The 72,089-nt window shown below is 48.3% G+C and overlaps 1 protein-coding gene and 1 pseudogene across 1 annotated transcript; one reads left to right on the top strand and one right to left on the bottom strand.

Annotated features, from left to right (window-relative positions):
* Window positions 1-20,146: 20,146 nt before the first annotated feature.
* Window positions 20,147-50,464, bottom strand: LOC121045692 (annotated as a pseudogene).
* Window positions 50,465-53,776: 3,312 nt separating this feature from the next.
* On the top strand, window positions 53,777-56,618 carry LOC115324209. The gene is made up of 2 exons (XM_040223328.3): window positions 53,777-55,299; window positions 55,599-56,618. The coding sequence occupies exons 1-2, from the start codon at window positions 54,478-54,480 to the stop codon at window positions 56,406-56,408; spliced, it is 1,632 nt and encodes a 543-aa protein (XP_040079262.2). The 5' UTR covers window positions 53,777-54,477; the 3' UTR covers window positions 56,409-56,618.
* Window positions 56,619-72,089: the final 15,471 nt, after the last annotated feature.

Genomic DNA, 72,089 nt, shown 5'->3' on the forward strand with positions numbered 1-72,089 from the left:
GTGCTATACTGTGCTATTTACTACTAAGCTGGTCATTTTCAAATAGATTTTAATATCTGCAGTTTGGTTCTTATTTAACTATAGCGGCTATACGGGGTGTCACAAAAAAGAACTTAATGGTTTTTTTTTTTTCACCGCAAAAATAAACTAGGCATCACTGAACGGTCATTCTCTGCCCAAAAGTAGCACTAGAGGTCACAACCAGATGCCAAAGTTTCAGCGCGATTCGATAACTTAATCAAAAGCTAAAAGTGATTTTCTAAGAATTTCGATGGGAAAATGGTGGCCGACGGAGTTTTCGTATACATGGGGCTCCATGGCACCAGAAACCGGAAACGGGCAAAAATGGGCTCCATTTTCCCATTGAAATTTTCAGAAAATCACTGATAACTTTTGAATAAAATATCGGATCGGGCTGAAATGTTGGCATCTGGTTGTGACCTCTAGCGCCTTTGAGCGGAGAATGAGCGTTCGGCGATGCCTAGTTATATTTTTCCGGTGAAAAAGCCCTGTAAATTTTATTTATGACACCCTCTGTATGTATCATTTAACTGAATCATTGTAAAATCTGTCATGTCTTTGGCATTTCAGTAACATGTTGAAAGACTCTCAGGTTATCTAACTTGACTATAATTTGTTTATTGCAGCCAGCAAAGTGTCCTTCGTTTGTCCAGAACTTAAAACAAATATTTTTATTTTTCAAAAATATCTGCTCAAAAAGCTACTTTTACCGCTCTAAAACACTGTTTTAGCTGCTCCAAAAGCCACTTTTGTAGCTCTAAAACACTGTTTTGGCTGCTCCAAAGGCAACTTTTCCTGCTCCAAAACATTGTTTCAGCTGCTCCATAAGGTGCTCCAAAACGGCTTAGCCCAATCACATCACTGTACACTGCAGGCCCAGGGCGGGATATCTCAGAGCAAGTCAAGCGAATAACTGTACCCCCTAACGTGAATACTTTTTTCTTATTTCAAGTTTCATAGTCAAACACTCCCAGTTAAAGCCTGGTTTGTAGAAAAAGGTATCACAGTAGCTCGGTTTGACAAATGCATACTGTGCAAAAGCAGAAAACGGTTGATTACGTTTTCCTACACTGCTGGGACGCGGTCTTCTTTTGAGACGTCCTCCAAAAGACCCTCAGAAAAAACTTCCCATTAACGTCCCATGGCATACGTTTTCGATCGGTAGAAAGGAAAAAGGACGTTCCTTGCGACACGCGCCTACTGATGGGCCTGCACAGCATATGGCGTGCCGCATGGCTGTGCGCCACGCAGATATCGATGTTCGCCCAGTGCATAAGTATTTTGTTTTACACATGTGCTTTCCGAAGAAATTTTATAAGGACCAGCGACCTACACCTGAGTGGCTGCCACTTTTTGAAGTGTTGTCTATCCTCAAAGACTTGTAGCATGTTCGACATTAGCCAAGATGGCTGCTGCCTTTTAGTGTTTCATCGCGATTGTGTGTCACTGCCTTGTGTCATCGTCCAAATAAAATTTTAAAAAAGGTGACTGAGTGGCGAAGTTGGAAACGTATGAGGCTGTCAAGCAGAGGAATGGGGTTCGGATCACGCTCGTCCCGGATCCAGGTTTTATTAATTCTGTACTCTTTAAAAAAATAAACTGTAGTGACGTGATAAGCTGTCGAATTGGTACTAATTGAACATTGATAAAAGATAACCCTTGTCCGCCTTCTGTGTTAGGTTCCTGGCGCTGTCCTCGTTTTTCTTTTTGTGCTCTATTTTTTCATCGTGTTCTATGGAATTCCTGCCCATTCACGGCTATCATCGAGTGTTTTTTTGTTCGGAACATCCCTGAACCTGACGCATGTTTGAAAGTAGCGGTAATACTCTGATCGGGTCAGTCACCGTCGCCAACGCAAGGTCCGTGGCACCTTTCCCTATACGTCTGTGGGTGCAAGTTCACTTCAGTAAACGCTTATTTTTCGTTCTAAAGTCAGCTGCATTTTTTTTTGTGACATCATTGCACAAGGCCGAAAGTGGATATAAAGTGGATATCAACACGTAAAACAAATTATGCGTTTGAAATTCACAGCTCACAATTCATCCTTATGCACGTCTTGTACAAAATCAACCATTATTAATAGCATATCATTTATGCATATACTAACTGACAACACAGTTACATCTGAAGGCACCTGAATATATCGCTCTCCAAGTTAACTATAAGAAATGAACTGTAGTAGCGTGATAAGCTGTCGAATTGGTACTAATTGCGTGTGATGATTTCTGCGAAATTGTTTATAAGTTCCGATGTGTTTCCTTTGATCGCAGTGTCGCCGTGAAATGGTAAGGCAGAATGATAGAACTTATTAGTATGTTGCAACCACCAGACACCCATTATCTTTTTATATATATATTTAAACTTCCTGAGTTCTTTCTTTGTTTTTTGTTTTTTTTTGTTTTTTACTCGGCACACTTTTTTTTTTTGCGGGAATTTGAACACGGCATGACAGTAAAAGGTGAACACGTCACGTGGGGTCAGATAAATGAACTAGAAACGCCTGTCACAAATTTCTGAAAATATGTGTTAATTCATCTGCACTTTAAATTCTGAGTAATTATTTCTTTCTTATTGTTTTTAGTGCTCGGACAGATTGATCAATGATGCTGTCGTGTTCAGAAAGACATCCGGGGATTAAAATAACTTTTTATTACCGTGATTTAAACTAAATTTCTGATAAAAATTCAAATCAATCCTAATAAATAAAAAATAGTCTTTTTTGAATATAATAAATCTGATTATATATCTAAACCTACATGTTCGACGCATTTTCTAATCAGTTATAACTAAATATTGTTTCTATTTAAAGACACTTTTTTTTTCACAGCAGCAAAAGGATAGAGAGTCACATTTTTGAAGCACTGGCTCACTTACGCGGAGCTGCAATGTCAACTCATTTAGATTAAACTCACCAAGATAACCTCGGATGGTACCTTTTAGTGTGGCGTGCCCCGAGTACGATCTCATTGCCTTCGACAGTGTACGGCTGCGTGTCATGTATTGCTAGTGCGCAACGCATGAGTCGCGAAAGTTGTCCTTTCCGGAAAATCCCATAAGGACTCCCGTGGACACCCCATTGCTCCGGGCGGCGCGGGGAATGGTGGGATTGTTTCGATGTGCCCAGTCTGGTGAGCTCCGTACCTTCTGGAAGCAGTGCGACTCCTTCTATCTTACCATTGCGAGCTAAGAATACAAAGAATATAAGTTACAACGCAAACATATCAAAAGGCCCGCTTTCTTCGAGTTCTGAAAACGCAAAATGCTAGACCAGCATTGGAATCTCTCGAGCTCCAGACCTCGGAAACAAACCTAGATTCTGTTGGCTTCGGTGAACTGCAGTGACGTACATCGAGCCCCTGAAAATGTCGCTTTTCCACACATTGTGAAGTAGTCACAAGTTGTTTTATCACCCCCATCTCCGCGCCGAACTTATTTTACCTCCGCAATACGTTTAATCTCGATTAGATCACGTCCATAAAGTCGGTGTCCCATCGTGCAGGACTAATGCTTCTTTTCAGTCATTTGTCCCACGCACATCGGAAATGTGGAATCGCCTTCCCGTATCAACAGCTTCAATCGAAGACCTCTACCTGTTCACGAACACCTTCGACAATATTGTATGAATAGACGCCATCTTTTGTACTTCTAGAAACTGCTTTCTTTTACTTCATCATTTATTTTTGTAACAACTCCCCTCTTCAATGCCAAAGGCCCTGAGGGTACATGTATTAAATAAAGTGTCCTATGTCCTTCATTTATGTTTGTTTTAACTAGCAAAGAAACAAGAAAACGAAAAGAAGGATGAAAATCTACTCTCAAAGCTTGATTTTCAAAGAAAAAACAAGTACTTTGTTCCTGTGGAACTGAAGTGATATGCTCGCGCACCCCGTGATGTTGAAGAACGTTACCTCAATTCAGATGTGTACGCGCACCAGAAAGGACTATGATGAAACTGCGCATAGGCATGTATGTAAGCAACGGGGATTATAACAATCTCAAAATGCCCAAGTGCGCTCTTATGCCACGCTCCAATGCTGCTTTGCGTACTTGAATGACTCGATTGTAAACAAACAAGAGAAAGATGTCTCATATATTGAAACAAATCCATGTTCTTGATTATTACTTATATTTATATCTTCTGAATATAACCAGAAAAATTTCGATTTCCAGAACAATTTATAAAAACAAACCCTGATCAAACGTTTTTAACCCCTCGATTAAAAAAAAAAAATAAAACCCCAAAACGAAGACTTTACTTGTGTTTTTGGGGCATCCTGGTGGTACGAAGCGTTCAACGAGGTTGCACGCAAGGATAACAGCCCAGTAGAGGGTCTGATTCGAGCGCGACATTCCTGCTTTTGACAGCGCTTCGTCCCACGCACAGCCAAAGCCCGTCGGAAGAAAACCAGAGAGCGCTAGGGGCAGAGCATCTGCAGTTAACCTAGCTGTCACCGGCTACGAGCCACCTGTCAACTTTGCGCAATGAGGGATGCTTACTTGAAGGTCAGTAACTTCAGCTTCCTGTGGAAAGATGCCGCTGACATCGGCACGAAGAATTTTTTTAAAAAAGAAAACACTTTTTTTTATTTTTCGCTTTGAGCATTTGTTACATAATATAGCCCAACGCTCTTTTCTTGGACGATGTTTGCTATAAGTTCTCCCACGCAAGTTCAGTCCTTCTATTTCACGTTTTGTTACGTTACATGCGCTCAATAGGTTGGCAGTGAATTGAAGCCATCGAAACATGTTTCAAACACTGCTCACTACCGTTTCGGCATTGACATTCCTTCTACAAGGTGGGTGTTTTGCAACTGGCACGCATTTCGTATCAATCAACCGTTGAAGCGACGCTTTAAATTTAGAATTTCTGTGGTTTGTTGCACAGAAAGCCGAAATACAGCATTGAAATGTGTGACATTATCAGTTCTCGTACTAAGCTCACAATTTCACGACCATTATTTTCAAATTACTCGATAGTCAAAACAGCAGATATTGGGGAAACAAAAATCGCAGAACAAAAATAGTACTTTTTGTTATATTTCTATTACTACAGTTTCGAACTCAAACGCGTAAATAAAAATCCCGGATTTTCTTTAAAAAACGATATTAAAAGAAGAAACCCCTGAATGAGTAAATGACTCCTCTGGAACTCAAATTAGACCCTGTTACTTTTGTTGTTCTGCATATAAATTTACTTAAAAACCTTATTTATATCGTCTACCCATAATTTTACGTTGGAAGCGAGTCTAAAAAAAAACGTTTACTTTACTAACGCGTACCGTTAAAATGATGTCCAATAGGCAGCGAATATATTCTGCCTTAATCTTCAAAACTTTCCCGACCACTCTCGGAAATTCATCATCTGCTACATTTCAGCTAAGAAAACGCAGAGTAGAAGTTGGCTTTTCAGAATTTGTTTCTATTTTAGTGTTATCGCCAGAGAAATATACAAAGTGATATTTGTATTCGAAACTGATATTTTTTAAGGCGTCGTTACTGCCACATGAATGCCGTTTCTTGAAGTAGGCGGACATTCGAGAGGAGAACAATCGTCACAGTGTGGTGAGTAATTAACTAAAATTTGTTAATTAACCGTTTTAAGTGTTGGTAGCACGTCACGTACGTTTGTTACGTCGCGAAACCGTCACTTCTACACAAGCGTAACGTGGTCAGCGCTCCCGGCGCATTTGGAGCTTTTAGTTTCGAAATCGGAGGATAGGAAGGGCAGGAAGTGTCAATGATATCTCCGAACCAGTTGTTTTTTTTTTCTTTCTTTTTTTTAATTGTATAAGTTGGTATAGTTTTTCAGGGCGGCTGTCATCAAAATTGCAATTGCAACATTGTCAATAAAACCAATAAATGAAAAGTTAATTAAGTAATATCAGTCAATTACTCACCAAACTGTGACAGCTGTTTGCCTCTGGAATTTCCTCCGAGCTAAGAAACGTATAGTGAAGACGGCATTCACGTAGTAATAAAGACGCCTTTTTTTTCCAAAAATTTGCTTCGAATAAAAATATTACCCTGTATAATCCTACCTAGGGTGCCTTCATGTGCGCTTTGCTTAGGGTTGTGGCATCTCGCCATTTTGTCCCACATGTCTATTTTTTTTTTTTTTGTTCAAAAGCGCGTGAAAGAGCGTGTCCCTGCACGTGCCCTGCACTCGTTTGTGGCGCAGACTGTGCTACGGCGACATTTTGTTTTCGTCGATTTCTTTGTATTTTCCCAGTGAGCGCGTGCTGTCGGCATCGGGTACTACAAAGGGTGGCATCACCCTAACCAGAAGGACATTGATAGAGTATACTAGAAGGAACCTTCTAGTGCACTCTAACATTGAGGCACCGTAATCCTACCATTGGGGAGTTCAAAGTCTGTAACAGCCGCCCTTGGCAGCACTCCAGAGATGTGTCAAACTTAACCCAAGTTTCAGATTCAAATCTATTTATTTTTCGAAAAGTTCGCCACAAACGCACAAACGTTCTTTGGACCCATGTTCACAGAAGCTAGTGTCGGGTCCGCTCAGGAATTGAGTTTTACAAAGCAAACACATGTGTAAAAATTGCAACAGAAAAAAATTTCTAGATTACGTTACAAGATGACGCTTGTGATTAAAAAAATATATCTGTAATATTACCAAAACATTAAAGCTCTGCCTCAGATTCGTTTATATTGCATTCCCAATTAATGAACGACTACGGTGCCTGGATCGTACCTCCGACTGCTGTTTACCGCGTCCAAAAAAGAACAAAAGTGGCCTTTCGATTTCTTTCTGATGACGTCATAGCAGTGTCGTGCTGTTACCAGCAGCGATCCTGGTGGTGTCCCAGCAGCTGTGGTGTATGTGGCAGACGCCTGTTTCGCTGCAGGTCGCTCTCCAGCTTAAAAGCCTACGGAGGCTTCTGCAGCCAGGAGTTGATACGCCGTGACTACAGCGACACTCACGTCTGGTCGTGTTTTTTTGCCGGAACTTCAACGACCAATCGCCAGGATCGCGACATTCGACAGCATGACACTCCGGCTCTTGTGACGTCCTTTGCTGCCACTTCGGGACCAGCTTCAATGCACGGGCGGAATAGGAAGCTAACCGTACAATTCTGAGATGCGTTCCAGGCAGCGAAGTTCTACTAAATTCCATAAGTCTTTGACCGTAAGTATTTTTTTTTCATAATGAAAAGTTTAAATTATGATTAACTGCAACCTTAGTATGCTTTGTAAAAGATTAAAGAAACTTAGTGGATATGCTCCATCATTTCTATAATTGCATGTACAGTCTGAGCTTTTTTTTTCATTTGAATAGTGAGTTTAGGGGTAACGCTTGTATTGATTAATATAAAGGTCTGCTTGGGGAAGGCCTCCACACGCGTCATCATAGTCAGATCGATTGAGGCGAGAGTTTGGGCACGAGTGTTGCGTCAGTGTTCGGCTGCGGCTCGTGGCCAATCAGCGCGTCGAAGGTCGGACTCGGGTCCAATAGCCGACCGAGCGCGATCCGACTGTGATGACGTTTCATAGAGGAAGAAGAAACCATGCGGAGGCCTTCTGCTTGGGTCGGTTAGTCTTGTAAATGTAATAGTTCTTGGCTCCCGTTCCTGTAATCAACTTATTGAATCAAAGTACGTAGTATACGTACTTCCCGAGTACTCTATACCGGGGGTCTCCAAACCCCGACGCCGGACCAAATGCAGCCCGTGGACCTCTTCCGACCGGCCCACGTGTAAAGTAAGAAGTAAGAACGCGTAAAAAAACCGCGCCGCAAGGCTTACGAACCATGTAAACCAAGAAACCAGAAAACAAAACAAAAAGAAACGAGAGAAATCTGCTATCGTAAAGCGTCTCCGCTCGTAATATTATTAATATGATATTGCGACGCGCCTCGCAGAGCGAGCGAGTACGTGGCCGAATGGTTACCGCGCTTGGCTGTCGCGCGCAGATAATGAATTCCATTCAAGGCGAGGTGCTTTTTTATTTATTCGCTCTAATTGGCGTTCTCGCAAAGCCGAGAACTTTCTCGTCTGATCGAGTTACGAGTATTCTTGGTGCCGAACGTTCTAGGCCGAATGTTCTGGAAACCCAGGCGGCTGCAAAAGGCGCTCCGCGTGGCAAGCCAGAGTCAGTCTCTCTCCAGCGTTCGATCCTGCTGTTCCGCCGAAATCGACGCCTGCGACGCTAGCCTTTTTTTTTCTGATATGTTCTGGGCACAAGTTCGCCTCTTTAAACGTTTAGTTTCTTCGGTTATCATCGCCTTATCAATTGTCATTCGTGATATTTTGGTAGAGGTGTGGGGTACAGCATTCTATGCCAGTGAAACGCACCCCTCCAAAGGTCTGTCGGTCTCGATCTTTTTCAAGTCCTGGAAAGCTGATCCCCGTCGACGAGCCAGAAACCCGTGCCAGCCGCCGCACTCAAGGACATCCCCCCTGAGTTTGGACTTCTACCAGAAATGTCGAAGACCAAGACGACAACGATGTCCCAGCAGAACCCGGCCGCCCCTTCCATCGTCTACCTGCCCGTCGCTCCTCGTACGCCGACTCCCTTCCACGGCGACATCAACGAGGATGTTGAAGACTGGATCTAGCACTACGAGCGTGTGGCGCGCCACAACGGACGGACTGAGGAACAGTGCCTCCAGAACCTCTACTTTTCGCTGCAGGGTAATGCTTAGTATTGGTTCGAGAACCACGAGGCTTCATTTACGTCGTGGGACACCTGCGTGACCCAGTTGCAGCGGACCTTCGCCAACCTACACCGACGGAAGAGGGCAGAGGATCTTCTCCGGATTCGAACGCAGCGCCCCAACGAAGGCATCAGAAGCTTCGTAAAAGATATCCTGCGCCTGAGGGCCCGACCCACGAGCCACAGACGACAAGAAGCTACAGGTCCTTATGCGCGGAGTGAGAGACGACATTTTTGAAGGCCTCGTCCTCAACCCGCCGATCACTGTCGAAGCCTTCTTCACCGAGGCAACAAACATCGAGCGCGCCCTCCAAGCGCGCGCTTCCCAATACCACCGACATCCACGCCTCACTGCAACCGCGCTGCTTAGTGGCGAAAACGCTCCTGGTACGGGTATCCGCAAAATTATCTGGAAGGTCGTCCGGGAGGAACTCCGCAAGTTGCTGCAAGTCGCAAGTCGTCCAGCGACACTCTCCATCGCCGAGGCTGTGCGCGAGGAAGTACAACGGACGGTCCACCCTGAAGTTCCCAACTCACGGCGACACCAGAGGAACCGACGTTAGGCTACGCCGCAATGGTCTGACGAGCACCACCAGCGCCGCAGTGTTCCCGACGCCAGGAAGATCGGGCGCACGTCCGTCCAGAAAAAGTTGCGCCAAGAAAGACCGCCGTGTAGAGGACGGTCGATCGACGCCCGCTGTGCTACCACTGCGGGGAAGCCGACCATATATACCGCCGTTGCCCCATCCGGCAAATAGTGCTGCGCGGCTTCCACCCAAGTGACCCACGCACGCGCAATCTCCTGTGGTCGCTCACCGACCTACGGTGAGCGACCACAGGAGATTCAGGAGTACCTTCGACGACCTCAGTCTCCCCCACCTCCACCTCGCCGGGGCCCCGGTCGCTGTCGCCATGACGTCCAGCTTCGCCGATGCACCGATCCCGTCGTGAGAGCCTGTCGCCCTTGTCTTGGCGGGAAAACTAAGCGCGGCAACTCCCGGAGGTGAAGTTGCCGTGGACGGACTACATAAAGAGCCTCCACGAACGCCGGAGCGCTCCCACTCTCCCAACGCCACGCATCGCAACGACGCTTCGGCAACGACGCTCCGGCAACCGTGCCCAACAATTTAAACGTTGTTATCGACGGCCACGACGCATCGGCACTTGTAGACACCGGAGCGGACAACTCAGTCTTAAGCGGGAGTCTCTCTCCCCGCCTTCGAAAAGTGATGACGCCGTGGGATGGATCGCCAGTACGAACCGCTGGAGGACACCTCATCACGCCTGTCGGAAGGTGCACTGCTCGCGTCGAAATTCATGGCGAGACGTGTCCTGTGAAATTCGTCGTTATACGAGACTGTTCCAGAGATGTCATTCTCGGCATGGACTTTCTGTGTGACCACGGCGCCGTCATTGACCTTGGAGAAAACCTACTGACTCTGCGGACACCTGTTCCGCCTTCAGAGACACCCGCCCAATCTGCGTCAGCCGCCATCCGAGACGCTGCCGACCACGTGAACCTGCCGACGCGATCAAGTGTTTTCGTACCCGTCGTGACCGATGCAGCTACCTGTGGCGAAGTTGTTCTGGAAGGTACCCTTCAATTGCTCTCTCGAAGAAGAATATGCGTCGCAAAAGGAGTAGCTGCACTTCAGGGCGGACGCACTGTGGTCCTACTGACGAACATCCGACAAGAAACCCAACACCTCACTAGCTGTGGGCCATGTCGAGAAACTCCGAAACCACCGAAATCGCCGCGATTGCTAAGGAATCATCGCCGCTTCAGCAAGACTACGTCGCCAGCGCCGCTCGACATTGACCTTGAGCTTCCGGTCCCAAAACGACGGTAGCTGAGTGACCTCCTCGCCGAATACAGCGACTGCTTTGCGACGTCGTCGAAGGTGCTCCAAACCACCGTTGTGAAGCATTGCATCGTTACCGAGGACGACGCTCTCCCAGTGCATCGATCGCCATATCGAGTCTCCGTAAAAGAAAGGGAGCTCATCCAGAAGCAAGTGCAAAAAATTCTGAACGACGACATAATCCAGCCTTCAAGCAGTCTGTGGGCCTCTCCAGTCGTACTGGTTAAGAAGAAGGGCGGAGAGAAGACAGCTTTCATCACGTCAGATGGACTGTACGAGTTCAAGGTGATGCCCTTTGGAATATGCCCGGCACCAGCAACTTTCCAGCGTGTCATGGACACCGTACTGGCCGAGTTGAAATGGAAGAGCTGTCTCGTCTACGTTGACGACGTCGTAGTGTTTTCAAGCGACTTCGACGAGCACTTGCAACGACTCCGAGCTGTTCTCCAAGCCATACAGACCGCCGGCCTCACTCTCAAGCCATCGAAGTGTCGGTTCGCCTATAACGAACTTAGGTTCCTAGGCCAGGTGGTTAGCAAAAATGGCGTTCACCGAGGCCCAGAGAAGACTCGCGCCGTCGCGGCATTTCCAGCGCCGACAGACAAGAAGGCCGTGCAAAGATTGATTGGACTATGTGCATGCTATTGGCGCTTTGTTCACGATCTGGAAGGGGTTTCTGCACCGCTCAAGAACTTAATAAAGGACACCCAGAAGTTCGAATGGGCCGAGGAGCAACAGCAGTCATTCGACGAGCTGAAGTGGCAACTCCAGACCTCCGGTTCTTGGACACTTTGATAGAGATGCGGAAACCGAGATTAATACGGACGCAACTAACGCAGGACTTGGCGCCGTACTGGTTAAAGTGCAAGAAGGAACCGAGAGAGTCGTCGCCTGCGCAAGTTGGACACTGTCTGAAGCGGAGGTTAGTTACCCCACGACTGAAAAGGAACGCCTTGTGGTCTTCTAGGCAATCACGAAGTCTCGCCCGTACTTGTACGGGAGCCCGCTCCGCATTGTCACGGACCGCAACTCGCTCTGCTGGCTTGCGAACCTAAAGGACCCTTCAGGACGCCTCGCTTGATGCAGTCTCCGACAGCAGGAGTTCAACGTGACTGTGGTCTACAAGTTAGGCCGCAAGCACAGCGACGCCGACTGCCTGTCGAAAGCTTCGGTCGAGACATCTCCCGGTAACAACGACGACGATGGCGACGAGTGCTTCCTAGGCGCGGTGAACACCGACGACATGGCACGACATAAAAAAGGCGATCCTGAGTTGCGCGCGCTAATCGAGCACCTCGAAGGACGAGGGGATATTATTCCCCGTGTCTTCTTAAGAGCCCTGCCGACCCTCGTCCTCCTACAAGGTGTACTTTGTAATAAGAACTTCGGAGAAAATAGCTCGCCATGGCTGCTGGTAATCTCTACCAACTATAGAAAGGAGATCTTCCAAGCCAGCCGCGACGACCCGACGTCCGGACACCTTGGCTACAACCGTACGCTGGCCCGAATTCGAGATAGGTGTTACTGTCCCAAGCTCTCAAAGACCGTTCACCTCTACACGCGATCGTTCCACAAGTGCCAGCGACGCAAGAAACCGCCGACGAAGCCGGCAGGTCTCCTGCAGCTGATTGCTCCCCCGACCTAACCGTTTCAGCAGATCGGAATGGATCTACTTGGTCCTTTCCCACCATCGACGCAAGGAAACAGATGGATAATCGTCGCCACAGATTATCTAACGCGGTACGCCGAAACGAAAACCCTCCCTTCAGAGACTGCTGTGGAAGTCGCCAAGGTTTTCATTGAGTTCATCGCCCTCCGGCACGGCGCCCCCGTAGTTCTGATCTTAGACCGTGGATCATCGTTCATGGCCCAACTGACGCAAGAAATCCTTCGTCTCAGCCACACCAGCCATCGTCATACCACGGCGTACCACCCGCAGACCAACGGGCTGACAGAGAGACTCAACAAGACTATCGCCGACATCATCTCCATGTACGTCGACGTGGAGCACAAGACATGGGACGAGGTGTAGCCGTCATTTTCCTACATCACGGCCGTGCAAGAGACCACCGGGGTGACACCCTTCCAACTGGTTCATGGTCACAAAGTAACGACAATGCTGGACGCGATGTTACCCCACGAACTGGCTGTCGACGGAAGCGACGACGCCCAGGTGGTTGCCCAACGGGCAGAAGAAGGCTATCAGCTCGCCAGACTTTGGATTTAAGCCCAACAACGTGTCGACACTGGATGCTACAACCTTCGTCGTCGGGACGTCCACTTCCAGCCCGGAGACAGGGTGTGGGTGTGGACACCGATCCGCCGCCGTGGTCTCAGCGAGATGCTCATGAAGCGCTACTTCGGACCCTACAAAGTGCTTCGTCGACTCGGGGATGTGAACTATGAGGTGACGCCCGACGGAACACTGAATTCATCACGCCCCCCTCCACGACCGGAAGCCGTCCACGTCGTGCGCCTCAAGCCGTACTACGATCGATAGGACTGTAAATTGCGTTGTGTATTACGCTCGATAGAGTTGTATTGTAGAAGTCCTCGTGGTTTGACATTATTTTTGTTTGTGTAATTTCGTTCGCCGGCACGTCGCATCGAGAGGATGCGCTTTTAAAAGGGGAACAATGCCACGCGCGTCGGTGAGCGAGCGCGTACGTGGCCGGATGGTTAACGCGCTTGGCTGTCGCACGGAGGATATCGGTTCGTTTCCAGGGATCTGAATGTTTTTTTATTTATTCTTTTTAAATGACGTTCTCGCAAATTCGAGAACTTTCTGGTCGGATCAAGTTACGAATATTTTACGCGCCGAACGTTCTAGACCGGATGTTCCAGAAACCCAAGCGTCTGCAAAAGGCGCTTCGCGTGGATAGCCAGAGTCAGTCTCGCCCCAGCGTTCCATACTGCTGTACCGCCGCCATCGACGCCTGCTACGGCAGCCTTTTTTTTCTATCTTGTTTTGGGCACAAGTTCGCCCTAATTAACGTTCAGTTTCTTGAGTTATCATCGCCTCATTAATTGTCATTCGTGACAATATTGTCATCACCGGTATCTTCATTCTTAGCCCCCTGCTTCCTATCTGCGTAACTAAGTATGTTGATATTATTTTTCGTTCCAATGTATATGGTGCCAAGTGCCCTGTGTCGTATGTATTTCATATTGTCAGCATCTATCTCTACCATTCTCATTAGACTTAATCCAACAGTGCACAAGTTCTCATGCGCTTTGATTTATGATGGTGAATTTTCTTGGTTTCAATTAATATGTAGTGTTATAATTAGCTAAATAGAAAGATTAAAAATAAAGTTGCTGTATCCATCCGCTTTAACTTTCTTTTGTATTTTGACACCAACTTTAAATGTTGTATTTAAATGCTTATCTATAAACAAATTTATTTAGTTTTTCTTCATTTATATTTATTTGTTTATTTTATGGCCCTCGAGACAGCGACAGATCCCCGATCCAACCCCTTAGCCAAGAAGTTTAGAGACCCCTGCTCTATACATTAAGTGAAATGGCGATACACAAATGCAAAGTAAAGAACGCGCAGAATGGACAACAGGCAGTGCAGCCTAACTCTGGCACTTGGTTGGCAATTTAGAGCAGGGGTCGACAGAAATATGGCCACATGAAATCAGAAAGAAGAGGCCCTTTCTGAGCTTCCTGGAAGACTTTTTCAAAGCGCACCTTTCTGAAGCCCGGCTTCGCGCCGGACACGCGTGTCCAATTCCAAAGTGCGCTGGGATGAGGCAGTTTCAGATGTTCACGCGAACATTTATAAGCCTTGGCCGAGTAGAAATGCAGTTTCAAAGCAAACTTCCGCACATCTTCCAAGTAGCTGTTCGCCCTTCCAGTTTTTTTTTGTTTTTTTTTAGCGCAATGTTTTGCAGTGTGTTATTGAAGATGCTCTCTAGGGTGGCTACCGCTGGTTGGGGTAGCTGTGCCCTGAGTTTCTTCAGCAAAGCATTGAGCTTTTTTATCTTCGTGCACTTTCGGTTTGCCTTTCTTTTTGTTTGTTTAACGAACTTCTTGGTTTTTTGCAGCACGCGCTTGCTGGTTGCTAGAAGCATCCTGACCCGTCGTGGAGATACCACTCTGTAGCTGTGGTCGCCAGAGCAGGTGGCCAGCAGCGGGGATGGAGCTTCAGGGCTGCTTCACGCTGCTTGAGGTTGTGCTGTATATGGAGCTTGTGGAGTGGGAAAGTCAATTAGTGGTGACCGATGAGATCAGGCCACTTGGGAGGTGGAGGGAAAGTCAGTTCGGGGGGAGTTGTTGAGGTCCGACCGCTCGAAGGGTGAACAGTGTGTACACTGCACCTTGTTTGAGGTTAGTCTTGCCAACAAGTCTGTGCAAGTAGTCATTTTAGATGCTCTGAATACAGCTTGGATAACTTGGTGGGAGTACAGTGGATGTATATTATTTCCTGGAGCCATGCCTGAAGGAGTTCTGGGTCTCTCAGCGGAAACCTGCGGCAGACAACGACGTCTGACTGTCAAAACACCGAAAAAACACTGACTATAATGACAATAATGACAACATTGTTATCATTATTTTGCAGTGTTGTAGGCGTTACCGAAAAAAGTAAACGAAATACTGCCAGGCCTGCAGCTGGCCAAGTATGCAGCGCGCGCGTGGCCTAAGGGTTATCGTACCTGGCTCCCACGCGAAAAGCCAGGGTTCGATTACTGGGAGCGCCACTTTTTTTTGTTTATTCTGCGCGTCTAACGTTCTACGCCGATTATTCCAGAAGTCCACGCATGTACATAACGGGCTCAGCGTGGCGAGCCACAGTCAGTCTCGCCCCAGCGCTCGATCCTGCGGTTTCGCCGACATCGACGCCCGCGACGGTCTCCGGCTTTCTTCTGTTTCCTTTTTTCTTTTATTAATTTTTGAACAAGTTCGCCCCATTAAACGTTTAGTTTACTTCAGTTATCGTCGCCTCATCACTTGCCATTCGTGAGAATATGACGAAAATAATCCCTGGAGATGGGGAACTAGAAAGACAAAAGACAAACACATCTCCAAACACAAACGAAATACGTTATCCGTTATTTTCAAATAAAAGGATCGCGTTACCAACCTATGTTACCTCAAACTAAGAGGAACGCGTTACCGTTACCAATAAAAAGTAGCGCACGCCACTTTTGCGTAACTTTTTTAACTTATGAATTCACACGATTTACTCTTTTGGCGGTATACAGGCATGCATAAGCGCTATATTTCAAGAAACATGTTCATGCAAAAACAACATATTTATTAGACCTTTTTTACGGTTTCACCTAAATACTCACAAAAAAACGCAAAAAAAATCTCGAAAATTCACGTGGCTTGGTGCCTAAAAACATACACAAAAAAAAGATTAAACTGTAGTTTTTTTTTGTTTTTTTTTTTGTAATTTGGGAAGAAGTAATTAGTAATGTAACCATATTACCCGTTTTTCGAAAGAAGAAACGTTAGTACGTTTCCCATTACTGTTTTTAAAAAATCACAAGTACGTTACTAAGTACTCGAAAGTGGCGGGGAAAAGTAATATCATCTTGCTTGCAGTTAGCGTCGCGGTTCTCACACATTTGCCGAAATGAAATGTCATTCAGTCTACTGCTGTTTTATGACCTTTTAAGTAATGTGGAATGAAAAAAAAATTCACGAAGTAGATTAGCTATCTGGCAACACGTGAAGTTTGCTTCACTGGGCCAAACATTAGAAAATGCGGCACCGCTGCTTTTCGTGATTTATTTCACGTGATTTATATGAACAAAGAGGTGAATGCCGCTGTCCTAAAATTTGCAGTTGAGTGTAAAGTGCCTGTATCTCGAACAACCGCGCCAGAACCTTTGTTCGTTTGCACCGGTCAGGAAACATCAACGTTATTAGAGCCCCTCAATTGGGAAACTGCCATAGAGCCTGCTCTGCAAAAGTGGCGCCGATTTTTATTCCTGCACCGAGCTAATGGCGATCGCAACGCAGCCATTTCTCCCGCAGCGGCCACTCCGTGAACTACATGGCTGCACTTACTGGTTCCGTCAAGTCACGGAAGGGCCGGTGGCGCCATCTTGCAGGGCCATTTTCAGTAACCATATAAAGCAACTTTTATGTTTCAAGTCGTCGCTAAAGGGTGGCGCTGTTATCGTATTTCGCTCGGTCTTGGTGGACTCCACCGGCCCAGGTTTCTAGGGCGAGTTCACGAACCGAGTGACTTTGCAACGTTGGGAAACATCAAGGAGGCAATGTTTGCCTTCACAACCTTTTACTCAACATCCCGATCGTTTCGTAGTTAACACGCTCGTTATACACGAACAAAGCAGAAAAATCTAAACTAAACAACGAACTCACAAAACCCGGCTAAAAACAGGGCGGAAGCCAGATACTGCAACAATACGAAGACACGATCGCACCATATGTGTATCAATGTTTATTATTGCGACATCATTACCAGTTCGATGTTATGTCCCACAGTGTCTAGCTTGTGTCCATTCAGCCCAAAAGCTCCGAACGATGTCCCGGGCGCTCGCGTTGGTAGCGCGAGCACTTCATCACTTCGTCACGTGGCTATCTTGTATAGCGCAATACGATACATCCCCCCCTGTTTTTCTTTTTTCTTTTTATAAAAAATTTTTGCGATCACGTTAGTTAAAAAAAAAATAAAAAAGAGAGAACACATTGATGCACTTGATTAAAGTTACAGTCATACTAGTACTGTAGTCGCATAGGAGGCCTTGTTGGCCGCTGGGATCTTCGTGGAGGAGATTGCGAACGCCTGCTTAAAGGGATACTGAACCAAAGAATTTAGTGCCCGTAATAAGTGGCGCACGTTCTTTCCACCAGCCAGCAGCCGCCGGTGTGCGCGAGCACACGCAACAAAAATGACGTCACAGACCTCCATTCGCGGTTGAGAGGACAATGAAATGCATGGGCTTCGGACTAAAGGAGAATGAAGACAGGCTTTTCATCTCTACAAGTGAAAGCTACGTGCTTGTTAGACCAATTCATCGCTTACTTTTTACACCAGGCACCACTGTGTAGATGAAAAACTTGTCTTTATTCTCCTTTGGTCCGAAGCCCATACATTTCACTGTCATCTCAACCACGAATGGAGGTCTGTGACGTCATTTTGGTTGCCTGTGCTCGCGCACACCGGCGGCTGCTGGCTCGTGGAAAGAACGTGCGCCACTTATTATGGACACCAAATTCCTTGGTTCAGTATCCCTTTAAAGGCACTATAGGATGGCCCGGTGATGCCACCGACGGTAAGTCTGTATGAGTTTCCTCGTCCGGGGTATCATCTTGCAGTGTGTTCGGCCTGAAAGGCTCGCTTGTCGGTAGCAGATGTTGCCTGTTCCTCCGAATAACCCTGCCGTCCTCGGTTAAAACTTGGTACGACCTCGGGCGTGTCTTGGCGACGACTTTTGCCTTCTTAGACCACCATCTCTTTTTGACTCTGACGACCTGGCCCTCTTCCAATTGCGGAAGTGGACCTCTGGAATGCTCAGTCTGGACGTGCTTCTGCACCTTCAAACCTGGCTGGTCACCGAAGTCCGGAAGACTTGACCTCAACCTTCGTCCTTGCAGCAACTCCCCTGGCGAACGTTCGTCTTCTAGTAGGGTTGATCCATAACTCAGCAAACCCAGCCAAAATTCTTCTCGGCTTTCTGTTGTCTTCTTGAGGATCCGCTTCACAACCTGCACGCCTTTCTCGGATAGACCGTTTGACCGAGGGAACTCCGGGCTTGAGGTTATGTGTCTGAAGTCATATTTGCGAGCAAATAAGGTGAACTCTCGACTTGAGAACTTGCGTCCATTGTCACTGCATACTTCGACTGGCATGCCGTATCTCGCAAATATGGCCGCCATCTTCTCAATGACTGTGCTTGACGACGTGTCGTTTAGTTCCTCCACTTCTGTAAAGTTGGAAAGAGCATCATATACGGATAAGTATGATTTTCCTCCATACTGAAACAGATCAACACCAACCCTGTACAACGGAAATTCCGGTGTCGGGCTCAACATAAGGGGTTCTCTTGGCTGGCTGTACGCGTTGCGTCTGCATATCCCACACTGTTTTATCAGAGATGTAACATCTGCGTTAATACCTGGCCAAAATACAAATCTACGTGCTCTCGCTTTGCACTTATTTAGGCCCATGTGGCCTTGGTGAATTCTCTTCAACATCTCGGGTCGCATGGCATCGGGTACGACAACTTTTGTGCCTTTTAGCAGAATACCCTTCACCACTGACAGCTCGCCCTCAAAAGGCGTTAGTTCTTCTACTCTCGTGCCATTGCTGACGCTTTGTGTTACGGTGCGTAAATACGGGTCCTTAGCGGTTCTCTCGGTAATGCTCTTCATTGTGGTAGCGCTGACAAAGGCTGTTACTACACACACGGCGTGCACTTCGACCTCGTCCTCGCTTGTTGTGTCATCCCCTGACTTGTCATTCGTGGCCCTCGAGAGCATGTCGGCCAAAAGGAGCTGTTTCCCTGGAAGATATTCCATAACGAAGTCATATTTTAGCAACCGCAAAAAGAACCTTTGCAATCTGGGTGGCATTTCTCCAATTGCCTTCTGAGCGATGGCAATCAATGGCCGATGATCTGTTTCCAAAATTACCTTGCGGCCATAAACAAAAAAGTAGTGAAACTTTTGACACCCAAAGGTCACTGCTAGAGCCTCCTTTTCAATTTGCGAGTAACGCTGCTCGGCTGAAGTTAACGTCCGCGATGCGTACGCCACGGGACGCCAGTTGTCGTCATGACGCTGTAAAAGCAATGATCCCAGACCATTCATTGATGCATCCGACGTTACCTTCGTTTCTTTACGCGGATCAAACATAGCAAGAAGCGGTTCTTTGCTTAGGCATTCGCATAAGCCTTGCCACTCTTTGGTGTGGTAGGAGTCCATTCAAAGACCGCGTCGTGTTTAATCAAGCTTCGCAACAGAGGCGTTCTCTCGGCCAACGGGGGAAGGTACTTGGAAAAATAATTGACTACACCCAGCAGCCTCTGCACGCCTAGCTTGTCGGACGGAATCAGCATCAGTTTCATAGACTCGACATGTTTCCGGTTTGGCTTTATTCCTTCCTGACATATTGTATCGCCCAGAAATTCAATTTCCGAGACTCCGATCTTACACTTCTCTGGATTAAAAGTTAGTCCTGCTTGCTTGGCGGCTTCAAGCACACCTTTTAGTCGTTGGTCGTGCTGCGTCCTGGACGTTCCTCACACCAAGATATCATCAACGTACGCGTAAACACCGGGCAGAGAGTCAAAAATCTCGTTCAAAGTCTTTTGAAATACCTCTGATGCGGACGAGATTCCGAAAGGCAGTCTTAGAAACCTGTACCGTCCAACGGGAGTAGCGAACGTACAAATCCTTGATGTTTCTTCACCAAGAGGGATTTGGTGGAAGCCAGCCTTCGCGTCCAGCCGGCTGAACACTTTCGCTCCTGAGAATTCGGCTTCTATATCTTCGCGTCTGGGCATTTCGTAGTGCTCCCGCTTAATGCACGCGTTGATCATTCTTGGATCCAAACAAACTCTAAGTTTTCCGTCTTTCTTTTTGACAATCACGAGCGGACTTACCCAGTCCGTTGGCTCGTTGACTTTGTTATTATGGCAGCCTGCTCCATTCTCTTCAGCTCGTCGCGCAGCTGTTCTCGTAAGGTCAGAGGAACGCGTCGAGCCGCGTGGACAGCTGGGGTTGCGCCGTCGCGTAGCACCATCTTGTATCGGCGGTGCACGCACCCTGTGCGTTTAAACAGGTCGCTAAATTATTCCAGCATTTGCTCAGAGCTGTTTGTTGTTACAGAGGCCACGTTGCGGGCGACCAGCCCAAGACTTTCACTTGCCTGGAGACCTGTTAGTGCCTGACGTCCTTTCTTTACGACGAAGAAACCGAGGCTGCAGCATCGGCCATCGAAGGTCACCTGCTGGTTGATGACACCCATGTGTTTGATCACACCTCCGCTGTAGGACCGCAAGATGGAACCGCTCTGGCGAAGAGGAGCCCTGGCCTTAATCTTCCTGTAGACTGAGTAGTAAAGGAGGTTCGCTTGGGATCCCGTATCAACTTTTAACACCACTTCTTTGCCGGCAATGACTGCCTTCACAGTCCAGTCTCGCTGGCTCCTGAGGCTGTCAACTTGTACGTCGGGAATCTCGAAGTCGTCGTCTTCGTCTTTCAATTCACCGACTTCCGACGTTTCTTTACAGCAGGCTGCAAAGTGGTTTTTCGCTTGACATGCCCTGCAGGTCTTCCCGTGGGCGGGACAGCTACGTGGCTTGTGCTCCCGGCCGCACCTGGAACACTTGAATTTCTTTTGTAGTTCTTTCGCTGCCGTCTCTAACTTCACAAGATCTACGTGTTCCTCTTTCCGCCCCAAGGCTTCGTTTTGAAGGGCTGCTACTTCGGACGCTTCGCCCATTTGTTGCTTGTCTCGCAAGAGTTTCACCCTCAGGTGGTCGTCGTTGATTCCGATAACAACTTGGTCGTGAATCATCGACTCCGTCAGCCCTCCGAAGTTTCATAAACGCGCTTGTTTCTTCGCGTCTTGAACGAACTGCCTCGAAGGTCTCTCCTTCTGCCTGGATCCTTTTTCGGAACATGTACCGCTCGTTAATTTCGTTCGTTTGAGCGTCCCAGTAACTGTCGAACTTGTTTACGACGTTCTCGTAGTTGTTGGCGCTCTCCCCTTCGGCGAACGTGAAATTATTGAAGATCTCGATGACATCTTCCCCCTCCAAGCTTAACAGTAGCGCAGTCTTCGCATCGTCCCTTAACGGCTTGTCGTGTGGCTCCGTTACGGTGAAGGATAGCTTTAGCTTTTGCTTGAACAACTTCCAGTTCTGGCCTACGTCACCTGTCGTACGAAGTCGGTCGGGGGGTTTGAGTATAGTCCATCTCTCCAGGCTGTTGCTTCTTAAGCGCTTACTTGTTGCGACGTGTCGTGGGATGGTCCGGCCATTTCTGACACCATGTATCGATGTTTATTATTGCGACATCATTACCAGTTCGATGTTATGTTCCACAGTGTCCAGCGTGTGTTCATTCAGCGGAAAAGCTCCGAACGATGTCCCGGGCGCTCGCGTTGGTAGCGCGAGCACTTCATCGCTTCGTCACGTGGCTATCTTGTATTGCGCAACACGATACAATATGAAAGCACAAAAAGAGTGCCAAATTTCTCAGCGTTACCTAATGCGCGCACTTTCATTTGTTACATGAATGGAAATCAGATGGATATCCAGCTCGCCTTTGTTGCAGATTCAAAATTTTAAGTGAGACGCGTGCCGAGATGACATGCGAGCTCAGAAAGCTCGGAACATCGCCGCCGGGCGTGTCACGTCCGAAGGTATCAGCTGTCGAGCCAGTCCCACACACGCTGAATAAGACATTTCCACTGCCAACTAGGACCGAAACGACCGATACCTTTTAGTAACGCAAAACAGGAATCCATCAAAACGCCAACACAACGCTGACAATACCAGCAGGAACTAAACAGAACGAAACCACGGAATGGCAAGCACTGCGACGGCCAACGTGGTTGGCGATGGCTACATTGAAGGAGGGCGTCGAAATGATAAAATCAACATTTTAATGTTTCACGAAAGTGATTTTACAGACGTTGAAATAATGTTTTCAGATATTTTGGCGGTGGACGTTCAAATAGCCGGTGCCAAAAAAAAGATGTGTCCATAATGTGAGTTGTCCATAATTACGAGAAACAAATGCATTTTTTCTTCCAGTTCGTCCCCGAAAATGTTGTCTATATAGCTAAGTATCCATTGTGAGGGGGTGCTAATTAACGAGACATGACCGCACATGCGTTCCTCCTCGTTGTCTGCCCCTACGCACAAGCAAGCTCTGCCACGAAAACAAGCAACCTCGAAAAGTTTGGCTGAATTCCAGCTCTAGGCACCACTTCACGGACCTGTGTGAACAAATATTTATTTGTTCGAAAAGATTTGCTTTGCAAATTTTGGCGTCGCCAGCCACCAAAAGTAAACCTTTATTCGCCATCGACAATCCTGGACTCAAAAAATTGTCATGCAAACGAATTTATTAATTTTTTTGCGTCAAACATTGCGGATCTCAGACATACTGGCAAAAAATAAAACAACGTAGTACGTAAAAAATAAAAAAAAAAACGTCGTTATTATTGCGCTTCGCCGAACCCAAACCGCGTTTTGAATTTGCAAATCGAAACGACATTATTTCTTTGCGCACGCTATTTTAAAACTTGCTGCTGTTAAGTTGTCTATGGCAGTTTTTTACCGGCGAAGTACCAACGTCTGTGTTAAAATAAATTTAGTAGATGGCACTGGTTGTCCTAAGGTAATCAATAAACCACTTAAATTACTGTCGAAATACGAGCGAGCATGGTATAAAATCTCTTAAACTTCATAAGTAAAATGACCAACCGAACTTTTACGTCGGAAAAAAAAGATTGCGAACCTCATAATAAAATACAAGCTAAGCGTTCGTTTTCTATTTCCTCCGCGAGTTTCCTCATATAATCAAAAGAAACTGCTTTCGATATACTATGAATAAAAGTAATGATACTTTCAGGAAACACAGATAGTCTCCTTGCGCTGACTATTCTTGACGCTTTCCGATCCTAAATGCGAGGTAGAAATATACGCGATTCTCACTGAGAATGTTCCGCCACTATTAGTAAAAACAAACCTCAGTTGTCATAGGGACCTTTGAACCCTCGTGATGTCTTAGACGACGGGTAGACGTATCGGACTACAGTTTACGAAGTAAGGTAAGAAAGCGCGGTAAAACGCGACGAAAAACACGAATACGACGCATCCGGCAAGGCGCGGAGCGGAGAGCGGAGCAGCAAGTTGAAGCAACCTAATGGCTGAAGCGTCACGTGATTCCAAGATGGCAGCGCCCATGCGGAGGAAGATGAGAAGGTCTATAGGCGTGAAGTTCAACCAATTCAGTTCCCCCGCCAGCCTGTGGGTCTTTGACGTGCGCCACGTGGTAGTGATAGACTACCATGCCAGTATAGGGAGTATTCACTGGCGGCCATAGCTGTGTGAGTGAATGCTGAGCGCGTGCTGACGGCGACCTTTCACAGTTCTTTTGAAACGGGCATTCTGCACCATCAAGAGTGTCGGTCTTAGCAGCCTATGGATGTGAGCTCGTTCTGAGCATGCGCTCTAAACAGCACCCACAAATATGGCGTCCAGTGAATGCTCCCTATACATGCTCCTCCACATCGAAACGGGCAGAGGTGGCGATTGAGCCCAGGATTCCTGGGTTTTCAGCAGAGTGAGCTTTCGATCTACGTGCTCCGAGCATGCGGTGCGCTATAACACATTCGGCCACCGACACGTCCCTTCCCCTCTCCCCTCCCCTCTCCCTCCCAACAGACACATACATGGCGGTTGTAAGCAGAATTACGCGAAATGTATTCTGCGGTCAAACAGGATGCACAATCCCAGATACTAAAGTTTGAAATGGAGAGAAAGAAGCTAATGAAATTCTGCATGCGTGCTATATCTACATGATTCTACATCCGTGCTATATCCAATAACAAAAAAAAAAATTCTACACACGCGTCTTGGCGAGAGAAAAGGTGTTTGTGGAAAGAACAGTTCTAAATTTTGTTCTATGGGTAAATATATTAAAGCACCTATGGTTATTTTTGTAAAATATACTGGTAATGAATAGTCATAGTTTCGGTTTGCTTCAACTCGCTTGGTGCCAATTTCGAAACTATGTACTCCTACGAAAACGGGACATGGTTGTATATTGGGATAAAAGGGCGGGACAGCAGCAGTGGACCTCAAAAACGGGGCTGTCTCGGCCAAAACGGGACGTCTGGTCACCCTACAGAGGGGGGAACACGGGACGAGCGCCGAACTAACTGCACAAAGAGGAAGTTGATTTTGTTGACACGTGTTTCCACTAAAAGAAAGTTGATTTCGTTGACACGTGCTTCCACAAAAAGAAAGTCGATTTCGTTGACACGTGTTTCCACAAAGAGGAAGTTCATTTCGTTGGCACGTACGTGTTTCAACAGAAAAGAAGTTGATTTTATTGACACGTGTTAACGCTGACGTCACCTTTGAGAGTTTATTCTTGCTTTTCGTGGGGTTTTTTTTTTAGCCATTTTCTTTTCTTTTTTTTTCAATAAAAGTTCAGTTGTTAATTTGGTGATCGTCCTGTGTTCTCACCGTCTTCGCCTCTTTGAGTATTGTATTCCCTTTACCCGTACTCGTTGTAACCTCACGAAAAAGTGAAGTTTTGCGCATCGTTCATACGCTGCGAGTAGTTCTTAAAAAAAGTTCGGTTTTGGGAGGAGGGAACGGGATGCGTCTGGCATTTTCAAGGTGTGCGTTTTGATTAGGTAACATATATCTAATCTAAAAAATGAAAGACATTTGCAAATCTCTGTAATGCGAAATTAGAGCGCAGCTTTTGAGGACTGGGAGGGAAGGGCACGGAGGGGAGGGTATGCCCCTCCTCCCCCTCCTTTCCACCTCCTCTCCTCCTGCCGCTGAATTTGTTCGTGGGTGACGTGGCACGAAGTTGTGACGTCAATTTCTCCGCTAAATTTAGCGGGGAAACTGAATATGTGTTGAGGTCACGTGACGTCAATTTCCCCGCTAAATTTAGGGGGGAAACTGAACCCGCTAAATTTTGCGGGAAAATTTCGCCGCTAAGTTTATCGGGGAAACAACCCATAATGCAACGCGCGCGGTTACGCCGACGTCGACGCCGCTCAAACCGGATATGGACGCCTAAGAGCTGCGCTCTAAAAGCACCTACATATACCTTAATTCTCCATATACAGGGGGAAATTAGTAATGCTCCGCGTGGATCTGGACTATTCTTTTACGACGGTCCTTGAGGTGCATGAAGCAATTCGCCGGCGTCGCCACTTTAGATAAGGAGACGGCCGGGACTCGCCACGCGTTTTTCAACTTATCAGTGACTATATATACGGTGAGGAATCGATGCATCGTTGGCGCATTGGAACGCAAAGAGAGGGTACAGGCCAATCAAAGGGATACGTAGAGAACGCTTTGATCAGGATGTATGGAAAGAGATAAGGAAGGTACAAAGTGCCGTGTATTACGTGCGCGTCTCCCGCGTATGGCGAAAGTTGCCGTGTTTAAAGTGTGTGTATGCCGTGGGTAGCGAACACGACCTTTCAAGCACCAGCAGCGGCGGATGAAACCCGAGACACTAGATAGGAAAAAGGCCGAGCAGCGAGCCACGAAGAAGCAAGGGACTCCTGAAGGCCACAAGACTGGACGCTGTCACAAACCAGACAAGACGCATCTCGTAACGCGAACCGATTGTATCCTCGGCAGGTAAATAAATATATCCTCTCATTATCCCAAATCAACCCGTACTAGGGATGCCGCGAACCACCCTAGGTTGGAATTCGAAAGGTTTCAATATTTTCGAACCGAACTGATGTTCGATTTCGCAAAGTCAAAATATTTTCGACCGTAGGGAGGTTCGAATTTTAAAAAAATTAGCAACTTTTCAAAATCGTGGGGTTTCGAATTCGAAAAGTTCGAAGCTTTCGCGGTTTCTAAAAGTTCGGGTTCGATTATTTCGAATATTTGTTTACTTGAGGTTCGATAAATTCGAAGATTTCAAACTTCCTTATTTTGAAATTTGGGAGATTCGAATGTTTCAAATTTCTTTGGATCTAAAATTCGAAAAACCGAACGTTTCGAATTTTTAAAGACATAAAGGTCAATAAATTCGAAAATTTCGAATTTCTTTCTACATAAAGTTCGAAAAGTTCGAAGGTTTTGATTCTCTTTTATTGCTAAATTCGAAAAAAAAAAAAAAAAAAAAACTTCGAAGGTTTTTGATTTTTTTGAAGTCCAAGTGCGCAGAGCTCGAAGTCCGGTTTTCATGTTCCGCCACAGTTTCAGTTTCAAATAACGTTTTTACGCATCACTGGTTTTCATGAAATCAGGTTTAGAAAAGTCTGGGTGTGATATTTAGACTGCGCGAAGACGGTCAGGCAATTAAATGAGACGACGAGTGCCCCGGGTATGCTTGAATATTTGCCAGTGCAGCGACGTGTAACAATAGATCAGTAATTGTGACCGCCAGCCCGGGGTGGTCATTAACGTGCTTTACGAAGTAGTGATCCTACGAACGCAATGTTTAACGATACTCATCCAGATCGAAACGGCCAAGGGCAGGCAGGCGGTTGAGGTTCAGAAAAACCTTGAAGTGATCTGGCAAACTGCCCTCCACCCCCTTGTACGCTGGTAGTAATCCGATCGGATGCCGCCCGAGTGACGCTGGCATATAGTAAGTTTAGTTTGTACATGACGCAAAATCCTGAAACTGGGAATGAAATTTGAACGAAAAAGTGTAAGAAGACAAAAAAAAAAAGGACAGGACAACGTCTCAAACTCAACTCCGCTGAAAACTCAGCTCAGGACAATATCTCAAACTCAACTCAGCTGAGTTTGAGACGTTGTCCTGTCCCCTTTTTTCTTTCTTCTTACACCATTTCTTGCGAATTTCATTCCCAATTTCGGGATTTTGCATCATATTCAACAATCACCAGCTCGCCTGCACCTTGACAATGCTTTTGTTTGTAATTGCTTTCAAGGTTTATGTTCTGGGGCGGAAGAAACGCCGAGCAAAAAGCACAGAAACTGACGCAACTCGAGGTCGAGGAGCGTTTTACCATACCATTGCATCGGAGGAGGGAAAAGGGGGGGGGGGGGGGGGAGGGGGGGAGAGTGCTTCAGTCTCTCCTGCCCCCCTCCCAGATATTTCGGACTGTTAAAGAAAACAATACGGGGAAAGAGGGCATGGTCGAGCTTATTTTAATCTGAAATTATTTATGCATATGTATAGCTACTGTCGCTCTTCACTGCATAAAAGATCGCGTAGATGGTCATTGTTAGAAACTCGTTGTCAGGAGGTACTACTCGTCACATGCTCGGTGGCTCGAATGTTCAAAGCTCTGTCTTTTCGACCTAAATAACTGTGCCATTTGTACACAATATTCAATTAATAAATATAACAATAAATGCAAAAATAAAAAACTGGAGAGAAAAAAAAACTATCAAGAACCCGCCGGAAGTGTTGTATTCTTGCATATTCAGAGGCCCAGAACTATGAAACAAGTTGCTCCTACCAAAATGTGTACAGGCCAAAAGAAACACGCCCCAAAAACGTAAAATCAGAATTTTTTTTTTATGACGCGCTGAACTTGAACAGTTTTAGAAATCTTTCCCCATGAGTTAATTTATTCCTCAACGTGAAAAAAACAATAATACATTATTTTGTATTCTGCAGATGGTAATGGTATGTACTGTCTCTGGTGTGAATTTAAATGCGATACCCAAACAATGTAGGCGAAAAAAAAAATACCAAGTTTAGGGCATCATTGTCCGTAGGTACCTGTTTGGATATTTCTTCGAAAGTCGTCTTGAGCAACAATAATCATACCTTAAGACGACACTCACCTAGGCTATATATAGATCATTCTTAAAAGTTTAACATCTCAACCATAAATAGCTTCGGCTATAGCGCACTTCAAATATGGCACAAACGACAATTGCCAAAAACCCGTCGTCCTTCCACGCTCATTCGGGAATCTATTTTTCTAAAGCCAAGCATGCCAGGTGATTGAAATAAATGGCATTGTCTTTCGCAAGGAATGCGTCACCCTATGTAATATTGCGAGAAAAACAATTACGAATGTACCTCACTGCTTGAATCCAAATGAAACCGCCCGCCGGTCTTTCGAAGTTCGACGAGCTTCGAACTTTTACCCTAAAAGTTCGAAGTTCGTCGACCTTTTGACTTTCCAGGAATCGAAAGTTCGACAATTTTTGAATTCTTCAGATTAATAAGTTCGAAAGTTCGAAAATGATCGAATTTCTTAGCGTAGGAAGTTCGAAAGTTCGAAAAGCTTCCAACTTTTTAGTGCAAAAAGTTGGAAAGTTCGAAAATCATCGCATTTTATATCTATCAAGGTCGAAAGTTTGACAAGCATCGAATTTTGTAGCTTAATAAGTTCGAAAATTCGAAAAGTGTCGAACTTCTTAGTTTAGTAAGTTCGAAAATTCGACTTCTGGCGAATTCCTCGATATGAAAAGTTCAAAAACTCGAAATCTTTCGAACCTTTCGAACCGCTTGGTTCGATCATCTAAACTTCGATTCGAAAAAAGTTCGCGGCATCCCTAACCCGTACATCTCGCTAAAGTTCGAAGGTACAACCTTAATCGCGGTTAGCGGGAACACGGGAGCGCATGGCATCGGGTACCACTAGAACACTCAATACCGGCCAGGCGTTACACTGCAACTGCAGCGTTATGGAGACGCTGCAGTGGAGCGCCGAGTCGTTAGAGTGCTCTGCTAGTATACAGTGCTACGCGATCCCGTGTTTCCGCTAACTGTGATTAAGATAGTACACGAGAAAGGTAGAAAATCCATAGGAAGTGACCACATGAGATTTAAGACAAAATCTGGCACATCAGAATCTGAACAACACGCCCAGGAATGGGAGGGTAAATCGAGCCTCAGTGAAACTCAGCAACATAAACTATCTCAAAGTATTGACAACATAGTATCTAAGCAACCAGAAAGACAATAGACTAATGAGGACCTTGTAGGCATTTTTAGGAGAGACAGGAAAGATATTGAGTTTAGCAAGGAGGAAAACGAGAACGAAAGCACACACCCCAAAGCTGGTGGTATAAGAAGGTCCAGGCAGTCATAACACGACGCCAATAAGCATTTAGGGGGAACAAGTAGGCGAAGAAAGGGTAGACCACTCCAGCAGAAGTAGCGTCGAATTGGCAGAACTTCAAGGAGAGGAAAATAAAGGCGTCAGCTTGTATACAGGCCAAAATTGGAAGTGCACGAGTACAGTGGATGATGGAGATAAATATATAAAGACGATATGAATGTGGCAAAAAGGTTTAAAGAGCTCATTAAAACGCCGGGGAGAAAGGCAGGTGTGTGCCAGCATTTACTGACCACACAGGAGGGGAGGAAAGTCGGGGTTAAGAGGCACAAGGATATATTAGGCAGACAATCTAGGAGGCCTTTTTTTTTACTGCTTGAGCAGAGGGAGACAATGGAGAGAACTGATGGCAGCATGGGTACAGGAAGAGCAGAATGGTGTAACAACGGAGGCGACCACGAGGAAATGGAATAAGGCAGAAAGTAAGGCTCCAGCAGGTACAGCAACAGGCCCGGATGACATATCCATGGGGCCCATAAAGACCCTAGGGGTAGGGTGACCAGACGTCCCATTTTGGGTGGGACATTCCCGTTTTAGAGGTTAATTTGCATCGTCTCGACATTTTGCCTCAGAAAAGCCTCGTGTCCCGTTTTCGCGAAGCCATGCAGTTGTGAAACTGGTACGGAACGAATAAAAAAAACTGAAAGAATGTTTATTCCCAAAAGACGTAAATTTATAAAAAATAATAAAACGTACCATGAAGATGTTACCTCTTACAGAACACAATTTCAAGCTCTTTTCTCATTACATTCGCCAATAAATTTGCCAGACATTTCTTGTAGTACTACTAAATTTGACGCATTAGTTTGTCAACAATGAAACAATGATAAAAGTAACCTGGCCGACTCCGGAGCAATATGCGTTTTTGCGCTCAAATGACTATTATAGCCCCCCCCCCCCTTTCCTTGATTGAGTGTCCCGTTTTCTACAAGCAAATTGATGTTACGACATTCGATTATCCAAATATTTATTGTAGTAGAGGTACCCAAGGATTGGAAACCAAGCAAAATGAGACTAGCATATATAGGAAGAGGAAACAAAAACAAGAATAATTTTTCGTACCGCCCGGTAACAGTAACATCAGTTTTCTACAAAGTAGCCATGCAGATATATAGTAAAGCGAAAATTAGAAGAACGGGCTGAGAAAGATCAGCAAAGTTGCCAGACACGCGAACAAAATACCAAGGTGGGAGTTTTTTGTGCCAGCCTGAGCAAAAGCTCCCCGATCCCCGGCCCCAGGATGTCTACGTCAGCGCGGCTCAGCGAAAAGGCGTGACGTTGTTACCACGTGACGCGCATACTGCTCCATGTGAATATCCCTTAACGCTCGAACATCTCAATTCAGCATTGTCGTCGCCATATGCAACAGACAAAACAATACAGCTTGTCAGTGTGATTGGCCGTGAGCGGCGCACAACGCTTCACGCCTACTATATATTCTTGCAACTGATTGAATCATTTTTAAGGACCCCTGCAGGCAGAATACGCTTGGACTGCGGGTATTCAAAAAAGCAAACTCAGACCAGAGGCACGCCCGACATAATCAACGAGCAGACTTTACACGAGGACAAAACATTTCTAATGTTGCTGGGACTGCACAAAAAAAAATCCCGATCCAACTGTCGATTAGGGTCGCATCATAAAAATAAAGATCTTCCCCAACGTGTCTGTTCAGGATTCTTCTGCGATCCAATAAAATGCTTTGAGCCGATTGTATGCACAAGTACTGATGACCTTTCCATTCCCTCGTCATTGCCACTCTTCCAGATGTGCTCCAGAGTTAACCATGATTATTTTAACCCGAGAGCTGGGGCAGGAGAAAAAAGTTTGGCAGTTGTAGAAAAAGAAACAGGAATAGACAAAGTTTCTAAGTATGTCCCTGCTCCTTTCTCTATACCACTCTCAAAAATGGTATCCTACTCCTGAACCAGTCTTGGGCAAAGTTCATTATGACAAATTGCTACCAGCTCTCCTAGGCACTGACTGTAACTTGCCCCCACCCCCTTTCCTTTTCCCTTAAAAAAAAAAAAAAAGTACAGGTTTTTATTTATTTTTTTTAAACATAACTGCGCATCTCCGAACGCTCATTTTCCGCACAACTGTAGTGCTAGCGGTCCGCACGAGACGCTAAAGTTGTTAAACTATATAACCATCATCTCACTCAAAGGTTATGAGTAATTTTCTCACAATTTAAATGAGAAAATGGGGCCTTTTTCCGCCGGTTTTCGGTAGCTGGCGCCATTCAACTCCATGTATTTGAGGGCCCCATCGGCCGCCATTTTACCGCTGAAAATTTCAGAAAAATCACTAATAACCTTCGAATAAGATAACCGTTAGTTCTGAAACTTTGGCGTCTGGTTCGGACCTCTTGCGGATTATTTGGGCGGAGGATGGGCGTAAAGGCGGTGCGTAGTTTATTTTTGCTGTAAAAAAAAAAAATCCTTGTAAATGTTTTTTTTTTCGACGCCCTGTATTTTTTTTTACACCATGGTAACTGACAGGTTAAGAAATGTAAGGCTTGGCCAGTCTTGTACAAGTCACTAAAAAAAGTAATCGATTACAATTATTATTACTCTTGGCTAAAAGTATTGATTACTCGAGAGCAGTAATTGGACATTACTTTAAGAAGTAAGCGTTACTTTTCCGATTACTTTATTGTGTGAAGACTTACATCTTTAGCGCTCATAACAATGAACTACTTCCAACCTATATTTCACATTTTCACAAGTATTGAAGAAGAAAAAACGGGTTCCCTCTTCGTGGTCGGTGCACCTTCACAATGCGAACCCAAACAGAGAATTCGTTTGAAGTAGTTTAATGATTTGGGCGCTCGCCAGTTGGAAAGGGGGGGGGGGGGTGGAGGGGGTTATAGATTTTGTTAAGCTTAAGCAAGGGTTGCCGCTCAAAGTTTGCGTCGCTCATTTTATTATTCACATCTGGATGAACTCGCATGTTATACAAAAGAGCAGCAGCTCCAGGATTTGAAACGGATCATGTGTAGCATCTATTAGCGGAAAAGATCGCCCCGACCACTGCTCAACTCGAAATCTTGCTTGTCACAAAGACCACATAGGGGAAATAGGAAAATATTCAAACAGGCTTTGTCATATTTTGCATCCGCTTTAGAGATTCTTCGGTTCTGGTTCTCCTACGGGCTGCGAGTAGGTACCGTAAGCAGGATTGTATTGATTTTATTTCTGTCTGTCTGTGTGTGTGTGTGTGTGTGTGTGTGTGTGTGTGTGTGTGTGTGTGTGCGCGTGTGCGTGTGCGTGTGCGTGTGCGTGTGTGTGTGTGTGTGTGTGTGTGTGTGTGTGTGTGAGGGGGCTAGTTTAAACGAAGGACTTACATTCACATCTGGATGAACTCGCATGTTATACAAAAGAGCAGCAGCTCCAGGATTTGAAACGGATCATGTGTAGCATCTATTAGCGGAAAAGATCGCCCCGACCACTGCTCAACTCGAAATCTTGCTTGTCACAAAGACCACATAGGGGAAATAGGAAAATATTCAAACAGGCTTTGTCATATTTTGCATCCGCTTTAGAGATTCTTCGGTTCTGGTTCTCCTACGGGCTGCGAGTAGGTACCGTAAGCAGGATTGTATTGATTTTATTTCTGTCTGTCTGTGTGTGTGTGTGTGTGTGTGTGTGTGTGTGTGTGTGTGTGTGCGCGTGTGCGTGTGCGTGTGCGTGTGCGTGTGCGTGTGTGTGTGTGTGTGTGTGTGTGTGTGTGTGTGTGTGTGTGTGAGGGGGCTAGTTTAAACGAAGGACTTACAAGGCTACATTCTGCTCCCTCAAACTTCGCCCTGAATGGCCTTTGTCATGCACTGGGGATTCTCTGGGGCTTCCCACTCCCAGTCCCAGCTCGAAAGAAAATGGACATTCCACAAACAAGGGTTGACCTCGTTTCCTACAGCTCCGCAAAAATCTTCCTTTTTTCCGGTCGAAAAAAAATAAGCAAATTTTATTTTTGTCATTTTAGAAAAAACAAAAAGTGTGTGCAAAGGGGAGGAGGTCCCGTGGAAAAATAGAGACGGTTAGAAGTAATTTTTATTACTTCAAAAAGTGACCAGATTACTCTTGTGATTACTGCGTAATAAAAGTAATTAAGTGATTACAAAATTACTCCAACAAGTAATCGACTACAAGTAATTTGATTACTTGTAATGCGTACGGTACAAGTCTGGGCTTGGCTTAAAAGAGCGGGGGGGGGGGGGGGTGCAACGATTTCCGGACTTCGGTCAAACATTTGTTGAAGTTGCCCTCCGTCATTTCTAAAGTGAAGAACAGGAAACCAATTTCGCCTGCGTGTCCTAATTGTTGTGTAGAAAAAAAATAAATAGAAATATTGGCATTTCTGGCACCCCTCAACTCACTCCCAGTCTTCAGGTCGCTGTCCTAGTGACGTAATTCGGGGTGCCGTGTAGCTCCCCGTGTGCTCTCTCGGAGGACGCTTCCTCTCCCTCGTTTCGCTGACATTAGCGGGCGTTAAGCTGCAGCTTAGAGCCGAGCGAGGTCACGTAAGCTTTTCGCCATAGTTCCTTCGGCTCCCACTCGCGGCTGCAGGTGGGGGAAAAAGCTCGACTTTGATTTGCGACTATGAGAGGAATCGCGACATTTTTTAATGAACGAGATGTTTTCTGTATTCTCCGGGACTCGATAAACAACGTAAAATTGACGAGAGACAAGTCCTTTTATTCTCAAGATCGATGCACCCCCCCCCCCCCTTTTTAAGGTGAAACTTCACCTTTGCTTACTGTGATTCTGAACCAAGAGATGGCGATGGGACCACCTTCCAGACCTGTACATAAACGCAATAAATCGGATGTGGTGGCTCTCCGATACAGTGTGGTATTTTTCTTTCTCCTGAAATTGACATCGCTGGTCATTCATGTCTCTGTGCGCGAAATTTCAGCGGAACGCTGCAGGGCTGCACCAGTTCTCGTGCAAAGGGAGCAGTTGCCTACGCTATGAACTCGCGTCTCCGGCAACCGTTGTTAGAACCACGGCCTCTTCTATACTCACAAATCCTGGCAGTTCGACGACGGAGCCATAGAGTGCCCGGTCGCAGATTTGAAGCGGGAGGATCTGGTAGCACATAGCATTTCTCGAGAGACTGTAGCCAGCGCACAGCTTTTGCAGCGGCGAGGATTCAAAACATGGTTTCAAACCTGAGGAGAAAAGAAGCGGTAGCCCGAGGGATGCGAGGAGCACCACCGGACATTCCATCGCGCGGGATACAGCTCGGGAGAAGTGTGTTTTGGCGTCTCGCCGCAGCTGGGCGCCCATTACATGCCTTTTGTCTGCCTCTCTACCTTTTTACTTTCGACGGCCGCGTCTCGTGGCGATCTCGCAGGCTTTTTCAGTATAGAAGAGGTTATGTTAATACAAATGGCAGTATGGCGCTGTGCTCCAAATGAACCATTGTTAGGGCCGTACAAATGTAGAAATGCTTAGAGGCTCGACGTGAGGTTAGAAATTGTCTGATAAAGAGCAAATAATTTTTGCAAGCATTGTGTATTCTCAATATATAATCATGAAGACTTTTTCTATCGTCTCAGGACCACAAGGTGATGACAATTAAGCCAGTAATAAAACTTCACTGCCAGTTTTGCCTTGGTAGCAGACGACACAATGGCTTCACGGGATCGGTGGTTCTTTCTGAGGGTGTACGCGACCACGTAGAATGAGGCTGGTGACGATCGACGAAACTTCTATTCTTCTGGTCAATTTTCTCTGGGATTTTTTGGAAGCGAAAGGCGCCCGTTATAGGTTTGATCAACGATCGAGGTTCCCGAGCGCCTTTCCACGGAGTGGATTTGAGAAGGGGAAAACACTGTGAAGTCAAATCGACCAAATCAGGAACGACGACGACGTGAAATGTATCAATGTCGAAGTGCAGGCCAGCACACGTTTCGAGGATTACTGGCAGCACAGTTGCTTTAGTGCACATCTGATCTGGGTGATCAAACAAACTGTCCGTAACATATATAAATTGTCACATACGAAACGTATCCACAAGTGTAAAACAGAACACAAATATTTAATCGACGAACTTGTGCCTAAAAACGAAAGGAATGTTGAGCGTTGACGGGTGCAGCAGCGAGAGGATGCCTCCGCGTAACAGCTGGCTGTTAGTCGACAAAGCTACGCTCGACTCCTTATCTCCTACATTCGACATCTAAAACATTTGACCTACAATGTTCGTTAGTGAGCTAGGGCGAGACTGATTAAACAAGGCCATTCTGACCTCCTTATCTTTTACACTCAGGGTAAGAGTGTCTCAAATAGCGGCGAGGCTCTTTAAATCGACCGCAAAATTCAGTTTCTTAACCTATCGCGCTACGATTTTGTGCAGCGTTGCCCAGAGGTGGTGCATCTGTTCTATAAAATTTGCAAAGAACGAACGTTAATGAGAAAAAAATTAAATAAAAAGAAGTACTAAAGGGAAGCTACAGAGGTTCCTGAAAAAAAAAAAGTTAGAAGTGAATTCTAGTGTATTTTTACCCCGTGAACCCGATTACACAAACCATTTGCTGCGCAAATATTGTTAAACGCGAGAAAATGAGGAAGACAGTCGCTGTACGGGACGTCACCGACGGATCTGTTGGCTGCCCAAGGATAGGGAGGCGGGGCTTCAGCCCTATTTTGAAACTGCTATTATTGCTCTCCGGCGCATCGCATTCAAATATAATTTTGATATCTGTTATTCCAAAGGCCAAATGAACGCAATTCTGGTGTTTTTTTCGCAAATGCAGAAGTGCCCTATCTTCCCTTTAACTTTTATGGCGCGTTCACACTGAAAGCGGATCCGCAAACGCGAAGCGGATCCGCGCGTTCTCAACCGCAAAGCGGCTAGGATCGAGCGGTTGGATCGCGTTTTTGCCAACCGCTTCGGGACGGATTTCTCCCAACCGCTTTCACAAACCGCAAAGCGGCAACCGATCACAACGCGACGCTGACGTGACGTCAGTGACTTTCGAAACAAGACGGCACCTGTCGCTGGTGATGCGTCCAAGGGGCTGTAGTCCTAGTGTAACAGCTGACAAATCAACGGAGAAATGCGATGTTCACGTCCGTCACTTGAATCCGCCGCGAAAACAATTCACTCGTAAACTTAACGGGCTTCGCACTGGTGATTTCGTTCGGGTAAGAGTTTGTTTAAAATTCCGGGTGCCACAGCCCGAGGCTCGCTGCCTTGTTAGTCTCTGCCCGTGGAACGTCGGCACCCGCCCTTGATCGACCGAAATGTCACCTTTTGTACCCACTAAGATATATAGTCGCGTGAACTATTGAAAGCTTTCGACACCGTGCATGACCACCACGAAGGCCGGTAGAGACGTCGATAGCCTGAATGCGTAGCCAACGCATTACCGCGGAGCGGGCAGGGCACCTGCGCTAGCTCAACCTTTGACGTTTACTACTAGCAAAATAAATAAAGGGAACCTACCCAAGGAATAAAGTGTACGTAGCAGACAATGCAGAGGTAATCCATACGGCGTTGATTCCAGCTTAACGTCAAACAAATAGTAGAGTCGATCGACGCGCGAGTGATGAGAAGAGAGTCCGCCACCAACGAAGCGACAACCGGCTAGCACTGACAACATTGCCGCACACCACGGTCCACCCCACCTCTCACAACTTGGAAAATGATAAGAGTGAACGAGGGGAAAAAATGGCCCTCTATCCCGAAAACAAGGTCAGCTATTCATGCGGGAAGGGTCCACTTCAAAGAAAAAGTCGGGGGCATCCTGTTCTGAGTCAGCAGGGCACGCCTAGCTGGGCTTTGCTTGTAGGCGAAGTCAAGGGAATCACAGGCGGGGTTCGCGGGTCCAAGCTTCTTAATTTCGCTGCCTGAACTCATGATGCGTGCGAGCGTCCCGGAGAAAACTCTTCAGAGTGCGAAAATAGCAAAATTTTGGCTTTGGATCGTCGGTTAAAGTGGATTGTGGATTGTACAACAGGGTTGCCAAAGGCAAGTCTCAAAAGATCACGCGTGATCGCCAAGAAACCGCCAACCGCCTCTCGGTGTGTCTGAACGGGGTCGCTCGCGAACCGCATCCGCAATCGCTTCGCGAACGCGGATCCGTTTCCAGTGTGAATGGGCCTTAAGGCCCATTCACACTCTTGCAACCGAGTACGACTGAGAGATACGAGACCCGTTGGAACCTCTTAAAATTTGTTAGGACGAGAGAACTCACTGGCACTCTGGCGCCATCTATGCGGTGACCCTGGAACACCATTTCACAAGAGCGAAGGTTTTGCGGGATTTCCGAGGTCAAATGTGCGTAATACCTATGAGAAAGGCTCGTTTATAACGTTGACAGAAGTTTTTTGAGTCAACAAAGAAAGGATAATGCGCGAGAGAAATAGAAAATATGCCGGACCGCCAAGTTTACAGCTGCCACCCAATAAATGGCGCCATCTCGCAGATGATGATGACACCGTGGCTCTAAATACTGCTTCACAGCGCACAAGATCAGACACACTTAAAACTAATTTCACGCATACATTGGAACAACACTCACGCAGCGCTGATTGACAACTCAAGTGTATCATGCATCATCTTCATCTTCCTTCACTCCGATGCAAATAACAGTGAAACAAAAAAACCGAGGATTATATGAAAAAGAGAAAAGGAAAGAACAGAAAAAGAGTTAAAAACAAAATATAGAAGGAAGAGAAAATAGATAGGGAAGAAAAATAATGAATTACCTGTACAGCGGACGTTGCTACTGTGCTTGTGCTATATAGTTCAACTCTTTTTCCGTTAAGGATAGCGAAGGAGTACTACACATATTCTATCTAACCTTACAATGTTAGCGGTTTCTACTATTTCTCGCGTCAGTTTCTTCCTGCTCCATCCCACTATGGTGCATTTGTCCAGGAGGAGAGAACATCCACACTTTTTGCAGTGGATGCCTAAATGACCCGAGTTGGCATTTATGGCAGTGCTGTTATGCTCACGAAGTCGGTCATTTAGACAGTGGCCCGTCTGTCCGATGTAACACTTGCCATATGTGAGGGGGAAGGAATAGATTACTCCCTCATTGCAGGACACGAACTTGGTCTGGTGATTTTTGATACATCCAACGGGTCGACTAGATGTCCCATTCACCTTCTTGCACAATCTAGAAAGTCTATTCGGCGCGGAGAAAACAACGTCTACGTTGACTCCATTGGGCATTTTCTTGAGCTTGTGTGATAGATTGTGGATGTAGGGAACTATGACAGGCCTTGTGGAGCGGTCTCTAGTTCTGCGTGTAATAGCTCCTTCCTGCTTAATACCCCTGAGTAGGGCTTCGGCAACGGAAGTTAATAAAGACGGGTTAGCCCGCTGAAGCCAACCGAGAAATTTGCATGTTGAAACACATAAGGACTGTGCGCTTGCAAGATTTTTCCAGAGAGTTTTTTAGGCAGAGTTTTACAATGCCTCTTTTTACAAGCTTAGAGCGGGCGGAGCTATGGTTCAGGAGTGGCTTCTTTGCTCGAGGTTCGTAGGACCAGCAGGTGTGACTGTTTCAAAAAAGAGTCGAAGGTCCAACAATCTTATGGGTCGCTCAACCGAAAGCTCATAGGTGAGTTTTAACGGGTGAAGGCAGTCCTGGAAGGTGGACAGAACACTGGCCACTAAGTCGGGAAACGTTCTATTGTTACTGTTGTGATGTTTGCCGAGTCCAGGAACCGAGTTATATGAAGACAACAGCAGTCCAGTGTGATGCGGAAGCAGTGTTCTACAAACGCGGGCCAAATCGTTCCTGCTTCGTGTCTGCTTCTGCAGAGAGCGCGTGAGGGGCCGGCACGCAAAACGCGCTGGGCTCGCGCTTCTAACATTTCAGCACTATCGGCCGTCGGTTTGTGCGACGGTCGATAATCATGATGTTGATGATGGCTGCGCCCAAACGCCACCTAGACACTGTCACACTCCTCCCCCCTCCGCACGCACCAGTTGATGTTCTGCCGATGTTCATGGTGAAAAACGCACTACGGGTTTCTTTAGTCTTGTGCTTCTCCTTGGTAGTGGGGTGCTAGGGGTAGCCATGCCTTGAGACGTAGCTTGGGCAGGAGCGGCCAAGGCAGGCTGTGAGTCTACCACAGGAGACCCTTGAATCAGTGCAGCCTCGACAGGGGAAGTGGCCTGATGTGCTGCTTCTGTTGATGCTGTGGTTAGAGCAAGATCAGGATATTCACATTCCTGGTGATATGGTGTTTTAGTGACTTGAGCGAGATCCGGACGCAGGTGTTCTTGGTGACGCCTCCAACACCGGCCATCTGGTAGTGTCACGTCTATGATCTGGTCGCTCGGCGTCTCGATTACCGTTGCCGGGACCCATGGCGGACCGGGACGAAAGTTGCGCGCATAAACTGCATCTCCTATCTGGGCAGGCGGTACCAGCCGAGCGCTCCTGTCATGCGCCATCTTCTGCCTAAGCTGCCTTTCTGACACTGATGACCTCATGTCTGGATGCAGCAGCGTCAGCGCTGTCTTCGACCTGCGTCCCATAAGCAGTTCTGCTGGTGTAGATCCTGTGGTTTCGTGTGGTGTAGTCCTGTAATTCAACAAAATGCGGGCCAGCTGTCAGGTGAAGTTACCGCTAGCGGCTTTCTTCAACTTGGACTTAATGGTCTGGACTGCACGCTCCGCAGCTCCATTCGATGCTGGCTGATAGGGCGGCGTTAGAACGTGCCTTATGCCATTCTTTTGGAGGAAGTTCCTAAAAGTGCCGCTGACAAATGCTGGCCCGTTGTCGGATACGATAAGGTCCGGCAGCCCGTGACTTGCGAACATGAGGCGTAAGCAAGGAATTGTGGCTTCTGCTGACGGCGTAGACAGTGGAACGACCTCGATCCATTCCGAATAGGCATCGACCACGATAAGCAAGTACCGGTTGTTTAGTGGTCCTGCGAAGTCGATATGCAGCCGAGACCAAGGCTTCTCTGGAAACGGCCATGGCATCATTGGTACTGGCCGCGCAATACGTTGGTTCTCTTGGCATACACGGCATCCTCGTACTGTCGCAGTAATATCGTCGTCCAAAGATGTCCACCAGACATGGCTATACGTGCCACGGCCTTCATTTTAGCGATACCTGGGTGGCCTTAATGCAGGAGTCGCAGCACATCTGGTTGCAAGACTCCGGGAATGATTACCCTCGACCCCAAGAGTATGCAATTTTCTTGTACACTCAGCTGAGTTGCTCGGCCTGCGTACGGTTTCAACTCTGGGTCGTGCAGCTCAGCTCCAGACCACAACGCATCTCGAAGCTTCGCCAAGGTCGGGTCCTTTGATGTAACCTCGGCCACAACAGACGCAAGTAACACCTTAGGATAGGCGTTCTCGAGCATGAGCACCTCGGCTGGCCGCTCGATGGGGTGCGCAGGGACAGGCAGTGGCAAACGGCTGAGGGCGTCTGCGTTCGCTATGCTTGTACCAGGCCTGTATAGCAGCTTGTAGCGGCATGCAGACAGCATCAGCGCCCAACGCAGGACACGCGGTGAACAGGTCTCGGCCACAGGCTTGTCCGCAGCAAGCAGTCCCAGCAAAGGCTTGTGATCTGTGACAGCTTCAAAGTCACGTCCCCAGAGGTATTGTCGAAATTTGGTCACGCCAAAGATGAGGGCCAGGGCTTCATTATCGAGCTGGCCGTAGTTGCGCTCAGCTGGTGAGAGAGTTCGAGAAGCAAACGCAATCGGCCGCTCAGCGCCTGAATCTTCACGATGAGCTAGCACAGCCCCAACTCCGTGCGGTGATGCATCACAGATCAGCACATCAGGTTTCTTTGTGTCATAATGCACCAGCACCGCGGCAGAGAGCAGCAACTCCTTGCTCTTACGGAAAGCTTCTTCTTGCTCAGCACCCCAAGACCGTGGCGTCTTTGCCGCCAGGAGACGATTCAATGGGTGCAGCACACTGGACAAGTTTGGCAGGAATCGCCGGTAAAAATTAACTAGTCCCAGATAGCTTTGCAATACCTTGACATCCGTAGGCCTCGGTGCTTTCAGGACAGCCTCAGTTTTCTCCGGGTTCGGTTGGAAACCCGCCGAGGTGACGATATGGTGCAAATATTCAACCTTGGGAATCAAGAAAGCGCACTTGTCTAGCTTAAGCTTCAGCCCAGCTTCCTGCAGACGACTTAGTACCTTTTCAAGGTTCTGCAGGTGATCTTGGTCATTCTCGCCAGTCACAAGGATGTCGTCGAAATACACGACGACGTGCTTGAGGTCTTGCAACAGGTTGTCCATTTCACGCTGGAAAATCGATGGTGCCGAGGTCACGCCGAATGGCAGGCGCGTGTATTGATAAAGACCGCGAGGAGTATTGATGGTCACCAATTTTGAAGATTCTTCATCCAGCGCAACTTGTAGGTAGGCATCCTTCAAGTACAGCTTGCTAAACCTCTTGCCCCCACTCAGCTTGGCAAACAGGTCCTCTACCCGAGGAATCGGGTACTTCTCAGGCACAGTCACAGGATTTACCGTCACCTTGAAATCCCCCCAGATGCGAATCTGCCAACTCCGCTTCAGGACCGGAACAATAGGCTTGGCCCATTCAGACGTCCTCACGGTACGCAGGACTCCCTCCCGTTCCATACGCTGCAGCTCCTGGTTAACCTTGTCGAGCATCGCGAACGGGACTGGCCGAGGCTTGAAAAACCTTGGCCTGGCGTCCTCTTTTATAGTTATCCTTGCAGCCACGCCCTTGAACGTTCCTAGGCCATCATTGAAAACACTCGAGTACTTAGCGATGACATCTTGAACAGACGTCACCACGTTTATGTCTTTTGCCCCGCGCAACTCAATGCCGAGACCCTTCATCCACCCCCGCCCAAGTAGGGACGGACAGGCACCCGGCACGACGTACAGAATGTCCTGGCACCGGCGGTCTCCAAGCTGTACGGTTGCAACGAGGCTTCCGCGCACAGGAGATAGTTCACCCGAGTAGCTCTTCAGCATGACGCTTGACCGGTCGAGCCGCAACGGCGGGAATCGTTGGTGAAGTGTTTCTTCCGACACGACGGACACGCTGGCGCCCGTGTCGAGTTCCATCAGTAACGGAGTCCCGTTCACCAAAACTTCCACCCGGAAAGGCTGGCCATCGACTGCAGGGGCCCCCAGTTGCTACATTTCGTAGACCTCCGGCGGCGAGACATCCCATCACGCTTTCGCCCACGGCGTGGACCGATCGTTGTGGCCTGGTTGGCGGCGCTCGGCCACCGAAGCTCGCATTCTCCTTGCAAACTCGTGAAAGATGGCCCTTGCACCGACATTTGTGACAGATGCTACTTGCGTGACGACACTGAGTGGCGAAGTGCTCGCCCCCGCAGCGAAAGCAGGAAATGGCGCCAGTCCTTTGTTTCCATTTCGATGCAGCAGGAACAGTAGAGGTGGTAGAAGCATCATGTGACACTGCGTTTTCAGCCGCAACGCTCGGCAGTCTCGGTGTCGATAGCAGCAGCTGCGAATCCTTCGTCGCTGCTTCCATCGCGATGGCAGTCTTCTTCGCGAGGTGGAGGGTCAGGTCCGGAAGTTCCAAAAGTCGCCGCTGTATCGCCTCATCGTTGATCCCCCCGACTATACGGTCTCGCAACATCCGGTCACGGGACACGCCGAAGCCGCAGTCGTCCGCAAGTTTGTTTAGCCCGGCGAAAAAATCTGCTGCAGCCTCCCCGGCATGACGTACCCGTGAATGAAACTTGAAACTCGCCACGACTTCTGACGGCCTCGGTGAGAAGTGCCTGCCAAGCACATCGAAGATGGTCACCAGGGTGGCTTCTGACGGCTTCACTGGAATCAGTAAACTGTGCAGCACTGAATACGTGGCCTGGCCACAACAGGTGAGGAACACGGCTCGCCGTTTGTCCTCGTTGACATCGTTGGCGATGAAGTAATTGCTCGACTCGTTCCCGGTGCTCCTCCCAGCTAGATTCCGCGTCGAAAGGTTCGAGCTTGCCGACCGATGGCATTCTGGAACAGCCGTACGTGTCGGCGGCAGCAACTTCAGTGCGTAAACATCCTCGTCGCCAGTGTGATGTTTGCCGAGTCCAGGAACCGAGTTATATGAAGACAACAGCAGTCCAGTGTGATGCGGAAGCAGTGTTCTACAAACGCGGGCCAAATCGTTCCTGCTTCGTGTCTGCTTCTGCAGAGAGCGCGTGAGGGGCCGGCACGCAAAACGCGCTGGGCTCGCGCTTCTAATGGCGAATTCCACGGGTCGTTTTGGAGCGCGCCGGGATCGACTTTTCTGGAGCGGGCCTATTTCACTGGGCGATCGGGATTGAGACCGACATGTTTCACTGGTCGTTTTGGATTAGCTCCCGCTCCAGATCTCGATCTGGATCCGATGGCGAATTCCACTGGGTGTTTTGGAGCGCGCCGGGATCAGTTGACCAGATCCGGAATGGAGTTCACAATCCGAACGGGGTCGCGCCGGCGATGGATCCCCCGTGGAACATGACCACAGCTCTGGGATCGGTATTTGCCTTCATGTCATTCAACTGCCGGGGAATCCCCTTTCCGCGGCTGCCGCGGTCGTTTCGAAGACGTTTTCGCAATCGCGGCGCTAACACGTGTTCGACGCACGAGCGGCAGGAATGGCTCCGGAGCTTCATTGCCGGAATGCCCGTAGCGCGGCCAAAACCTTCTCTTCTCCTTCCTGGAAAACGAACCGGCTGTCGAGCCAAGGGGTAAAGGCCCTGTCACACTGAGGGGACAGTTGGACAACTCTATCCGGCAACACGGGGAAGTCTTGTTGCCGGCGACCCTGTCACATCGCGGCAACAACAACAGTCGGGCAACATGTTGCTGCCGCCCGGCAACAGTGTTGCCCGATTTGTTGTCCGACAACCCTGTCACACCGCGCTGACGGCGAGGAAAACACGGGGAACACTCCGTCATCTTGATTGTTTACCTTCGTTCGTGTGCGGCGCGGAATCACTGGAAATCTGACTCTACAAAGTGCTAGTGCGTTCGAAGGGCCGGGAATTACCACGGTACGACATCAGTCAGGGACTGGGATTAGAAAACTTGACACGGGGAGTATTTTCCGCTCTTTATTTTATCGAGATGTTTTTCATTCGCTGACAAAGCAGGTAGCCCTAACCGAGGAAAATGACATTGGTGATATATGTTCGGCATTTACGCTACCGTATAAAGTGTTTCTGTACGGTTCTTTCATGCAATTCCTATTTCTACTGTGAAATTGCGTTAGCACCGGCAGTACCACAAACCGTCTTTCGTAACGTGGTGTTGAGCTGAAGTGACAGTGCTTCAAAACTGCGACACCGACACCATCGGCCTTCATAACAATCGGTGGAATAAACATTTTTCAACGCTGTCTACTTGTCTACCGCCTGCTATGTGATCGATTCATTGGCCCAAAACGTCCTGGGTATTTTTGAAACAAATCAGGTGTCTGGAAGCGGCTGGTTCCAAGTTCCAAGCATCAACGTTTTCGCAATCGCGGCGCTAACACGTGTTCGACGCACGAGCGGCACGAATGGCTCAGGAGAGTCTAGCAAAGATTGCCTTCTTTTCAAACGTCTTTATTTACAGACCAAATGAATGAGCGCCCTATGCGCTCTGCTGTATGGTCTTTTATCTCGTCGTCTTATGTGGCCCTGGTGTTACCAGGGGCAGAGAGACGTCGGGCGGCGGCGATGATTGGCTCGTATAGCTTGAGCAGCCTGGAGCCGAGTGGGGGCGCCTGCGGGTCCTCTAAATATCGGAGGATCGCCTGGAATGCCGCCAGGACACGACCAGGGTCAGGAGCGGATGGGGGGTTGAGCCACTCAGTAAGAGTGGAGGGGGGAGGTGAGAGGGTTGAGAGCGCGCGAACGCGGGCTGTTGAGTGGAGCGGGCAGTCCCACGAAAGATGGGGGAGACTAGCAGGAATGTGGCAGTGGGTACACTGAGGGTTGATGTGGAACTGCGGATACATCTTTGCAAGCAGGGAGGGAGCGAGGAGCGCTCCTGACCTGGCTTGCTGTAGAAGGGAGGTCTCGTGGCGAGTGAGAGGAAGGTGGGAAAGAGAGGGGAAGTCAAGGGGGTTAGCCTGAGTAGTCAGGTAATGACGCCATCGGCTGGTGTGCTCCTGCCGGGCTTCGTGTGAGTCGTGAAAGGAGCCAGGTGTGAGCTCCGGTGGTGTAGGAAAAGTAGGGGCCCCGGCTCGCGCGGAGAGAAGTTTAGCGCGCGCAAGTCGGTGAGCCCTTTCATTGCCGGGAATGCCGCTGTGGGCGGGCACCCAGTCGATGAGGGGATGGTGGCCGGCTGTCCGGATAGAAATGGCTGCCCGATGAATCTGAATAGCGATGGCAGATGATGGAGATGAGTGGCGGAGAGCACGGATGGCTTCTTGAGAATCTGTATATATTACGATTCTGGAGGAGGGTACCAGGGTTAAAGTGCTAACGGAGGTTAAGCAGTGCAGTATAGCACAAAGTTCAGCGTGACTAGAGGAGCAGGGGGTCATGAAAACTTGTGTACCGCGTCGATGACCGTCGACATCGCACCATGCCGTGCTGAAGATTGGCGTGGAGTTATTGTCCACAGCCGCGTCCGCGTAGAAAACTAGAGCCGATGAAGAGCGAACAAGGAGAGAGTGGAAATGTCGGCGAGCAAAGTCGCTGCGGCGGGCTTGCGCTTTTTCACCCATGTTCCGAGGGAGGGGACGGGGTGCTGTGAGAGGGCAGAGCTCCCATGGCGGGGGTGGGGTGGGTTAAGGTAGGAGGTGGTCGATGTTGTAACCTAGCTTACGCAGTGTGAAGCGCCCCGCTAGAGTGGCTCGGAGTCGAGTTTCTTGAGTTGCGATCTGGGTGGAGGCCAGGTCGTCAAGGCTGTTCATCTGGCTGCAGCTGGTGAGCGCATCGATTCGTGTGTATCTCGGAAGGCCGGTGACAATTCGTTGCAGTTCCCGATTAATTATTTCGAGCCTGAGTTTTTGGGTGCGGGTAAGGTGGTAGTACGGGTAGCCGTACATAATGCGGGACACCACGAAGGCCCTAGCAAAGATACGGAGATCATGTTCGTGCACCCCGCGGGAGCGGTGGGCTACCCTGTTTAACAGGTGGTTCAGCTGTTTCGAGGTGCTGATGGTACGCTGAAACCAAGTCGCCGCCCGGCTGTCTTGGTCGAGGTGAAAACCAAGAATCCGGATGCTCGTGCGGCGTGAGATGGGAGTACCTGCGAGCGTGAGCTGAATGCACTGTTTTTCTGCTTCTTTTGCTGGTGCGCGACGACCGCCATAAATAACGACGAACTCCGTCTTGTCGGGAGCGGGAGCGAGGCCAACAGACTGGATGTAGTCGTGAATGATGTCGAGCCCAGCTTGAATGGCATCCTGTTGGTAACCGGGTGAGCCAGAGTGGGTCCACAACGTAATATCGTCGGCGTAGATTGCATGTTCGAGGTTAGGCACCTCACTAAGGCGGGGAGGAAGGCCAGCAAGGACGATATTGAAAAGTACTGGAGAAAGAACGGACCCTTGTGGAACGCCCACTCGGTTTGTATGGGTGATTCCGTGGGATGAGCCGACGTGAACAATGAAAGTGCGATCTTCGAGGAACGCCGCGATGAAGTTGTATGCCCGACCGGTGATGCCTAGCTGTTGTGCCATTGAGAGGACGGAGGAGTGCGGGACGCTGTCAAACGCCTTGCGCACGTCGACCCCTGCCACAATACGAAGATGCGGTGATGATGTAGATAGCGTATCGTGCTGGAGGCGGCTCATGACGTCCTGAGTGGAGAGTCCAGGGCGGAACCCGTATTGCGATGGGCTGAGCAGCTGGTTGGACTCAAGCCACCACTGCAGACGGGCGTTCAGCATGCTCTCAACTGTTTTGCAGAGACATGATGTGAGGGATACTGGGCGTAGATTTGTGAGAGACGTAGGTGGTTTGCCGGGCTTCGGAATAGGACATACCGTCGAGTGACGCCACTCGGAAGGGACGCACCCAGAATCCCACACCAGGTTGATCTCCGTCAGTACGGTCTCTTTTAGGGCGGTGGGAAGGTTGCGAAGTTGCCCGACGGTGATGTTATCAGGGCCTGGTGCACTGTGTGTGTTTGCCCTATCCAGGGCGGCCTCGAGTTCGTGGAGGGTGAATGGGGAATCCAAGCCGATGGGCTCGGGAACAGGGTGAATACGAGTGTAGCACCCAGGGTCATGCCGAGATGGTTGTGGAAAAAAGACATCAGACGCTCTTTCCGCTAGCTCCTCGAAAGAAACGCCTTCGCGGAGGGCAACGGCAGCGGCAGGTTGTCTAGGTTTGCGGTCTCCAAGGAGAAAGCGCAGAAGCCTCCATACTTTGGAGAGATTGGTATTACCGGAAACGGAGCTGCACATGGAGGTCCAGCGGTCAGAAGCCAGTTCCGATGTGTATCTCGAAATGGTATCTTGCACCTGGCGCAAAACCCTGAGGAGCCGACGTGGTCTACCAGATCGGCGGTAGCGAGCCAACAGGCGTATGCGGCGGTTCCAAAGGGTGAGTAAATGTGCATCAGGTGCCGGAGCGTCCCCGGGAACGGTTAGGCGTTTGGTGGCGGCCTTGTGGGCACACTGAATGGCTTGTATAATGTCTGAGAAACCGGTGACGTCCATGACAGAAACCAGGGCTGCCCGAAACTTGTCCCACTTGGTGATAAAGGTGTCCCGACGGGTGTTGTGGTGAGATAAAGTTGGAGATGGGAAGTGATAATGTAAAGTGATGGGAAGGTGATCGCTGCCGAGGTGATCGCTGGTGACCTGCCACTTCCAGCGTTGAGGGAAGCGAGCCCAGGTCAGGTCGGGGCAAGTATCTTGTTGCCGGGAGGTTTGGCCGATACGTGTAGGTGTGTCTGGGGTATTCAGGAGGGAAAGTTTGAGTTCGGTGAGGTCCGCAAGCAGCCGTGTACCGCGAGGAAGGTCAACATGGTAACCCCAGGCCGTATGTTTTGCGTTGAAATCACCGCATACTATAATGTCGTCCTTGGGGTAAAGACGAGAAAAGTGTTTGATGAAGGCGACATTTAGCGGCTGCCTGGTACGACGATTTAGCGACGTGTCGGGGGTCACGTACACAGAGAAAAGAAGAACAGGTCGGCGAGGAAGGAGGAGCAGTCGGCAACCCGTGACGCTGGTGATGATGGAGCACCACTGTGATGTGTCGAGGGGAGTGAATGGGACTGAGCGATGGACATACAGTGCGGCGCGGACACGAGGCAAGGAGGCACTAGTCTCGGCGTCCGGAGCAAGTCCGTCGTACTGTGGCAAAGCCGGAAGTGGGCCGTTGAGTTCTTGTATAGCGAAGGCAGCGGGTGTGTCAGATGGAGAATGAAGATGAAATTTTTCGATAAGGTCTGCTTTTTTGCGTCGGAGCGAGCGACAGTTCCATTGAACAATTGTGGGTGCGCTAGTCATGCTTAGGCGTGAATTGCGCGGGAGGGCCGAATGGAATGATGCCCTGCATCATGAGACGCTCAATGACTGCACGGGTGCAGGTATCCACCAATGTAGAGATTGACTGCTGCATGGCAGCAAGCTGTTGCAAGGCAGCTGGCGTTTGTTTTGTGAGAAGGGCCATTTGTTGTGTCATGGCCGTTAAGTCGTCTACTGCCGGAATTGGGGCGGGCGTCTCGCGAGTGGTGTTGACAGCCTTCACGGCTTCTGCAAAGGATGTGCGAGGCGGTTCCGATGTAGGGAGCTGCGTGTGGGTGACAAAAGCGCTGAGGGCCGGCACATGGGATTTAGCGGCGAGAATCGGGCGGGAGTCCGTCTTGGGCGTAGTAGTTGTCGATGAGGCTATTGGGATCGTTAGCGCAACTGGCGGCATAGCTGGAAGTGTGAGAGTTGGAGTCGGGGGCACCGATGGTGGTGGTGGTGGTGGTGGTGGTGGTGGTGGTGGTGGTGGTGGTGGTGGTGGTGGTGGTGGTGGAGGAGGCTGCTCCTTCGGGAATCCTCCGGGTGGCGGACGACGCTGTGGAGCCCCGCGGTCTCGTTGAGCCATCATGCGTTGAATTTCTTTTCTTTTTGGGCAGGAGCGGGCCGTGGCGAGATGGGTCCCGCCGCAGTTCCGGCACTTGGGTTGAGCAGACGAGCACTGGTCTGTGCCGTGCTTTGGTGCGCCGCACATGGCACAGCGGGCTTTGTCACTGTTAGGGCATTGCGTACTGCGGTGCCCGATGCAATGGCAGGTGTCACATACATGAGTTTGTCGATGGAAAGGATATACACGCACCGTGAATGAGCCCAGGCCCACGCGGAACGGGAGGCTGGTGCCCTCGAACGTGATTAACGCCGACCCAGAGGTGCCGAGAGGTCGTGCCTGGAGGATGGTACATTTCCGACAATGAAGATGCTGCAGGAGCTTCGCGGAATCCATACCACCAGCGTTTTTGATAAAGCCGCGAGTCTGGCCGCGTCGAATAGCCTCGTAGGCTTGGACGGGGACTTGTTTCTTGTCGATCGGTATGTATGTTATCTTGAGTAAAGCGTCACGCACTTGAGAAGAGGTGGCATCGACCGCGAGTTGGTTACTGCGGTCGAGGTACCGTACTTGGTAACGGGGTTGTAATGACGGGTGAGATTGGAGGCCCGTTTGTGTAGCGATGGCGGAGTCAATGGTGAGGAAAGGTGCGTCCATGATCCGACATGGTTGGGTTGGTCGTAATATGACGGTGTGGAGAAACTCGCTTTGGGGCGAAACGGCTTGAGGCATCCCAGACTGGGCCGTCTTACGGCGGCGAGACACGGTATGCCAACCATCCTCTAGAGCGGACGAGGCATCATTGGAGTGAAATGGGCGGCACGCGGGTGTGGCGGTGAACTTAACGGTGGAGGAGCCGAGGTGCGTGTTGCGAGCACGTTTAGTTCCATCGGCGGCGTAGCGGATGTGGTACGGACTGCCAAGAGGGGGGAACTCACCCGTGGGATCATCATCACCAAGGACAGAGAATGGATTCCGAGTAGTGACGGCAGTTTGCCTCGACGCGGCACTGAGTGATGCGTGAGGCAGTGAGATGCCTGCGTTAGCGGCAGCAACGGCGGTAGGTGATGCGTTCGGGTTTAGGGTTAGCGAGGCGGTTGCAGCCGGCGTAGGCGCCTCAATGGGCTGAGAATCCATATCATCAGGTAGAGGGAGGTCCTGAGGGGTTCCGACGGTGCCGAGGGTCGTCATGATGTCCTTACGGAAGTGTGAGCCGAAGCTCAGGCGTAAGGAGAGCGAAAAATCCAAAGATTGCCGGAATGCCCGTAGCGCGGCAAAACCTTCTGTTCTCTTCTCCTTCCTGGATAACGAACCGCTTGTCGAGCCAAGAGGTAAGCAAGCGGCCATTACGATTTCTTCTGGGGCGAGATCAGGCAAGATGTCCTCGAGAAAGGAAGTCACGTGTGTGCGCCGAGGGCTGACCCGGCTGGCTTCCGGTTGAATCCGCCAAAATCGGGGGAGCGACTTTTCTCGGATCCAGATCGAGATCTGGAGCGGGAGGTAATCCAAAACGACCAGTGTAACACGTTCGTCTTGATCCCGATTGCCCAGTGAAATAGGCTCGCTCCGAAAAAGTCGATCCCGGCGCGCTCCAAAACGACCCGTGGAATTCGCCACGAGAAAGGTCACTCCCACGATTTCGGCAGATTTAACCGGAAGCGCTTGTCCTGTTCATTCTTTGTCCTGTCCTTGTCCTTTGCGCTTTTGTAGTTAAGATGTTTAACGAACTAGCCCAACAGTTAATTTTAATTAACCGGAAGCCAACCGGGCAAGCCCTCGGCGCACACACGTGACTTCTTTTCTCGTGGGGCATCTCGCCTCAGAAGAAGAAGCACGTCGCGGGCTGGGCTCCTAGATTGTCTCGACATCAGAAGAATTCGTAATGGCCGCTTGCTTACCCATTGGCTCGACAGCCGGTTCGTTTTCCAGGAAGGAGAAGAGAAGGTATTTGCCGCGCCACGGGCATTCCGGCAATCTTTGCTAGAGGCGCCTGAGCCATTCCTGCCACTCGTGCATCGAACACGTGTTAGCGCCGCGATTGCGAAAACGTCTTCGAAACGATCGCGGCGGCCGCGAAAAGGGGATTCCCGGGCAGTTGAATGACGGGAAGGCATCCGCCGATCCCGGAGCAGTGGTCATGTTCCACTGGGGATCCGTAGGCGGCGCGACCCCGTTCGGATCTTGTGCTCCAATCCGGATCTGGTCGACTGATCCTGGCGCGCTCCAAAACGCCCAGTGGAATTCGCCATAACATTCTAGCATTATCGGCCGTCGCTGGGCCGTCGGGTTTGTGCGACGGCCGATAATCATGATGTTGATGATGGCTGCGCCCAAGCGCCACCTAGACACTGTCACAACTGTGAAGTAAAATCAGGTAATCATCCACGTACCGAAACACACGCACTACTTTGGACTGGTCAAGGTTATGCTGCAATAATCTGTTGTGAAATGCCAGAAAAAGGTCACTGAGTACGGGAGCTATACAAGACCCAATACATACTCCCGTTTTCTGCAGGTATGCTAAAGGGGCGATGCAAAAATTTTCGTACTTTGCGAAAATACCGCTTAGAACGGATCGCTGACATTAAACGGATCATGAAACGATTTTCCTACTTCTTCCTCCTTAGCTTTAATCCTCAACTCAAATGCGAATTGTGAAATCACGTGGTCGTGACATTCCTTCGGCACCGGTGCGATGACTCCTAGCTTCCACCGTGCTTTTTATGTACACCATAGAACTTGTCATTCCCCAGTGACAATAAGTTCCGTCAGGGCACTCATTGGCCACGAACGCGAATCCAAATATTCGTCGACGGATTGATTGTTGACGAGCGCATACGCAGTTCTCGTGTCCAATGCGTGAGCTGGGCTCTGCTGACGTCAATTTGGCGCCGGTGACGCGCTTTTGGAACCGCGGATGTATCATAGTGAAAAGGCGGAGAGCTTTCGAAGGCAAGAAGGTACAAAATAGTCCGTTATATTTTCAAATGATCGTACCGAAAAGCTGGCTTTTGACTTTCTAGCCTCTTTCTTTTGGCCAACTAAACGATATGCGATTAGTAAACTCCCAATTTAAAATCATTCATCCCAACCCAAAATTCGTTACATGGCCCCTTTAATGACCTATGAAACACGCGTTTGTTTTTCATCCCACGCAATAGAAGTCCCAGAAAAAAATTAAAGAAGAAAGTGAAAGCCGTTTACAACTCCCTGCTACAATTGAAAACGAGCGTGATGGTTAATAGATACAAAACTTGAAAGTATAAAACAGAGAGGACGAGGACGGGAACAGGACATCTTTCAAAATGAAAGATGGATGAAAGATGTCCTGTTCCCGTCCTCGTCCTCTCTGTTTTATACTTTCAAGTTTTTGTACAACTCCCTGCAACGCCGAATTAGCGCGCAGCTCTTGAGGAGGAGGAGGGAAGGGTACTGGGGGGGGGGGGGGGGGGTCACGTGACCTTGGGGGGTCACGTGACGATGAACATTCCGATGATGTCATCAGTGACGTCACTGATGACATCATCAGTGACGATGGCGATGCGGATACCGATGACGTCATTAGTGACGTTATTGATGACGTCCCCAGTGATGATGACGATGACGATGCGGATGTCGGTGACGTCATTAGTGACGTCATCAGTGATGATGACGATAAGGATGCCGGTGACGACATCGGTGACGTCACTGATGACTGTAGCGCACCGTCACTAGCTGACACGAGATCAGCCTTGTCATCGTCAGCCTTGTCATCGGCATAGCAGCTGCGCCGCTAGGGCATACTGTATATAAGGGCTCACGGTGCGTGCAATAAACGTTGTTGAACTCGCTACTTGCGTACGAGCCACATGGTGTCAGAAGTGCTTTATCGCCCGAGCGCCGCGGATCAAGGAAGCAGCCACCGAGCGACGGAAAGTAGGCGACAGCCACACCACCCGGACGATGGCGTCTCCGCAGCAGGCCATCGTGCTGCCCTGTACAACGCTGCTGCAGCCCCCAAAACTCCTGGACACGACGGGAGACCTGTGGCGGAACTGGACAACTTGGAAATGTGAGTTTCAACTGTTTTCTACGGCCGCCCTGCTCAGCCATCAACCGAAAGAAGTCCAGGCGGCGACCTTGTTAATGATAATCGGGGAAGATGCAAGGAAATCGTTCAGTACATTTACGTTTGTAAACCAAGAGGAAAGGCAAGACGTGACGACTATCATTGAGAAGTTTGATAGCTTCTACAAGCCGGCTACAAACCTAACTTACAACGAGTTTGTGTTTGGTACGAGGGACCAGAATGGTCCCTCGTACCAAACACAACGAATGGTTGACGAATGTCAGTCAACGAATGGTTGACTGACATTCGTATTTTGGCAAACAACTGCGAGTTTGGGAATATTGAAGAACGTCTAGTTAGAAGTAGAATCATTCTGGGCGTTCGGGACAAGAAACTTCAGCAAAAGCTCATATCCGACAACCCGTCCTACACCAAAGCGGTGGAAAGATGCAGAGCCTGGGAAGAGGGCGAAGAACGATGCAATACAATACAAAGCGGAGCAAAGGAACGCGAAAAAGAAGTCAACTTAGTTCAAGAAATCGGATCATCGTGCCAAAAGTGTGGGTTTACGAAGCACAAAACTAAGGTTTGCCCCGCAGCCGGAAAGAAATGCAACAAGTGCGGAAGCCTTAATCACTTCGCTAAAGTTTGCAAGTCAGGGCGGAAAAGGGCCCCCGTACAACAAGTACACGAGGTTGTGGCTAGCGATGACGAGACATACTCCTTGGAAGCGCTAACTGTCGGTGCTGTATCTCGCGAGGATCTATGGACGGCTACGGTGACACTAGAAGGCGTTCCCGTTCATTGCAAAATAGATACCGGAGCCAATTGTTGTGTCATCTCCAGGGCCGCACTAGGCCAAGTTACGACGAAGCCAACAGTAAAGTGCGACGTCACCCTAAACACGTTCTTCGGTCATGCAGAAAAGGCACCAGAAAGAATTTGCCTCGATATACGCAATCAGGACAAAAAATGTCACGCTGGGTTTTTTGTTGTACGCCAAGAGGTTCCAGTCACCTTGAGTGGCAGTGTAGCAGAACGCCTCGGACTGATTACTCGCGTTGCAGGTGTGAGCACCGCAGAGCTATACGGTGCAGCACGACCTTTTGAAGCTGTTTTTCAAGGGCTTGGCCAGCTGAAGGGTGTGGTCTACGATATGAGGCTACAACCAGGATCCAAGAGCGCCGTCAAGGCAGCAAGACGAATACCTGTGGCTCTCCAGGAGAGAGTCAAGGCAGAGTTGGACCGCATGGAAGCGCATCAAGTTTGGGTTTGGACTGAGCGCCAACAAAGCAGTTTTAAAACGCTTAGAAAGTCGCTTATCAAGGCGCCGGTACTTGCGTATTTTGAGCAAGGTAAACCAGTCACGTTGTCAGTAGACACAAGCCAAACCGGCGTCGGGGCGGTGATTATTCAGAGCGGACATCCTATCGCCTACTCATCACGCTCCCTCACCGATACTCAGCAAAAATACGCCCAGATTGAAAAAGAGGCACTCGCTATAGTACACGGATGCAGCAAGGTTAAAGATTATATTTTAGGGCACTCATCTGTGACTGTAGAGTCGGATCATAAGCCACAGGAAGCAATATTCAGGAAACCCCTCTGTGACCGCCCGCTCCGCCTACAAAGGATGAGGCTAATGCATCAGCGATACCCCATTACCGTGCAGTACAAGCCAGGGAAGGAACTTTTTCTAGCGGACGCGTTGTCAAGGTTCCCAACCAAAACTATGCTAAAAGACGAAAGCGACCAGTTTCAAGTCAACATTGTTTCTACGCTATCAGTTTCAGATGCACGGCTCCACGACATCCTCCAGGCGACAGAAAACGACGCGGCTTTCGTCCAGCTCCGAGAGTATGCATCAGCATCCTGGCCAGCTGAGAAACGAGACGTCCCGGAGGAACTTCAAACGTACTGGAACTACAGAGACGAGATGCACGTGGAAGATGGGCTGGTCTGCAAGAGTAACAAAGTGGTAATTCTAAAAGCCAAGAGGACGGAGATTTTGAAACTTTTGCATGCCGCACACGGGGGTGAAGCAAAAATGAAGATGCGCGCCAGAGAAGTGATGTATTGGCCGACCATGTCATGCGACATTGAAGCTCTTGCAAAGTCATGTGGGGTCTGCACGAAGCATAAGCCCAGAAACGCAAGATTACCATTACTGAGCCATGAACTACCCAACCTACCATGGCAGCTGGTGGGGCTAGACTTGTTCTACCACAACAATCGGACTTTTTGATAATTGTTGACTTCTACTCTTTCTTTTTCGAGATCAAGGAACTGCGACAGTCCACGGCATCTTCAGTGGTATCCGCCTGTGCAGAAGTCTTCGCTACTCATGGGATACCAGCCAAGCTGTGCAGTGACAATGGGCCCCCCTTCAATAGTTACAACTTCAAGGACTTTGTGAGTAAGTTTCGAATCATTCACGTCACGTCAAGCCCTCACCACCCTCGCTCCAACGGAATGGCTGAGCGAGCCGTACAAGAGGCAAAGAAACTGCTAACGAGGTGCTCCTACAATACCCTCGACTTCTGCAGCGCCCTCCTGGAATGGCGCAACAGCCCAAGGGATAACCTGCTCAAGTCACCAGTACAGAGGCTAATGGGTCGTCAGACACGCACACTGCTTCCGGTTCCCGACTGCTGCCTGGAACCAGCCATCGTACCGCCCAAAGAGGTGCACAAACGACTACAAGAGATCCGCAGCAAGCAGCGGACCTTCTACAACAGAACAAAGGCCCTTCCGGAACTACAAGATGGTCAGCAAGTATCTGCATTTGACACCATTTCACACACGTGGTCTCCGGCAGTCGTCATGAGGCGTGCGGGGCCTCCGCGCTCCTTTGTGATCGAAACTGGTGACGGACGTGTGCTACGCAGAACGAGAGAGCACCTGCGCGTGTTGCCGCCTCGGCAACAGCAACTTGTCACCACTGCGGCTGCTGAATCCACTCGCCGCCAGGTGAGGGAAGAACCCTCAACGGGAGCCCCACCATCACAAGACCCTCCGACCCAGGAGCTCAGGAGGAGTTCAAGACAACGGCGGAGCCCCGTCAGATACCCAAGACCAGAACTTTAAGCGTGATCCTGCAAGCGTACTATTTTCTATTCCTTAATTTTTTGTATATTGTTTTTCTCTTGGTTAATTTTGTTTTGTTTGAAAGAGGGAAGATGTAGCGCAGCGTCGCTAGCTGATACCAAATCAGCCTTGTCATCGTCAGCCTTGTCATCGGCACAGCAGCTGCGCCACTAGGGCATACTGTATATAAGGGCTCACGGTGCGTGCAATAAACGTTGTTGAACTCGCTACTTGCGTACGAGCCACAATGACGTCATCAGTGATGATGGCGATGACGATGCGGATGTCGGTGACGTCATCAGTGACGATGACGACGCGGATGCCGGTGACGTCATCAGTGGCGATGACGTCATCAGTGATGTTGACGATGCGGATGCCGGTGACGTCATCAGGGACGATGACGTCATCGGGGGGTAGCGTGACCTCGGCGGGGGTTTTCGCTACAATTGTTTCTGCTCAAGCGCGTGTCTTTCAAATATGCGTTCTATGCGCTCGCGCTCGCGCCAAGAGGACAGTGCAGAATTGCCGTTTTCGGGCCCGTGCCTTCACCTACAGCGAACGCGAAATACGTATGCTAAATTATCTGAAGCCTGGTTCAGACAGTTGCGCTTGACTGCGTTGCGGCTGCGAGAAACCAGGATATCCCTGCTGTTATATCGCGTGCCAAGACGATTCCTTGAATTGGATTCCACGCTTCTTACGAAGCACAAATGTGCCGGTGAGTCGCTTTCGGTTCTCGACGCAACGCTGTCAAACGCATTCAAACTCAAGTGTCTGAACCGGCCTCAAGCATCAAAGAACGCCGAGAATATAGTTCTCTGCGCTGCACCTGCTGGCTTCTCCAGCAATACCGTTTCTAAAAAAAAAAAAAATCTAAACCGAATAGCACGTGTATGCCTTATTTTTGGAAATTTACTTGAAATCCTTTATATAGTTAAAAGGAACGCGTGCCGAAAGGCCTGAAATCCTAGTCCCCTTCAAAGTACTCCACCTTGGATGACACTCACTTGTTTGAAGCATTTTTTATCGAGTATACTCGATGAAATGTGCCAAATGAGCCAGTGAAGGCGAATCATATATCCAAGACAGAGAAATACTCAAATGAGTAAAGCTATACGCACTCCGGAGTGCATTTCGGTCGAAATGGCTATACGCACTCCGCTGAACTGTTATAAAAGGAATGCTCACAACGAGTTTTCTAAGCGGGTTAAGGTGTCCGCTTTGTACGCAAGTGGGCGCGGATCCGATCCGCGGTAAGCCAACTTTTTATTTTTTTTTTCAAAACATTTTGTTTTGCCGGGGCATTGCCGATATTTACGACATTTCTTTTTTTGCGATGATGTTGTCGACGAAACTTCGCAGAACTAAATGGTGTGCGTCTCCCTCTCCGGAGGCCGATACTGTCGCCGCGATGTGGCGTGAACGCGGGCGGGGGGCTGTGTTAACGAGCTCCCCAGTGATACACGCACCGTTCGAAAAGGGTGGCCCGAGCGGCATGAGCTCTGCGCGGAGTGCGTATAGCCATTGCGTACGAAATGCACTCCGGAGTGCGTATAGCTTTACTCTACTCAAATACACGGGCATGATCCCAGATATCTGTGTACGTTCGTCCTGTCCGGCCTCAGTCGTGGTGTTCAATGCTTCATACTTCACTGCACTTGAAAGCAAAAAAATTGGGTATGACAGGCGTGCAAGTTCGGCGGAACCGAGGAGGCCATTTGCAACTGATCTGCACGCAGAACTGACCGATCACACCTTTAACGAGATCACGCTCTTTACTGAACCGCACAATAAAAGATGACAAGAGTATCTCGTCCGGTGAACATTCCAGTCAACTCACGCCTGTGCGTAGCTACCTGTGCTTTTCTAGAGATTTCGTTCAATTCCTCGAGCACGACGCCAGCTGCCAACTGTTTACTAGCAGTACATGGTAAAACCCGCGACAGAACCAAAACGGACAACCGCGATACTTTTTATCTGCCTCGGGTTTTAGTAGGTGCCTACCAAGGTTGCCTGTACTCTTTGGCATGTTTCTTTTCTGCCAGTTTAGGCGAACTGAGCCACACGCCTGTTTCGACCGGTTCAAATTTGAATAAATGATAACCAACGCACTAAGAAAACAAGTTTCAAGTACTTTTTGAGATTTTTGAAGTGACTTTTACTATTGAACGGCTGCATGTACTTGAATGTTCAATTCAAGAGTTTATAAGCCGTGACTACCCCATGCTTGTCACTTGCCAACAGGATGGTAACGCTCAATGGCTCGAGCCCAGTGGGTAGTTAAATAAGCCTGTGGGGTAGTTACAGCCGTCAAAACGCATGATTACTAGGGGGGGGGGGGGGGGGGGGGGTGCTCACTTTTTCTTAGAGTGTAGGCCAAGAGACCATGCCGAGCCCTCTTACTGCTTCTGGTGCACGCCCTGGCTCTGCCCACGCCTCCCACTGACCAAACTCTCTTTATGCACGCAGTGCTGTCACAGCTGCGCCAATTACGCCATTTTGATACAAACCCAATTTTCTCCGCCTAGTTGGGCCAAGAACGCGAAATTGGTCAAAATCGCTCCACAGTGCGCCAAAGTAAGTAAAAAGAAAATGCTTGCGGCGACGCTAGATTTAGCGGGAAACGAGAGTCTGGTTGGCAGGATTCAATCTCGTCGTAGTAAGCTACACGGCACGGGAACAGGGTCCTACCCTTCCAAACCAATGATACGTGGTCTTTTTCCCTATTTTCCTATTTACTATTTTTCGCTGTCATTTGCGAATGCTACCGGTGCGCTGTCACGCGGCCTCGCTGTCTGGCCGCGGGAGGCACGACGCACAGGCTATCAAGATGAGCACACCAAATTATTTCTTTCACTTTGAGAGTAAACGTTTTCTTAAAAGTGCCATTGAGCGCCTCCATTGTGTAATTGTTCATTCGTGTCCGTAATCTTCTCGTCAAAATGGACGGCGCCGTCGCCGTGAGTACTTTCGGTTATCACAGACCAGGGGGGCTACGTTGCGCTTTTTGCACTCCCAGGAGACTAGGGAGAGGGAAGTGACGTCAACGACACAGCAAACGCAGATTGGGTGTTGATTTCGTTTTCTTCTGTCAACATCCAATCTGCATTTGCTGTGTCGCTGACGTCACTTCCCTCTTCCAAGTCTCCTGGGAGTGCAAAAAGCGCAACATAGCACCCCAGTGCATGAACAATCGAATGAATCGGTCATACACCCACATTTAGCGTGCATGGGCTGCTCATAGTTTTTCTACCAATTCACTATTTACCTTGTGACTCCGTCACTTTTGTTGGGACTTTTTTGTAAGGCGTGTAAGTGTAAGGCTCAGGAATTTCTACCAGGAATGGTTTCTTCATGTGCACTCAAAGGTTACCTCACCGACGTTTACGCATTCGGACTTCATCTAATTGGGTCCGACGCAGTAGCTGTAAAATCCGCGACCTCCTTACAAACCCACTTACAAGTAGAACTCGCTAACTATCCCGCCACCTCGGCGTGTAAGCAATTGAAGGAACAGTGGGGAGAAAATACAGCTTTTTTTATTTGAACTAGCCTCATTAAACAAGATACGGAATATGAAAAACACTTCACCGAACGCAACGCCAGAAGGACTTAATAGGATAAATATTAAAATAGAAGAGTTCGCTGTCTCACAAATATGTTAGCTTCGAAGTGCCTATTAGCGGCGAGATGTTTTGGTGGCGCCCTCCTATGATTCCCCCTTGTGACGTCATTACCTTGCGAACAACAAGTTCGATGGTGTTTGTAAATAGCATGGTGGAAGCCTGAAATCATTGCGCTCTCAAAGCAACACTGCCAACACCGTCGAAATTAAAGTTCTTTCATTCCTCTTATTTCCGTCGATGGTATACCCTTTCCGACGTCATAGTCAGCTTTTGGGCCAATCGTGGAAGGCCGACCACAGCGACGCTTTCGGTCGCGCACGGGGCTAATACGAAACAGGATGCATTATTATCAAACTCCACAGCCTTTTCTTTTCTCATTCCGATGGAAGCAAGCTTCAAGAACTCGCGCGTTCTAGAAACGTGTTATGAAATGAGCACACAGCAGCATTTAGGATTTACGAGATTGTAGGAAAATGAAATCCCGTGACGCGATATTTTTTTTCTTTTTTTCACAGCCTTCCAGTTCTTTTTCTTCCGTGCAAGCCGCGACCAGCGCAATACTGGTTCCTATGTCAAGATTCATGGATGCAGCGTTTGTCAAGATTCAGGGATGCAGCGTTTATATTCCTAAGACTGAGTGGAGAAGAAAAATATGCAAGCGAGGTGTGTGTCAGTTGACGGCACTTAAAAACAAATGGCATTGATAGCACATTCATTGTCAACAGCGCGTGGCCGAACCGTTTTGACATGAGCCGGTAACCGTTATTTTTTTCCCGGTTCAGTTCCGGTTCGGGTTCATCGCGATAACAATATGACGGTTCGGGTTCGGGTTCAGTTCCGGAAAAAATAGCGGTTCGGTTCCGGTTTTCGGTTCGGTTCGGTTCCGGTTCGACACCCTGATATATATATATATATATATATATATATATATATATATATATATATATATATATTTTTTTTTTTTTTATCTCGGTGAGTATCGGCGCTGATGACTTATTGGAACCAGCAAGGTGGGAAAAAATAATGATTAAAAAAGAAAAATCAAATTCATGTGATTGAAATCAGATTTTTTATGATTTAAATTGCTGGTAAGCTAATCTAACATTTTCTGCTCTTAATCCGCTCCAAACTGTAGACTTTTGTGCTTGGAAGTCGCTCCAAAAAGCATAAACTGTTGCTCCAAAACGAGAATGTTGTGCTTCTAAGCTGCTCCAAAATTCAAATTTTTTTGCTCCAAAAATTGCTCCGAAACCTGTTTCACCTGTCTCACCCCGGTACACGGCTCTGGCTTCAGCCACGGGTGTAACGCCCGCGACATTGAGCTTTAGCCACGGGTGTTGCGTGACATCGAGGACACGACCTTGAGGGCACGACCATGAGGACATGACCTTAAGGAAGAGGAGATGACCTTGAGCGTGGTTAGGCCTATAAAGCTGCCGCATTAAAACGCAGTAGAATTTAACAGAAACCGCAAGTTTCAAGCACTAAAAAAGCATAAAAAACACGAGAGAAGGTGGACGATGCAAGGCGCCCTATACTGTCCTCCTTCCCTGCTCCATGTATATTTTTGCGCTTTTTTAGGCAATCACGAAACAACTGGCCCAAATTCCAGTGAAGGTATTTTATACGTAAGTGAGTTTAGATAAGGACGCTCATAGAAGTGTCATGCCTATTTTTTCTGCCTTCAATTAAATTTTTAAATGAGAAAGAAAAACAAATTCGTACAACTAAAGTCGCTCAATAAAATTCACGCTTACAAGTACCGCCAACCATTGTTGTGGAACCGCGGATGAAATCACCTCGTCCACAATCTCACAATTGCGGAGAGGGCGTTGTGTAATTGAGATTACGGTGGCGCGTCAAAATATCCCCAGGTGATCAAAACGGAATCCTCAGTCCTTCGCTGGGGCGTGTCAGGTGCCCTTTGTCGGTTCGGTACGTAAAAACCTCAAGTTTGATTTGATTTCATCTGCCCAAATGTTCTGCTAGCTGTCCGCACCGAATGTCATAGCTTCATAACAAACCGTTATCTGAATCAAAAGAAGCAATTTTTGTACATTTTCAGATTTTTGGCCGAGATTCGAACCCGCCGCCTGGGGATTTGCGAACATTGAAACTTTAGACCCACGCTGTGAAAAAACAAAAAATAAAACTATCTCAAAACTTCGGTTTAATCTTCGTGTAAGGTTTGTCAAATTACGAGTCACTGGAGAAAACCAGCCTTCTGCGTTAAATCCTTATTTCGAACTTTTTGATCGCGTTCCGCCATTGAAAAGCATCCGGGAAGGGCCTCAGCAGGCGCCTTTAATCGCTGGGCCGCAATGTTCTTCCGCAGCATAAAGGCCGTCGGGGGGATCAGTAGCCGAGTGGGCTAACGCGCACCAGCTCGGACTACGTAGACCGAAAGCTCGCGCTGCAGAACCCAGGCATCCTCGGTTCAATCCCCACCCCTGCCCGTTTCGATCTGGATGAGCATCGTACCAGCGTGCGGTCGCGTACCGCTACTCCGTGGTGAACGTGAAAGAGCCCAGGCTAACAGTTGTACTGCATTGACTTAATTGCTCATCTACAGCGAGTGACTCGTCGCAACTTTAAAATGGCTGAACAACTACACGCTGTATAAATATCCACACAATGCAAATTATTATTAGAGAGTCTTAGAATAGGGGGCCCCAACGCTTTGGGGAACCCAATGCTATGGCCTACCCAACGCAACAACACCTCACGCAGCGGGCTTATAGATTAGGGTTTGTGACGACGGGCAACGCGGCACGCTCGCCTTTTTCGCACGCAGCGCCATTGTGGACAACGAACGAACTTCTTAACAGTGAAAAAGTATTAGAATGCAAAACATTTGCGCTGAAACGACACTTTATTGTGGCTTGCGGTTCAAACAATAGGGAGGGTAACACCAGTTGGAACGGCACAGCAAGACCCATCTCCCGACCGTTTCTGAATCAGAAGATTTACTTCTCTGGTCACAAGAGAGTGCACGCCCTCAAATACCAGGCTAGCATCTACGCCAATGGAATTATCTGCGAACTCGACGGGGCCATTCCTCGGTCACAGGCACGATGCTGGTAGGTGTAGCTTGCTTTTTGCCCATCCTGTAGCTGGAGCAGCACGACAGTTTTATACTTTATAACAGCACGAGTTTTATAATAGGGGGTCCCAAAGCTTTGAGGCCCCAAAGAAATAGGGGCTCAGCACTGCGCATGCGTAGAACCCAAACTCCGTTTGGGGTTTGGGGTTGGCGCGCGCCCCCAACGTGAAATACGAGAAATAGCGTGGGGGGGCCGGGTTGTGTCGGGAAACATGGCGGCCCCCTTTCCGTTTGCTTCGGTGCAAATTCATCATGGTCGCTGCAGTATTAGCCGATTTCATTGCCAATGAGAAGTGCAACCGGCTTTCGCTTTGCTTTATCTCGCTCAAGCCGCAAAGAATGAGCGGTGGGCTCGCCCCATTTTAAAAATCGTACCTGATTCTGGCCGTTCCTAAGCCTAAACATACGTCGTAACTGTTGACATGGTGACGCGTTGCTACTCCGTGGCGAAAGGCTCGTTCACACAGACCCTTTTTTTTACGTTACGTTACGAAAAGTCACCGGGAAACCCGTGCTTCGTATTAAACTGTACCAGCAGCAGGTCAACCGGGTCGAGGATGGCCCGCGTGGAGAAATTTCTTCCAATTGCTTCAGAGGCCCTGAAATCCTGGAATGGGTTAGTGGCGTACACTTCGCGTAGCACATAAATGTCATCGTCGATCGAGAAGCGAACGCGCGCGGGAGCCTTCTCTTCCGCCATTTTCTTCTGGCCTTGTATCAGTCTCGACTCGTTCGGCCATCCCGCTTCGGGTGTAGCCGAAATAATCCAATCCGTAGCGCTCTAATTTGGCGCTTGTTGTCATAGTAATGTAGAGAGTTGAGCTAGCTGGTACTTAGAAGTCATAACTTAAAACAGCGCACAAGCACAGGAGGAAGATAAAAAAAAACACAGGAAGGGGCGCTGGCTCCCAACCTATGTATTGCGAAAGAAAGAGAAAGAGAAAGCTTCAAATATGAAGCCCATGTTCCCCACGTTGTTGTTTTTCTTTCCTCTTTTTTCTCGTCTTTTTTTCGTCGTGACCTTATAATGTCATTACGAACCAGCGCAAGTAGACAGTTATTCAAAATCCAAACACACAAAAAAATACACTCACACAGCGCTGAACTATCAACTAAATTGTATTTCAAACTTTCTCTTCTTCGACCCCAAGGAATAGGTTGCCAAGGAAGAAAAGGGGAAAGACAAGGCAAGGGGGGAAGGCGAAAGAAAAAGAAAGGGAAACAGATGAATAGAAGATAAAGAAAAGGAAAATAAAGGAGAATATTACTAATACAGCAGAGTCCAAGAGTTACAAAAATTACAAAAATAATTACAAAATTAATCACGAACAAGTATAAACCAGGTTATATACTGGCTTAGTCGACTACACTCTCGGCGTAAATAGTTTGAGTGATGCAAAAAGTCCAAGAGTTACAGAAATTAGTTGTTAAATAATATCAGATGTAAACAAAAATCAGTGGTTATACTGGCTTACTGTCTTAAACACCTTCGGTCTAAATAATGTAGTTCTTTCTCCGATAAAGCTAAGGACGGAGTGCTAACGCACTGGGCTTCCCGTCTTGCAATGTTCTCCGCTTCTACAATTTCTCGGGTGAGCTGGTTTTTACTCCTGCCTAACACAGAACAGTTGTCCAGTTGCGCAAAACAGCCACAATCCCTACAGTGAATACCTAGGTGACCGGAGTTGGCATTGGCAATGTTGTTGTTGTGCTCTCGCAGGCGGTCGTTTAAACAGGCTGTGAAGTTTGTGTGGCGCTGAAAACACTACATTCACATTTACTCTGTTTGCTATTTTCTTTAGACCATGAGATAGATTATGCATATATGGCACGACTACCGGTCTGGTTGTCCTGTCTCTGAGTATTTTTGCGGCGCTACCGAGCTTGATTTCTCTGAGGAGAACCTCGGTTACTGACGTCGATATGGGTAGAGGCTATCCAGCGGACCTTAGCCTTGATACTTGTACGTCAAAGCTCGCCTGCATTGAATGTAAGCATGACTTGCTAATAGAGTTGACCTCACTATACCTCCTTTTACAAGCTTGGAATGTGCAGAGTTGAATGGTAGGAGAGGTTTCTTTCCCCTGGGCTCATGGGACCAACAGATGTGATATTGTAGCACATACAGTCGAAGATCCAGGAATCGTAATGATCTTTCGACCGGCAGTTCGTAGGTGAGCTCTGGAGGATTCATACAGTTCTTGAAATTGTAGAGGACCTCTTCCACCATGGCTGTGAAGTTTGTATCATCAGTAGCAAGGAAGATTAAAAAATCATCTACCTATCTACATACTTTCAATGCTTTTCAAGGTATCCAATATTCGTTGTAGACTCCTGTCTTGATGTGCAAGGAAGATGTCACTAAGGACTGGAGCAATGCTGGATCCTATGCATACTCCCGTCTTTTGTAGGTAGGCATTGTCATCCCAAGCCGCGAAGGTGGACTTCAAATAGATCTTCAGTAAGTTCAGAAACTGACTTTGGGACAGACCCGCCGCGTTCATAAACGGTCTGACGCCAAAGGCGTCAATGCTTACTTCCACACATTTTAGGAGACGTTCTTAGGGTAAGGAATAATATAAATCCTCGATATCGATGGAAAATATCTTCAGCTCTTCCTGACGATGTTCTTCTAGAACGCTGAAGACCTCGTAGGAGCTTTGCACCAGGTATCGTCAATCTTTAGCAGATTTAGCCTCTCCTGAAGGGATATTGCCACCGATTTTTGCCAAGTTCCTCTTTCTGAGACAATGGCTCTAACGAGACATCCTGGTTTGTGGGTTTGGCGCTGAAGATTAATTCAAGGTTTTGATTTCTGCTGCGATCAATAGAAGAGCAGAGCTTTTTCAATTCGAGTTACTGACAAAATTGTCTTGCCTATCTTTTAATCTTGTTCAATGCGAGCTCTTCGTGGCAGTTGAAGACTGAGGCGATGGCTTCTAATGTCTTAGCACCGTACGTTTCTTTGTTCATGACCACAAAACCACCTTCTTTATCGGCTGGCATAAGAAAGAGCGAGTTTTTCTTTAAGTAAGTCTCTACTTTCTTGATGGAAAGAGGTGAGAATGACGGTTTGTATCGAACAAGTAAGTCCACTCCTTCTGAAGTGCATCTATCGACCTCAGACTCCGGAGCGCGTCTCGACACTTGTCTGACGATGGAAAGCTTCTCCGATGTTGACAGCTTAGGCTCTACTGGAAACTTTGGTCCAAGATTGAGGACATCCCTCACACCTTCTGGCAGATGGATGTTGCTGCCGATCGTGTGGACTGGGTTGCTCGAAGCACACTCTTTCTTTGGTGTACTTGCTCTGAGGTTCCTTAAGGCGAGCCGCCACAAACATTCTGTCCTTCTTTCACTTAAGGAGGCGTAATCTCTCCATTTTCTTTTGCCTAAGTAAGAAGGAATGTTCACATTCAACTGTATGTAGAGGCTGTTTCTGTAGTGTCGTGCCTGTCGATGCCATTCAGACTGGAGAATCTTGCAAATCCTCTTACCGTGGCCGACTGATGGCGCGAAGCCTCCAAAGAGGGACCAGATTTCCGCTGGCGACATCTGTAGTTGAACCCAGTACCCGAAGGAGCGTGCTTGGCAGATGGATATGGCGATCATAGTGACCAGCCCTCCTGGGGTCAACGAAAGGTGCTTAAAAGGGCCCGATGTATTAGAAATAAAACCTGTTAATACTACAGATTGGGCGAGTTTTCTCCTTTTCTACTGCAACTTAGTAATGCATCTGGTTTTATTTTTTTTTTTTTTTTTTACCTTGTGGGTGCGCGTGAGCTTCATCTCTGAAGTTTCCTCTTTCTCTTTTTTTCACAATACATAAGTTGGGAGTCAGCGCTCTTTCCTGTGTTCTATTTTCTTCCTCCTGTGCTTGCGCGCTGTTTTAGGTATGGCTCGTTCTCGAATTTTTTGAGCGTTAGTGTGCGCTTTGACCAACTGCAGCCGAATATTTAGGCCTTCAGCTATGCCGAGACTTTGACGAACGCGAGCGCTCATACTCTGCGAGCAGCAGCACTATTTAGATCAGAGCTGGAGCCACTTTGAAGCCTTGAAACACTTGTCTTAAAATGCAGGTATCGTGCCACGAACGAAATCTACTCGGAGCCACGGAGTAGCAATACGTTGCCATGTCAACGGTTACCGCGTATGTTTAGGCTTAGAAACGGCCAGAATCGGGGACGATCTTTAAAATGGGGCGAGCCCACCGCTCATTCTTTGTGATATGAGCGAGAAAAGCAAAGCGAAAGCCGGTTGCACTATTCATTGGCATTGAGATGGACTAATACTGCAGCGACCATGACAAATTCGCTCCGAAGCGAGCGGAAAAGGCGCCGCCATGTTGGCCGACGCAACCCGGCCCCAAGCGCCAACCCAAAACCCCAAACGGAGTTTGGGTTCTGCGCATGCGCCGTGGTGAGCCCCTAATTCTTTGGGGCCGCCAACCTTTCGGGCCCCCTATTCTAAAACTCTCTATTAAAAAGGCCGTCTGCTTTCATCGCCGTCACGATGGCAACGAACGTCGATTCCCGAACGCCCTTCGCTAGCCAAAATTCAATAGTATTGCAATAAGCAGCTGTGGACTGGCTCAAAAGGTCATTCGGCGTTCGTTACCACGGTAACAGTGATAAAAACAGACTTACTTTATGCTGCTGAACAATTCTACGGCGCAGGGATACGAGGTGCGTGCTGAGTCGCTTCCCGCATGCTTTTCAATAGGCGGGACGCGACCAAAAAGAGTTAGAAAAAAGAACTTAACGCGGCAGGATGTTTTTTTTTTAAGGGGGGGAGGGGGGGAGGGGGGGAAGGGGGGGGGGGCATCCTCCGCCCTGTTTTTTCTACCCGTAACATGGGCCTAAAGTATCAAACTGCCGGGTTTTGTAGCCCGGCCCCATTCCTTCATTTTTTTTTTTTTTTTTTTTTTATGGCGGTGTTTTGTTTTGGAGTTTTCGAGAAAGCTACAAGACAGAACTGTTTCTACCTGCCTAAAAAGACTAAAATTGGTCGGTGCATAGGTATACTATGCTGCTTAAATTTCCGTAAAACTACGTGTGGGCGACAAACGTCCCTGGATTCTGGAAAGTAACCACCATTGCCTTCCCTGCCTGCTAGCCGGACACAAACAGATACAGACAATTAAATCCTCGCCGAATCGGTGTATCTTGTTTCGGCAATCGCCATTTCAGCCCCTTGATACCTTCGCAGATTCGCGGGGTCGCTCTAAACCTGTCGCACCAAAATCGTCATGTAGCATCAGCGTACGGGAGGCGTTCCTCGCCAATGTAAACTTCTTTGGCACTGTGTACGCAATCAACTTATCAATCCCGATCATTTCCACAGACCCCTTACAATGATATTGTTGTTCTTGGATATTGGAAGACAGCACAATAAATTTTCAATTTCCCCAAGCACCGACACCGCATGTGGTGGCGGTGCGAAGATGTACGCTTGTTTCGCCGGTTGTATGGATGGCAAACTTTCGGTGTACAAGAAACGTATTCATAAAGCTACCCGTCACCAGCGAATTTAGATTGGCGTATCAAGAATGGAGGGGTCCCGGAGAAATTGCTCATTTCACGGACCAAAATGGCGACCATGGCGAGCTTGGTGCTACTTTCCCAGGATCCGCCGGCTTTAGGTGGCTCAAGAAATAAGAGGGGGCCTAACGTTTCGCCGAGTCGCGCGAGAGAGTAGCGTGCTGCCCATGCCGCAGAGCACGCGAGCTCGGCCGCTGTCCAGATCAAATAAGCGAAGACTGTGCAACCACAAATCACGGCTGCCGGAGCGGCGTCTATCGCCGTTTCAATCCGACAGGAACACGCCGCGTTTGAAGCGAGCAAACGAGCGAGCCAGCAGACAAGAAGGTACGCGCGTGCGCACTGCGTGAGTCTCAGCGGTGTTATCGTGTGACGTCCCTTCCGTGACCAAGTTTTTCTGGCATCGACCTCCCAGCTTTGCGCCCCCCTCCCAAACGCGGAAAAAGACGCAGTTGTACGTTAAAAAAAGGGTATTCTTGAGTTTACATACAGTCTGAAGGATGCAGACGTGCACAGGGTCACTGAAGATAAGTATCTTGGCATTATGTTAGCGTTTGACTTGAGTCGCAGTCAGGCGGCTCGTACATTATACAAAAGACAGGGTGCTCCCTGCAGACATGATGCCAATATTATCTTCTTACACGCCTTATACGTGTTTTTCAGCACATTTGCTCAGTACATATGCATGCCTTGAACATCTGTTCAAGCAGTTTTAATGCGATGGCATCCTTTAGCTCCCCCCCCCCCCCCATCCCCCTCCCGATTTTGTGGACCTTTGTGGCCTCCTAATGCGCAGTTTTCCCGCTAAATTTAGCGAAAAAATTTGACGTCACACGGCCTATGCACCCATTCAGTTTCAGCCTACTACAGAGGCTTTCTACCTCACATGCCCCATGCAGCTACTGGCACTACTCTACAGCCTGCTCCGGCAAAATGTAAGGTGTAGGTGGGAAACCAAGGAAGATGCAGCCTTCAACAACGCAAAGCAGTCACTTCTGCGCTCAAGTCTTCTAGTACACTACGACCCCACTCAGGAACTGATCTTAGAATGCGACGCATCTCCGGAAGGCGTTGGAGCGGTGTTGTCGCACAACATCAATGGAGTCAACAAACCCATCGGTTTCAGATCCAGGACACTCACCAGCGCCGAGGAAAACTACTCACAACTTGAGAAAGAGGCCCTGGCAAATTCGATGTCACGTGACCTGATGTCACGGGGCCTACCTCTAGGTCTCATAGAGCCCTAGAGTTTGATGTGGGATCACGTGACGTCAACTTTTGCCGCTATATTTAGCGAGGGACACTGAATCGGTTTGTATACAAACCGATTCAGTTACGTGATCCCACATTGAACTCTGGGGCTCTGTGAGACCTAGAGGTTGTCCTAGAGGTGTTTCTTGAGGTCATCCTAGACGTCGCTCTTTACGTCGTCCTCTAGGACGTCATCCGTGGCCTCTCAACCAAAAGAAGGAGGTGAACATAACGAATGCTGCCGCAAATTACAGGCAACGGGCAACAGTGGTTTCTGCGGCCAATTTTTTAGCGACCAGTATGACAAGGCTGTTATCCAAGGGAGAAACACAGTTGGGCCAGTGACTGCACAGTCCTTTTTAAAATGTACGAGCAGCAGCGTAAAAAAGTATTCTGATTTAAAAAAACAATTAACCTAGTTATTTAATTTAGAGGAGATTTGTTTGATTTAGATCACTGCCGCAAGAAAATAAATTATTTATCGATAGGTGTATTTTTCCAGTAACCATCCGAACACTGAAAGCAAGACAGACAAAGTAATTAGTGTACTCTTAAAGTACACTTTAATTAATAACTTTTAACATGAAACGTTATTTGGCTTCTCGGGGGAGGGGGCGGGAAGGGGGGGGGGGGGGAGTGCCAGGGCTAGTGCAGCCCTACTATTAACCGCAAAGCTCCACGCTGATTGGCTGTTGGGAAAGGCACGTGATCAACGCTGATTTGGGTGATTCCGGTGAGTAAGGGGGAGGTTCTGGAAAACCGCCAGGCTTTGAAACCCGACTAGCGCCATCATCTTCGTGCTATCTTCGTTTCAGCTTAATTCCAGACGCAGCCGACGCTACGAGCGGATGGGGCCAATCAAGCAGCGTGAAAAGCGCAAGTCACTGTGCCTTCTGTGTTTATAAATGGTTCCGCGATGATAAAACGCGTACAGAAACATGACAAACACCATGACGGTGCACTTTCTCCGCCGTCCTATTGCTCGCTTTCCACGCCTTTTGATTGCCCGGAATTCAGGTTAAACGAGGTATAGGAACTGCTATCAAGTTTATATGCCACGTGTTGTCTGATAAAGGACGCCGCGAGCGTAGGCAGCGTAGACGCCGGGGTAAGCAACGTTCCAGAGCGATGGCGGTACGTTTCAGGTGGAACACAATTGCACAGGATTATATAAAAATCTTTTTGATTCATGTGGATCCTTGTCTTTTGTTTAGCTAACGAGGTCACGTAGTTTAGGATGAGGTTTGAAAGCTTTTCGGTTGTTTGAAGGAGCGAAAGCCCTGCGAATGGATTTAGAAACGCCTTTAATATACGAAATTGTTATTAGCCCTGTTCTAAGGTGATTTTAATCTTGGTATCTTCCTTGTCCCATCTGCTTACGCGTGTTTTTGACGTCTAGGGTAACCCCGCTTCATCAGGGAGTCTAAAACAACTGCATCTTCAGATGCGCATAGTTCTGGATTAGAAGAAATGTGTTAAGACCGATGTAGCGCGGTTTCTATACGGCTGCTCTTTTCTGCTTAACCGAGTAATGTGACTTGAAGTTTAAGAAGTTCCTTGTGTCGTGAGCTTTTCGGCACACATTTGTTTCTATGGGTCCGGTGCTCTTTCGGCATACATACTAGAGCGCTGCATGGGCCTACTTTTTGAGGCCCGACCCGGCCCGGACCCGCTGACTCTTAGTCTTACCCGACTTGGACCCGGCCCGATGGGATGGCTACCTGATCAGGCCCGACCCAGATCCGGCCCGGGGGCTGGGCCGGGCGCGGGTTGGGACCGGACTTTCAGGGGGGCCAGGCCCCATGCAGAGCTCTATCACTACCATCTAGGAAAGGCAGTAAACTGTTCCGCTCTAATCTAGCTTGCATTTTTTAGCGAGTAAAACTGCTTTAATATAATTTCTTATATTTATATTTGTTTTGTCGTTATTTTATTGTTTTCGTGTCTTTCGCATTCTGATTTGATTGCAATGAAAGAGCACGAAACTGACAAAGGAAGTGCAAGTGGAAAGAAAGTTCGACGTTCAGATTTGCAAAGAACACTATTTTTTTTTTTTTGCTCGTATATTTAGCCTACTACGATCTTCTTTCACACGGTGATTATATAATTTAGATAGAAAATAAATGCACATAGCACGCATTAAATGAGAGGCAGACTGTAA

This window comes from Ixodes scapularis, unplaced genomic scaffold (genome assembly GCF_016920785.2).
Source record: "Ixodes scapularis isolate PalLabHiFi unplaced genomic scaffold, ASM1692078v2 PGA_scaffold8__174_contigs__length_109621045, whole genome shotgun sequence".
NCBI classification, from domain to species: Eukaryota; Metazoa; Arthropoda; class Arachnida; order Ixodida; family Ixodidae; genus Ixodes; species Ixodes scapularis.

Excerpts from the sequence above, each read along its gene's own strand:
- LOC115324209 (XM_040223328.3), top strand. The coding sequence starts at position 54,478 with ATGAGGCTACAACCAGGATCCAAGAGCGCCGTCAAGGCAGCAAGACGA. Across the intron at positions 55,300-55,598 it reads TCTGCAAGAGTAACAAAGTG|ATCAAGGAACTGCGACAGTC; the intron begins GTAATTCTAAAA and ends TTCTTTTTCGAG.